The sequence below is a fragment of the Papaver somniferum genome, chromosome 2, assembly GCF_003573695.1.
Source record: "Papaver somniferum cultivar HN1 chromosome 2, ASM357369v1, whole genome shotgun sequence".
In the NCBI taxonomy this organism is placed as follows: Eukaryota; Viridiplantae; Streptophyta; class Magnoliopsida; order Ranunculales; family Papaveraceae; genus Papaver; species Papaver somniferum.
Genome location: NC_039359.1, coordinates 24,033,577 through 24,105,665, shown reverse-complemented (window position 1 = coordinate 24,105,665; position 72,089 = coordinate 24,033,577). Strand labels below are relative to the sequence as shown.

The 72,089-nt window shown below is 38.7% G+C and overlaps 3 protein-coding genes across 5 annotated transcripts; 2 read left to right on the top strand and 1 right to left on the bottom strand.

Annotated features, from left to right (window-relative positions):
* Positions 1 to 39,857: 39,857 nt before the first annotated feature.
* LOC113347158 (40S ribosomal protein S3a-like) lies at positions 39,858 to 43,092 on the top strand. The gene is made up of 7 exons (XM_026590758.1): positions 39,858 to 39,998; positions 40,093 to 40,140; positions 40,233 to 40,338; positions 41,494 to 41,631; positions 41,769 to 41,954; positions 42,386 to 42,586; positions 42,696 to 43,092. The coding sequence occupies exons 1-7, from the start codon at positions 39,988 to 39,990 to the stop codon at positions 42,789 to 42,791; spliced, it is 786 nt and encodes a 261-aa protein (XP_026446543.1). The 5' UTR covers positions 39,858 to 39,987; the 3' UTR covers positions 42,792 to 43,092.
* Positions 43,093 to 46,840: 3,748 nt separating this feature from the next.
* On the top strand, positions 46,841 to 49,301 carry LOC113353048 (frataxin, mitochondrial-like). Of its 2 annotated transcripts, none has more exons than XM_026596768.1 (6): positions 46,841 to 46,930; positions 47,603 to 47,912; positions 48,031 to 48,103; positions 48,336 to 48,383; positions 48,475 to 48,569; positions 48,932 to 49,301. In XM_026596768.1, the coding sequence occupies exons 2-6, from the start codon at positions 47,683 to 47,685 to the stop codon at positions 49,059 to 49,061; spliced, it is 576 nt and encodes a 191-aa protein (XP_026452553.1). In that variant the 5' UTR covers positions 46,841 to 46,930; positions 47,603 to 47,682; the 3' UTR covers positions 49,062 to 49,301. The 2 variants fall into 2 exon arrangements, with proteins under 2 accessions (XP_026452553.1, XP_026452554.1); XM_026596769.1 differs by having other exon boundaries at positions 46,854 to 46,930; positions 47,590 to 47,912.
* Positions 49,302 to 49,858: 557 nt separating this feature from the next.
* On the bottom strand, positions 49,859 to 54,986 carry LOC113347157 (protein tesmin/TSO1-like CXC 3). Of its 2 annotated transcripts, none has more exons than XM_026590756.1 (10): positions 54,651 to 54,986; positions 53,135 to 53,295; positions 52,334 to 53,054; positions 51,669 to 52,141; positions 51,506 to 51,577; positions 51,171 to 51,342; positions 50,988 to 51,083; positions 50,813 to 50,879; positions 50,518 to 50,680; positions 49,859 to 50,384 (listed from the first exon to the last, which is right to left on the bottom strand). In XM_026590756.1, the coding sequence occupies exons 1-10, from the start codon at positions 54,699 to 54,701 to the stop codon at positions 50,033 to 50,035; spliced, it is 2,328 nt and encodes a 775-aa protein (XP_026446541.1). In that variant the 5' UTR covers positions 54,702 to 54,986; the 3' UTR covers positions 49,859 to 50,032. The 2 variants fall into 2 exon arrangements, with proteins under 2 accessions (XP_026446541.1, XP_026446542.1); XM_026590757.1 differs by having other exon boundaries at positions 51,669 to 52,138; positions 54,651 to 54,984.
* Positions 54,987 to 72,089: the final 17,103 nt, after the last annotated feature.

Genomic DNA, 72,089 nt, shown 5'->3' with positions numbered 1-72,089 from the left:
AATCGAGACGCTTAGAACTACTAGGTTTCTCTTTAACAAATCTACCTAGTGCGTTTCTTTTACGTTCAGCATACAATAGAATTTTCTAAATTGGAAGGGTAAGCAAACAAAGATCAAGGACGACTCAACCAAATCAAACCTATTGATTTCTAGCAAACAAAAAACATGATGGCTCCACTTAGATTGTTTCTAGACCAGCTTCTAATCCTTCGGACGGTAATTCGTTACAATTTAAGCAAACCCCTCTGGAATCAATCCGAGTTAAAGTAAGTTGAATAGAGGCGAGGGAAGCTCGGTGGAGCTTTGATACCCAAGGCCTCACCGGTATTACAAGGCGGCGCAGTCACGCATTCAACTTACAGAAACCGTTAAGAACTTCGAAGTATGCTTAAAAGAGTAACCAATATTTTTCGAATGACTTTCCTGTTAAGCTCGTTACCCTATCGGTCTCGTTCTAGTCAAAATTTTAGGCTTAGGTTCGCGTAGGTTACGTGTTCCTAAAGCGGGCAAGAAGAGAACGGTGATGAAATCCAAACCCTTATCTTGTATGGCCAGACCTTGCCCTTTACTAGGAAAAATAAATGTCTGTATTCAGTCCTCAACATATATGCATACGAAGGAGTCCAGTAACTCGCTGATAGGGGATTCACGAGTGTTTAGAATCTTACCTCCCGTTCCAGACGGGGGATGAATCGGTTGTAGTCGACTCGGGCCACTGACTCCGATGTCAAGTGTACGAACCCAAGGTGCAGAGACAATATCGTAATTGTCCTCCTTCTCTGCAAACAGTTTATATTTAAAGTACCCTTCCGTAGGGTAATAAAAAGATAATGTCCCAAAGTCCAAAAGTCCAAAAGTCCAAAAAGAAAAGAAAAATTACAAAAATAATAAACCCTAATACAGTTTTGTTTTTTTTTCTAAAAGAAAATAAACAAACCCTAAACTAAAATTGTCTAAAATAAAATTGTCTTCTTGTCTGTTCTTTTTGCTTTAATCTTTAGCTCCAAGTCTTTATGAAATCACCAAACTCTTTGGTTCAATTTTCTTTATGATCCAGAACCTGTAGACACAAGATAAATACCCAAAAACATAAAAAAGAACAAAAATAATAATAAAAATAAAAATAAAATAAATTTAAAACCTTAAAAACAAGTCTGCGTCGGCGGCGCCAAAAATTGATGTGATTTATAGATAGTGGTAAAAAGTGATTCGATTCTCGAACTTGTGAAGGATAACTTTAGACTTAAATTCAAAACTAAATAGAAAACTCGCTAATAATTATAACAAACACCGACAAAGTTGGTATCAATATTAAAAGAACACTGAGGCTAAGACTCCACTATTTTCCAAGTTCAAAGTGATTTGGTCCAAATATTTATATTCATGCAATTTTCTCGTTTAATTTGATTCTAAAATATTGCAACTAATAGATTTTCAAAAGTAATAATTGTAAATACCAAGTATGAAGCATCAAGAGTCTATAAACTAAGCATACTCCATAAAAATAGATCAAAATCACTCAAATAAAAATCATATTCAATAATAGTTCAAGGCAAATAATCATAATAATAATTGCAATAAATTAAATAAAATAGATTGTACCGCTTTTTGTTGGAAAAATAGCTTCCTCTATCGCCTCAACAATGGGGTTTAGCTCCTCATATTAATCATGATCTCAAAATAATTGTTTATGGCTCAAAAGATGATTAAAAAGATGAAAAGTGATAATACAGACGATTCGCAACAGTTTGTTGGTGTTGAAGAATCACTATTACAGGGAGAAATAGTAGATAAAGACCTAATGCAACATCTGTGATGAACGACACATGGGTACTGCTGTGAAACAACGATAATTTTCTGCGACAGTTGCTTGTGCGTCAATGTTCTTCGTGTTCTTCCTCTTCAGCAGCAGCAGCAGAATAAGGTATTTTCCTGCAACTCGATATCTGGAGCTCTGTGGTGTTCTCAGCTTCTCTGAAAGGCTTCGTACCTCTTATATGACTTATCCCCTCTCCTTTTATAGGCCACAACTCGATTAAATCTCCCCCAAAATCTTGGTTTATCTCCACAGCAAGTTTTGGAGTTTTCTTCCCTTTTTATTTTTTTTATGCGTCAACTGAGTTGGTATCGACTCTCTTAATGATAGAATTAAATCTCCAAGGGAAGATATTCTCTAAATCCACCAGATAACTTCCTAAGATACGCCGAATAACTCGTGATATTTTCCACCTCTGTTTTCTTCCAAGTGACGTTTCTTCCTTTCTTTTTCGAATCCGAGACAAGTACCTATGTTGTTTTAACCTAACGGGATATTCCCAATTGAACTACAACAAAAACTCCACCTAAATCTCTTGAAATTCTCCAACAAAATCTTCCCAAAAATAACTCGAACAACCCGAGTAACTTTACTTCCCTGTTTTGCTTAAACTCGGTTTCTGTCCCTTTTTCTTCGTATCTACAAGTCTTACCAACCCTGTTTTGATGAACCAGGGTAGTACCATATCATTCCCATGAAGAAATATGCAACAATCTTGGTCAAGTCCATCTTCAGAAGTTCACGCAGAAACCAAACAAATTTCCCGCCGTTTTCTGTTCGTATGAAGTCATGAGGTGGAGTGGCCCTATCCTCTTAAGGGGTGTGAATAGCAATTGAGTACCCCTTATCATTTGAGGTACCCCTTATCAAAACTGAGAGTCTGAATAGTAATTTTCTCCCACGAGCGCAAATACCACTTTTCGAGCCAATTTTCCGGCAAAAGCTTATTTCTCCAAAAACACCTAGAAAAACATAAAATACCAAAATAAGTACAAAAATGGGTACTAACAAAATAGAAAATCGAGATCAAAATAGACACATAAATGCGTCTATCAGCAAGGCACAAAACCCTAACTTTTGCAAATTAGTCAGGATAATTGATTGAATTCTATATGTTGACACAGAGTTCTTTTAAGTTCGTTGCCAGAGAGCAGCATGCTTTCTGATTGAATACCTTATGCAGAGACCTTACCTTTGATATTTGAAATTCGTGCTACTCTGTTGTGAGTGAACACAAATTGTCATGCCATATCAACATTAAGGGACCAGCCGGGGAACATAGCACAGAGAGCATTCAAAGAAACTTATATTAATAGAGTGTAGGCAAGGTGCCGAAATTTACAGAATGCCTGGGATTGTTGATACATGCACCATTCTGGGTAAATTTCATAAGAAAATATTGAGTTGATCAATAAATGTACCAGTGAATAGGTTGACACTCATGGCTCTGTTTCCTTACAGAGTGACGTCACATCAGATGTAAGGTTTTACAATTCTAACCCTAAGCTAAAAACCACCATCAACATTAAGTCCCCTGCTTAGCTCGTAACAGTGGCATTGTTGCGGGGTAAGCATGAGATGGTGACAGACAAGGATAAAATCGAAACAACAAGTCATGAAGAGATTGTCAGGAAGATCTGGCTAACCTTTTGTCAGGAGGCATGAAGAATCTGTGATCTTTACATTGACGGCTTTGCATAAATTCTGCTTGGCCATGGAGTGTTGGCATCATCATTGCAGCTTTGGCTACTGATCGGCAGAGATGGCACTGCAACTTGGTCCGCGGGACGGGCGTTGGCTGGCTAGGAAAGGTAAATGGCGTTGTTGGCTTGGAATCATGGACGGCGCTGCTTGCTTGGCTTCATCCATGGAATGGTTCTCTGGCTAGATCCGTGGAGGAGGCGGATATGGCGTTGCTTCGAGAGTTGAAGGTGGTGCTCCTTTGGCTATCCGACCGTTTTCTCCTGATCCTCATTTGGGTTTCGAAAAGAGACTTCATCTGATTGAGGCTGGTTTTCCGGCCATCGTGTAAACTCATTGTGTTTGCTCAGCATCCGTTTCTCTTTAGGGTTTCTACAATATATATGCTGGTGCAGTTAGGTTGTCCTTCGTAGTTCAAAACAAATACTTTTTTCTGTTGAATCCATATTTCCTTCATCATGACGAGCAGAAGCGAATCATCTTCGAGTCATCTAGATTCTTCAGTCAAACGCGGGCGTCTTGTATCCAGAGTATGTCTTTAACCATCTCTTAATTTTAGAAATGATGAATCTTCTTTTCCCATAACATTCCTTCTCTCTTTTTTTCTCAGTGTGGACAAATACCTGATTCTGGCGACAACTCCCCCGTCCGGGTCATCCGAGTTAAGAAGATAGTACCGGTACGTTTTTATTGACCAATAGATATTTGTTTGTTACCATCAATGAGTGAGAAAGAGAGAGTTTCTTTTGTGCAGAGATATTCATCTGAACATGTGTGACCATTGTCGATGATGATGATCTGACTACCCCCCTTCCTTCGAATCCGAGCACACCAAACGCTGCAGATATGGAAAATGCTGATTTGGGTATTTCATTTCATGAATATCCCAATGCAGGTTTGTCATTTGAAATCCGCATGAAGTGTTTATCTTCTAGCTACCAAAACGTTGGTAAATTCCTAGTGTGAAAGGATTTCTTGTCTCTATACACGAAAAATATGGAGAAGATATGGCCATATTGCCACTATGAACGTGGTGAAGCATTGCTCGTCTGCTTTGGTTACCACAGTGAACTGTCTCCTTCCCATGATTGTTGAAATGGAAAGCACATCCATCCGCGACGTCACGGAATCAACTATTGAAAAGTGGGAAAACATGGTGTCTACCTGTGAATCCATTGAGTTTAACGTAAGTTGGTTGCGGCATCGCCTTGACATTGTGAAGGTTGATAGAGCCGGTGTCCTTGCCAACGTTGTTCCTACCACAAATGCCATTTTGGAAGAGGAGAAGGCTCTGACCGTGGAATCCTAAAAGGTGGAAAAGGAAATCCAGAACTTGAAGAGTATGACTGAAAGATACCAAAACAGGTTGAAGATGATGCTTTCAAGGAACTACAATTTATTGGATGGGCTTTTCTGAGTCATGTAGTTGTGAGACACCTGGTTTTACTTCTGTATCTCGATTTTTTTTGTATTGGTTTTGGAGAAATAAGATAATTTTCATTAATGTGCTTTAACTGAATGAAATTTGATAACTGGGATGTGAAGGAAACGTAAAAATGCCTGGATAGCCGTGCTAAGAGACGGCGAGGGGTGAGGTAATGGTTAGGCGTAGTATGCCTTGAGCCATTTTCCATTGATGATTGTTTCCAATTTGCCTCCATCTTTCTTGATGACCTTGTAGTATCCACTGTTATACGCTTTGGTGACCACATAAAGCCCTTCCCATTTTGGGGAGAATTTTTGCGGTCTTCAACACCAGATCCCCTACTTAAAAAAATCGAGGTTTCACAGCTTTGTCATATGCTCGGGAAATTCTATTTCTGTATGCTTGCGCGTGATCTTCCGCTTTAGCTCTTCTGGAATCCAAAGTGTCTAGCTCCGCTACCCTGGCATTCGATGTTTCGACTTCATTCCATTGGACTCCACTTGCCTCGGCAATCCTAGCCGATGGGATTTTAATTTCCGCTGGGAGAATGGCGTCTGCGCCATAGACGAGGGAATAGGGAGAGGTGCCAGTAGAGCTCCTTGGCGATGTCCGATACGCCCAAAGCGCCATTGGAAGTTGTTCGTGCCATGTACGAGGTTTATCGTGCACTGTCCGGCTGAGGATTTGAATTAGGGTCTTGTTGGTGCGTTCGGCCTGCCCATTCCCTTGGGGGTAGTAAACGGTTGAGAAGACTTGTTTAATTCCATATTCTTCAAGTAACTCCCGTACTTGCTTGTTGGCGAAAGGAGTGTCGTTGTCGGTGATGATGTGTTTAGGCACGCCAAAGCGACAAATGATATATTCCTTAATGAACGCTGCAATTGTGTCTCCAGTGGTCCCTCATAGAGGGATGGATTCGACCCATTTGGTAAAATAATCCGTTGCGGTTATTATATACTCATGCTGCTTCGATGATGGCGGGTTCATCTTCCCAATGATGTCAAGTCCCCAGCTATAGAACGACCACAGACTGCTTACCGAATGCAGGGGAGTAGAGGGTGTGTGGATAATATTTCCATGGATTTGACATTTGTGGCATCTTTGAACAAAAGCAGCCGCATCGTCCTCCATGGTCGGCCAGTAGTTTCGCTCGTGTATTTGGAGGAACAACTTCTTTCTTTCTTGGTGCTCGCCTTCGTGCATTTCTTTCAGCATTATTGGGATTTCTGCCTCCCCCAGGCATCATAATAAATCTCCTCCAAAACTTTTTCGATACAGGATTCCTTCATGGAGTATGAGTCTCTTGGATCTTTGCTTCACCTTGGTTGCGTCTTTCTTGCTGGTAGGGAGTACGCCGTCGCGAAGATAACTGATGTACGTCTTTTACCAGTCCCCAGTGTGATCAACATTGAAAACTTCCAAGTGATGCGGCGGTGCCTGGCAATTAGAGCAAGATCCTTGAAGCAAACGAGATTGAGCCTCCATTTCTGGCCAGTAGTAGCCCAGGCATTGCAGACGACGATAAAGTGTTACCACCAACGTTTGCCCGCAAATTTCGCTATGAATATGGTTAAGCTGCTGTTGTGCCTCTTCATCTTCGAGGCATCTTGACAGGGAACTATCTGGGTTCCGGTGGTACAACATCCCATGAAGCATGAAGAAGTTTTGTAAGGTTTTGAGACTGACCTTTCCTTGAGAAAGCGAGCTGTTAAGTTCTTGAATAATCGGTGTTCTCCAGTCGCTGGTTTCAGTCTCCTTATATTGTGAAAGCCATGTTGATGCCATGGTTCTTCTTTTCACCTTCAGGGTTTCTTACAAACCTTCGAGCTGCAGTTTCGATGCTAATATGGCTAGGCAATCAACATGTATGTTGTTGCTACGGCCAACATGTGTTATGGTTGCATCAACGAAGTAATTTAGCAGCTTTTGCGCCTCGAATCTATACGGGACAAGTGTCACCTCTTTCAGTGCATATACGCCGTTCATCTGGTTAACCAGTAATTTAGAATCACCCCTTATTTCCAGACGTGTGGCTCCAGCTTGCTTGGATAATGACAATCCTATGAGAAAGGCTTCATATTCTGCTGAATTATTGGTGCAATGAAATTCCAACTTGAAGGAATGCGAGAAAACTTCGCCGGTTGGGGATACTAGAACCACGCCCGCCCCTCCGGTATTATTGCTAGGGGTGGCAGAGCCATGGGAAAATAGTATACACGCTCCTTCTTTGACAAAAGATATTTCCGGAAAATCTCCATGAAGGTCTTAGTGTAGTGTTGTGGTACCCTCTCCTGGGAAAGCTGTTAGTAAATCCGCGACCGCTTATCCTTTGATAGCTCTTGGTGAAGCACACTTTATATCAAACTCTGACATTTGGAGGAGCCATTTGGATGGTCTTCCTATCAGGGCCGTCTTTGAAAGCAGGAACTTCACAGGATCCGACTTAGACATCAACACCACTTTGTTAGAGAGCAGATAATGCCTAAATTTCTGGATGGAGTGAATCAGGGCCAGGCATGCCTTTTCTGCTTTGGGATATATGAGTTCAGCATCCCTCAAAGTTCGACTGAAGTAGTATATATGGTGCTCAATTCCTTTATCATCTTCTTGGGCGACAAGAGCTCCAACAGCAGTATCACTAAAAGCGGTGTAGAGACACAACGGTCTTCCTTATACAGGAGATTTCATGAAGGTTGGGAATGACAGTATTTGTTGAATCTTCCGGAATTCCTCTTGTTGTAGCGTCGTCCAAATAAAAATTGCTCCCTTATTCAGCAAGGGGGTGAATGAAGCAACAAGCTGAGCTAAACCCGGTATAAAACGCCGAATGTAGTTTACCTTACCCATGAAGCTCTGGAGTTCTTTCACAGTTTGTGGAAGAGGCATCGTGAGGATGGCTTGGGTTTTGGCTGGGTCGACTTTGATTCCCTCGGCGGTCACCTGGAAACCTAGAAATTTGCCCGAAAAGACGCCAAATGCACACTTCAAAGGATTCATCTTTAGTTTGTATTCACGATACCTTTCGAACACTTGTCGCATAACCTCTGTATGGGCCGCCCGGGTTCTTGATTTAACCATTATGTCATCTACATAATCTTCAACTTGCTTATGCATCATATCGTGGAAGATTGCGGTCATGGCGCGTTGGTAGGTGGTGTCATCATTTTTCAAACCGAAAGGCATCACGGTATAGTAAAATTTTCCGAGAGGAGTTCGAAAGGCTGTCTTACTTGCTTCGTGCTCGTACATCTTTATTTGATTGTAGCCGATGTACCCGTCCATCAAAAAGAACATACCATGTCCACTGGTAGCGTCTACCAGCATATCAATGTTAGGAAGAGGAAAATCGTCCTTGGGGCAGCATTTGTTCATATCCCTAAAATCAACACATCACCTGATTTGGCCGCTCTTTTTCTTTACTGGAACCACATTGGCCAACCAAGTGGGATGGTGAATGGGTTTGATGAAACCAGCGGCTAATAATTTTTAAATCTCCGTCTTGATCTGTTCTTCTACATCGTGTCTGAACTGTCTCGGAGATTGTTTGGCCGGTTTGGATCCGGGTATTATATGTAGATGATGAGTGACCAGTTTCTCATCCAAGCCAGGAATTTCCTCGTACGTCCACGCGAACACATCTTGATATTTCTAAAGAAGGTCCACGAGTTTTGCACGTTCGTCGGCACATAGAGTTGAGCTGATGGAGACAGGCCGTGGAGGTTCCTCGCTTCCGATGTTGAAAACTTTGAGTTCATCTGTGGTGGAGTTGGTTCCGTCCTGCAGTTGTCGTGGTGCATCTGGCACCTCCTCCTGTGGCTCGATGCTGTGATTGTATTCCATTGGGCGGAGAGACTAGGTGGTAGTCTCCCCTGTTAATTGCTAACAGCGGTGTCCATATACGGTTTTCCCCTTTTCGTCACGACTTGCAATAAAAGCCCGCCCCCGCTTGGTATGACTATGAGCCATACTTCCATTTGATGAGGGGAAATCGACGTGTTTTTCCTTTGGGGGGATGGAGCGAGATTGGGTCTCTTTGTGCGGCGATGCGAGCATGTCCTCTTCTTCGATTGATGTCCATGTCGGGAGTGGAGTGCAGCGAAATTTGCCTGACAAGTCCCGCGAATTTTCCTTTGGTTCGAACATCTCCGTACCACAGATTGGTGCATAAGGAGATAATGACGCAGGAATGCGAATAACTTCTTCATTCAACATGGTTTTTAGGCACTGGTGATATGTTGAAGGAATGATCCTGTTATCGTGGATCCACGGTCTTCCCAGTATCATATGGTAGTCTGGATCCTTTTCGATTACCTCAAACTTTACCTTCGACTGGATTGGTCCTACTGGAAGATTCAGGTTGATGTATCCATACGTGCTGGTTTGGTTGCCTTCGAAATCTGTCATCATGGTAGGCTGTCGTATAATTTTACTTGGTCGCACCTTGGCTGTCGTGAGCGTTCTGAGAATAATAACATTGGAGGACACCCCCGTGTCGATGAGGGCCCTTTTGAACTCCGAATCCTTGATGCGAGCAGTGATGTGTAGGGCCCGGTTATGTCCTTCTTATGCCATCATGTCGTCTTCAGTAAATGTAACATTGTTGACGGACATCTCTGACATTCTTGAAGTCTCCGAGCGTAAAGGATCCAAACACGCGTCTAGGGCTATTTGATTAATCGCACTAAAGGTCTCCGCTCTCCAGTCCTTTGAAAGGTGCAGAAGTTCACATAAATTTTCCACCAACGCGACTGCTTCCTGGTTCACCGGTTTCTGATTGGTGGTGAAGCTGTTGACCTGAGAACAATCATCCAGGACGTCAGTCCCCAGTGCTGGAATTTCCGGGGCGGGTAAACCGCTCAAATCTGATGTAAATCTGACAAGAAAGTTGAGTATGTTATTTATCGTCTCCTTCATCAGGTCCATGTTCCTTGTGTGGATCTCCTGAACCCGTGCCAATTCGGCCAACCTTGGAATTTTTCATTGGCTGAGCTATTGGGTGCCGTGTTGGGAGAAGAAACATCGCCATTCACCAGAGTCTAAGTGGAATTTGGGATCACGGACTCAGTTCTAAGACCGATCATCTTCTGGAAATTGGAGTTGCAACCGAGAGATTTAATCTCCCACTATGGTCGCCAATTGTTTTAAGAGTGAAAACTGTTTCTGCCGGTTTTGGTGGTGTGTGACGAGAAACGAGTCTAGACCCTATACAATGCATTGCACGGAAGTACTTTTGATTCGAGAGATCAATCTGTACAATCCTGGTCTAAACCAAGAAATGGTTTTTCCAGGCTTTCTTCGGTCACAGAGTGAAGGAGAAGTGTCTTAGGGAGGGAAGCGAACAAAGTGTTGAGACCAGAATCGCTGATTCTAAAGGTGTGGTTGTTTACGACTTGTATCAGAAAGTAGAACTGGCTAGCAGAATGGAAAGCTATCAGGTGATTTCTGGATACTGTGTTGTTCTCCGACCAAAACCTGTCGTTTGGTGGAAATATGTGAAACCTATTTATATAAGTCATAATAAAACGTACACTAATCTCGTAGGAAGTGGAAACGATTGAGTGGTGAAAGAGTGGGGTAACGTGTAACGTTAGAATTTATGATTCTATGATGAAGAAAACGTTTACACCATTACTTCTTTCCATTACTAACCACCCTTCTTTGTGACATTTTCTTGTAACGGGCGTATTGGACACCGCACGCTGTAAAATGCCAGACCAATACCCTGATGAGTATCCCCAAGTTTGTGACATGTTTGATGTCTCAAGTGTTCTTCGTGGAAAACATGTAGCACTTTGGCAAGTCAAGATCATGAGACTTGCCGAAGGAAAATAACATGTGATGCTATTAGACTCGTCTTGGCTGGCCACCTGAAACTTGCCACAAGTCTATCAGTTCGGTGGCGAACTTGGATGGCTGAGATTGCATCCCATGAGGAAGGGTATCCACTGATTATGGCTACCTTCTGTGGGAGCCTGATAATGGCACAGTGGCGCCTTTAGTGCAAGCCAGTGGCATTGAGGCATGGCTGACATAGTTTGTGCATGCCAGCGGCATGATGGTGTAAGTGGCGCCTGGCGTAGCCATGGCCACAGGATTTCGGCATCTGGTCGCCTAAAAGTTGCCATAAGTCTGTTAGTTTGGTGGCAAACTTGGATGGCTGAGATTGCATCTCATGGGGAAGGGTAGCCATTGATTATGGTTACCTTCTGTTGGCGCCTGATAATGGCACAGTGGCGCCTTTAGTGCATGTTAGTGGCGTTGCGACATGGATGACATGGTTTGTGCATGCCAGCGGCACGATGGTGCAAGTGGCGTCTGGCGTAGCCATGGCCGCTGTATTTTGGCACGTTGGTGTTAGATTCAAACATGGTGTGGCAACATCAGTTTTAATGGCCATATGGAAACCCATGTTTTGTGAAACATTGTTTGGCTCGGTTGGCGCGGCAACTTTTCCTAGATTAGATTTTGTCATGTCGAAACCCTAATTAGCGTATATGGCATGTAGTATGTGGAAGGTGGCACGTTTGGCATGTGCATTTGGCATACCTGTTTGGCGTGTGCGATTGGCATGCTTGGCATGCCGTTTGGCATGTGCGCCTGGCATGTTTGTTTTTGGCATGTTTGGCATGCCGCTAGCATGTTGGCATGGTTTTGGGAAGCCAACTTGGTAGGGTAACCTTTTGACACAATTTCCACCTTTTTTAAAGCTGTGGCAGATTTAGAGCAACCTGATTGGTCAATGAAAGTAGGGAGCCGTCCAGGCATGGGCGTGGCCACCCTTTTGGTCGACGGGAAATAGGGCCGACAAGTATAGGCCCAACCACAACTTATGTGCGTGTGGCGAGTTTAAGGCGACCTGATTGGTCGAGGGAAATATGGACGGTTTAGGATGGGGCGTGTCCAATGGAAAATGGCGCCGGTTGGCCTAAGGCATGGCCACGCCTCTTTTTGTTGCTGCTCCTATCCAGCGGCTCCTTTTTTTCTGATTCTGGGCAAGATTTTGCATCTGCTAATCCATGGAGGATTAATTACCTAGTTTACCTAGGCTTAATTTCGACAAGCAAGGTCTGATATACTGCGCAAGGCGCAAAACCCTAACTTTCGCAAATTAGTCAGAATATTTTATTGAATTGTATGTGTTGACACAGAGTTATTTTAAGTTCGTTTCCAGAGAGCGGCATGCTTTCTGATTGAATATCTTATGCAAAGACCTTACCTTTGATATTTGGAAATTCGTGTTACTCTGCTGCGAGTGAACACAAATTGTCATGTCATATCAACATTAAGGGTTCAGCCGGGGAACATAGCACAAAGAGCATTCAAAGAAACTTATATTAATCGAGTGTAGGCAAGGTTCCAAAATTTACAGAATGCCTGGGATTGTTACTACATGCACCATTCTGGGTAAATTTCATAAGAAAATATTGAGTTGCTTAATAAATGTGCCAGCGAAGAGGTTGACACTCATGGGTCTGTTTCCGTATAGAGTAACGTCACATCAGATGTAAGGTTTTACAATTCTAATCCTAAGCTAAAAACCACCATCAACACCTACATACCTCAATGGTCTTCCGAGCAAGTTTAAGCTTAGTTGCTAATTGATTTGCTCTTCGTTGAAGTTTGTTGACGTGCCTCAATTGGTGTTTGTACTTGTAACACTTTGAAATTTCATGACCCTTTAGAGAACAATACGAGCATGTCAAACTAGGATAAAAATCATGCTTCTGAGATGTGCACGCAGCTAGACACATAGTGGAACCTGCAACATTACATATAGAGTTTCCAAAGAACGGGTCAATATTTTCTTCCAGATTAGTTGGGTTTTCTTCTGAAAGAATACCGAGATTGATGTATGTATTGCTACAGTTATCAAAATCAATATTTTCACCGAGAAGTACAACACTTGATTTCTCGTCTTCATTAGACTCATAGATGTCAGACATTTCATCAAGAGTTGCAGCAAGACCTTTGTTCCCAGTGTATTTTCTACGATTTGGGCACTCGTTTGCAAAATGACCAAATCCTTTACACTTAAAGCACCGAGGCATATCCTCGTCATCAGTTTCATCAATATCCCTGTTATTAGGAGGAACACAATTATGAGGTTTGACTGATGCCTTAAGCTTATCTCTGGAGAACCGTTTACTTCTTTTCAGCAGAAGATCTCTAAACTGTCTTGTGATCATCGAGACGATTTGTCTAGATCTTCATCCGATGAATCTGTCTCAGAGTGATCGCCTTCAGAGATATACACTTTTTTACTTTTATCAAGTAATTTAGTGTCCTTTAGTGCTTTGAACGCCACATCCTTAGATTTGGACGAATGCTCATGATCAAAGATCTTAAGCTTACCAACCAGTGTATTTCTGGAGAGATTATCTAGGTTATTTCCCTCAACGTTGGCATGCTTCTTAGAATCGTATCTAGATGGCAGTGATCTGAGGATATTCATCACAATGTCCTTTTCAAGAATAGTTTTACCCAATGCAAAAGATGCATTAACAATTTCAGACACTTTGTGATTAAACTCATCAAATGTTTCTTCATCTGCCATACGAAGGTTTTCCCAATCGGAATTAAGGTTTTGAAGCCTAGCTTCCTTTTCAATGGTATTTCCTTCAAAAACGGTTTCTAAGATATCCCAAGCTTCTTTAGACTTAGTGAAATTTGACATATGGTGCTGAAGATTTGAGGTGATGGCATGTGTGATGGCATTCAAACCGTCGGAATTTTGCTTTGCAGCAAGTATCTCGGCATGACCGTATTCACCAATATTCTTGGGAACGTTTACATTTCCAACTGCCTCAACGGGAGCATCATAGCCATTAACAACATATACCCATGATTGAAAATCACGTGCTTGAAGAAAAGCTCGCATAGCAATTTTCCACCATAAGTAATTAGAGTCATCGAAGACTGGCGGTACTTTAATAGAGATAGCACCTCTGTCCATAAAGTCAGATCGCTACAAACATAGACTTCTAAGGTCTTAAACGTGTTTGACTGCTCTGATACCAATTGAAAAAGCGGGGGTCTAACAACCACACCCAATATTTCGCTTAGCAATCTGTATGGACAAACTCCAATATACTTTCCAAAGAATCAACTAGACAGTCAGACTTAATCTAGATAAAAAGTATATCAAAGAGTTTATATCTCAATCTCCCGATTTGATATATACTCAAGCAATCAAATATTAGAGAGATAACTTGGATGGTACCAAAGACCAATATCCAAGTGTCAATCAATTTAAATCAACAACCAAAAGGTCGGAAACACATACACCAGAATTTTGTTAACAAGGAAACCGCAAATACAGAAAAAACCCCGGACCTAGTCCATATTGAACACATACTGTATTAAGCCGCTACAGACACTAGCCTACTACAAACTAACTTCGGTCCGCACTGTAGTTGAACCCCAAACAATCTCACACTGATCCAAGGTACAATTATGCTCCTACGTCTCTGATCCAAGCAGGATGCTACGCACTTGATTCCCTTAGCTGATCTCACCCACAACTAAGAGTTTCTACGACCCAAAGTCGAAGACTTTAATAAACAAATATGTATCAGTACAGAAAAGTCTATAATGATAGATAAATCTGTCTTCCACAGATATACCTATAAGTTTTGTTTCGTCTTTTGATAAATCAAGGTGAAAAGGAACCAATTGATAACCCGGACTTATATTCCCGAAGAACAGCCTAGTATTATCAATCACCTCAAAATAATTTTAATCGACCCGGCGAAAGAAGATATTGTGGAATCACAAACGATGAGAAGAAGATGTTTGTGACTACTTTTATATCTTGCCTATCGGAGATATCAATCTCAAGCCAATCCTTATGATTGTACTCGTACGATAGAATATGCAAGATCAGATCACACAACTACGAGAAAGTAGTATCGGTCTGGCTTCACAATCCCAAGGAAGTCTTTAAGTCGTTAACTTGGTTTTTAAGAAGAAACCAAACGTTAAAGGAGAATCGACTCTAGATTACACAACTAGTATCACACGTAAGGTGTGGGGATTAGGTTTCCCAGTTGCTAGAGTTCTCCCTTATATAGTCTTTCAAATCAGGGTTTGCAGTCAATGTTAACTTGGTAACAAAGCATTCAGTATTCACCGTTACATGAAAACCTGATTAGATTCAAGCTAATATCTTTCAATCGTTAGATCAAAAACTTAGCTTGTTACACATAAATGAAATGCACGTTTCTAGGTTTGTGTAACCGTACCCAAACATGTACATTTTTTGGTTCAACAATAGTTAACCAAATGGTTAGGCATATGAGCATTCATATCAACATTATTCTTCTTCACCATAACTAGTTCAAGTGACTCAAATGAAATAGTTAGAGAGTTGTTCAATTGCAAGGAAATCTTATGAAACTACACAAGACACAGTCGAAGCAAAAACGATTTGATTCACTCGAATCGATTTATGAACTTTATAGCCACGGTTTGCAATTATCATTTCTTAGTTTATATAAATATGAGTTCACAAACAATCGTCTTTAGATATAACCTAACTCAAGTTCGCGGACTGGGTTCGCGGACTTAAGTTCCCGAAAGGAGTTCTCAAACTCCAGCATATTTTCTCCGGTTGAGAACTTTCGCCAATTCGCGGACTGGTTCGCGGACTTAGTTCACGACTCTTGTTCCGATTTTTTTGATCAATAAAGTTCGCAAACTTCGGTTCAAGGAATAAGGCCTTATACATATATGTGTTTCCACAATAATGCTTATATCCATCATTGGTTATATAATCTAAACTCTCATTTCAATTATTGAAACATTCTTAGAGGACGTTATATAGTTAATATTCACAAACTATTTTTCGTCAGAGAAATTTTCAAAGTGATTGAAACATGACATGACTTTCGTCACTAGGTAAAGATGAACTTGGTTAAAGCGAAATCTTACCAACACATATTTCGAGAAATAGATAGGCGAGATAAACTCGGCTCGAAATACCAAATGTGTATAATCAAAGTTTATATAGCAAACAACTTTTGTCTCAAGATAGGAGATAGAGTAGATAGACTTTTGAGTGATAGATAAGTTCAAGTATCCACATACCTTTTTGTCGATGAAGTTCCACCAGTTCCTTGAGTAGTTCTTCGTCTTGTATGATCCGCCATGGAGTTCTTGAGCTCAACTACACTTTTTATCCTAGTCCGAGAATTAGTTATAGTAGACTAGAAATCAAGACTTATAGTTTTGATCACTAACATTGACAAACATACTTGAGATAGCAACGCATGCGAGTTCGACCGAGCAATTCTCTAACAGATATGTCATGTTGTGCACTCTTGCACATATGTAATCCATGTTCGGGAACCATAGTATGCGCACCAGTTTGCGTACTGGTTGGTTTGAGAAATCCGGGAACCTAAGTATACGTATCCGTTTGCGTACTTGCCTACAGGTTCATGTCCAATAATTTCTGCTGAGATTGTAAGTTCGCGTACCCATTTGCGTACTGGCGAAACCCAATCTTAGTCCGGGTACTCAAGTATGCGTACCTGTTTGCATACTCGAAGGTTAACGTTCTAAAATCGGTCATGAACATGAACATAAACATTTATATAATATGGAATACAATCTTTGCAAACCGTGGCTATAATGTTCATGATTGATTTGAGTGAATCAAACCGATTTTGCTTCAGTTGTGTTCTTGTATAATTCTATGAGAATATAGCAATTGAACAACTCTTTAACTAGTTTCATTTGAGTCATTTGAACTAGTTATGGTTAAGATGAATAAGGTTGATATGAGAGTAATCATATGGCTAACCTCGGTTAACTATTTGTGAATCAACATGGTGTACATGTTTAGGTACGTTTACATAAACCTAAATGAGGGTACATTTCATTTGTGTGTAACAAGCTAAGTTCGATCTAACGGTTGAAAGATATTAGCTTGGTTGAATCAGGTTTTTCATCTAACGGTGAATATTAAATGCTTTGTTACCAAGGTAACTTGGATTGCAAACCCTGATTTGAAAACTATATAAAGGAGAACTCTATCAACTGGGAAAACTAATCCCCACACCTCCTGTGTGTTACTAGTTTCATAAACTAGAGTCGATTCTCCTTTAACCTTAGGTTTCTATCGAGACCCTGTAGGTTAACGACTTCAAAGACTTCATTGGGATTGTGAAGTCAGACCCAACTATTTTCTTTGTAGTTGCGTGTTCTGATCTTGCCCGATTCTAAGAAATTAAGTTCAATTGAAATAATTGACTCGAGATTAATTTCTCTGATAGGCAAGATAAAAGAAATCACAAACATCTTCGTCTCATCGTTTGTGATTCCACAATATCTTGTTTCGCTAGTCGATTAAGATTATTGTGAGGTGATTGATAATATTAGGATGTTCTTCGGGAATATAAGACCGGTTTATCAGTTAGTTCCTGTTCACCTTGATATATCAAAAAACGGAACAAAAACTCTTGGGTATTTCCGTAGGAGACTGATTTATTCAATCCTATATACTTTTCTGTGTGAGACATATTTGTTTATCAAGTCTTCGACTTTGGGTCATATCAACTCTTGGTTGTGAGTGAGATCAACTAAGGGAATCAAGTGCGTAGTATCCTGCTGGGATCAGATACGTAAGGAACACAACTGTACGTTGAATCAGTGTGAGATTGATTAGGGTTCAACTACAGTCCAGTCCGAAGTTAATTGATAGTAGGATAGAGTCTGTAGCGGCTTAATACAGTATGGTGTTCAATCTGGACTAGGTCCCGCGGTTTTTATGTATTTGTGGTTTCCTCATTAACAAAACTTATGGTGTTTGTGTTATTTCTTTTACGCATTATATTTTGTTATATAATTGAAATATCACAGGTTGTGCGTTAAGTTCAATCAATTAGAATATCCGACCTTGAGTTGTTGATTTAGATTGATTGACACTTGGACATTGGTCTTTGGTACCGTTCAAGTTACTCCTCTTATATTCAATCGGTCTCGCATATTTCTATTTGCTGATTGCGGATTGAATTAAGAGTTTGAGATATTAAACTCTTTGATATACTTTACTCTAAATTGAGTCTGACTGTCAAGTTGATTCTCTAGAAAGTATATTGGAGAAGTCCTCTAAGATTGCCAAACGAATTATTGGGTGTGGTTGTTAGACCCCCGTATTTTCAGATAGTAGTCACAAAGTTCTTTTCTTCTCAGACTTTGTGATTCCCCAAGATAGATATCTAAAGACTTATCTTAATTGATCTTTCGATGATTGTTATTGAGAGGTGGTTACGAATCTAAGCTGCTCTACGAGATTCGTAAGTTCCATATTTGTGAGGTTTGCTAGCTTGCTATTGCATACAGATGTCTACACCTTGATATTTGATCTAAAAGGAAATCAAGCAGGCATATCTGCTAGAGGCATATTAGTATCAAAAGTCTTCATATGCTGAAGCAACTCTTAGGTTGTAAAGGACGTCAACTAAAGGAATCAAGTGTGTAGAACCTTGCGAGGTTCAAGAGACATAAGGAACGCGACTGTAACTGAATCGGTTGGCGGGTAGATTCGATCTAAACTACATTGCAGTCCGAAGTCTGATAGTAGGCTAGTGTCTGTAGCGGCTTAATATAGTGTGGTTTCCTATCTGGACGAGGTCCCGGGGTTTTTATGCCATTGCGGTTTCCTCGTTAACAAAATTATTATTGTGTGTTTTTTAATTCTCTACATATTTTGATTGTTAAAAGTACTACATACGTTTGTACTCCCATCAAAACGAAAAAGTTGAGTGTATTTGGTATCCCCTGCATTTTCACGACTCAAGGTATAAAAGTTTACGAGAAGCAATAACTTTGGTTTATGGAGAACAGACGTAATGGATGCTCTTGTTCATCTTGCCCTATAGGAAGCTCTAGAAGATCGTCCATCGGAGGTGTCTGACAAGTGGTGGAACAAGATGAATAAATTATGTCTTGATTCGATTCGAGGGTGTTTAGAAACGGAAGTAAGAGTTAATTATTGGCACGATACTTTAGCTAAGAATTTTAGGGAAAAGCTAGAGAAGGAATAACTTGTGAAGAACGTGGTTAATAGGATACATCTTAAGAGAATTTTGTATCACTATAACATGAAGAAGGGTGTAACTCTAACTGAGCACCTAGGTTCATATACTAAACTTCTTTTGAGTTGGTTAACTACGATGAGAAAATCGAGGACGAGTTTGTGTCTAATAAACTCTCTTCTTAAAAGGTATGAACCCATGACTAATACTTTAATGCACGGTAAGGATAAGATGACGTACGTTGAGGTTACTACATCATTGCGTAATGAGAAGAAGAGGAAGATGGATCATGAAGACCTTGAAAGTGACTCTAATAATGAATTAAATTTATAAAAAAAAATCAAAATGCTGGAGTTTAGCCGTTGGCAACGTAAATTAGTCGCCCAACCCAACATCCATCGCTGACAACTTAGTTTATGTCACTGAGCGATAGATATATAGTTGCGAGACCAAATTTTTGTCGCTCGTTTCCGTTGCGTCGCTGAGTTCATTTATATCACAATGGAAAGACCGATTTATTCCTCCACCTATTTTTTTTCTTAAATACGAAAGATGATTTTATTGAAAAGTGAGAATTACACTGTTTGTTCCCTATGAATACATTCAGAATTACACTGTGTTGTATATTTGTCTCTTTGTATCTCTTTGTACGACTCACCCTCTCTCATATTCAAATTCAAAAAACCATTACCACTTTCTGATAACAATATACTGCTAATAGAGTCGTTATTTGACCGTTAGCTTCAAATACCAGACGGAAAATGACCGAAGATTAACAAAATCATACCGGAAATTCATTCAATACCAGTTTTTGAAAAATACAATTGATACCCATGATACTGAACTGAGAAAAGTGCTGTAAAAGTTCAAATAAAAGCACCAAAGTCCTTCAATTCCATGCCATTTTCATCTCAATCCTGGTCGTTTCTCTCTTTGTGATTGTAATAACCTCTATAAGTACCTGCAACACTTACAAAAAAAAAACAATCAGACACTTTTAGATACAAAGACCCTGAATTACAGTTTATCCTCAGACACTAAAGACTCAAGTTACCCAATCAAACCAGAGAAGACACTAAGAGTTCATAAAAACACCAAGTTTCAAGCTACAAAGACACTGGAAAACACTAAGATATCCTATAGACACTGAGATTCTGAAGACACCCAAAGATTTACCTCAAAGTTCTATTTACTCACAATCTGTTTAACTCGTCTACTGATCTGCGGAAAGCTTACATTAGTATACTGGAACCAATAAGCTACGTCGCTGGTTCTGCTACCGTTGGAAGAAGGGAATCATCCCAACAATCTGTCTTACGACTTTTCCTCTATGAATCAGGTGTTTTCATTCTAAAAAATATTTGCTAATCTCCCTATTTTTGTATGTTGTTTCTCTAGTTTAGTTTTGCCTAAGCTAGCTGGTTATTTTCTTACTTTTGAGAGTGTTCAGTTCCCTATGGAACCTCTCTAACTTTTAAGGGAATAATTGTTCATTAGCTGCTACAATGAGTATTTTAAGCTGGAATTGTAATGGTTTTGGGAAACCAGAAGAAATTCGAGAACTACGAGAGCTTGTTAAACTTAAATCTCCCGGTATAATCTTCATCTGTGAGACTAATATTAGTGCTCAAACTACTACAAAAAAAATTCGTTCTCTAGGTTACCATAACTCGACTAGCTTACCTCCTGTTGGTAAGAAAGGGGGCCTGGGTCTGGCTTGGAAAGACGGAATAGATTTATCGATCATTAATTCCATTCAAAGAGGCTTTCTATGCTCCTCTAACTCGATTAAGGCTAGCACTTTATGTAACCTGTACTTTGTTTATGGAGAACCCAACAAAAATCTTAGACTCAGTTCTTGGAATAACTTCATAGCCCAACCTTATGATATCTCCTCCCCCACCATTGTTGTGGGTGACCTAAACTGTATGTTGTTGCCCCAAGATAAATGGGGTGGGAGACCAATGACTGAGAGAGATACCAGAGACCTAGAAAATCTTATGTGTGACTGGGATTTGAAGGATATGCCATTTTCTGGTCTAGACTTCACTTGGACAAATAAACAAGAAGGAAATAACTTAGCCATGGAACGAATTGATCGAGCTATCGTAAATAATGAGTAGTAGTTGGCATTTCCTCACACACACACCCTTCACTTACCTCGCATTAGCTTTGATCATTCGCCTATCCTGATATCCTTAAGTCCGGGTATGGAAAACCTCCATAAATCCTACCACTTCATGTCCATGTGGACAAAAGACCCTACCTGCAAAAATGTCATTGAACAAGCCTGGTTAATAATGGTGAGAGGTTCTAAGGCTTTTCAATTGAAACAAAAGATTAATCATGTCAAAAAGAAGTTAAGTCACTGGAATAAAGTGTCTTTTGGGAACTTAAACTTCTCATTACATGAAACTAAAGAGAAAATCAAGGAGATACAAACTAACTCTCCCGGAGAGACTAGGAAACTTTCTGAGTTAACTGACAAGTTAACTTACCTATATTCCTTATAGGAGATTCTTTGAAAAGACAAATCCAGAGAATTATGGCTGCAAGAAGGTGACAACAATAAACCTTACTTTCATAAATCGACAATGTTCAGGAGAAAGAGAAACAATATATCTTGGATAAAAGCTAGAAATGGCACTTGGTTGACCACCAGGGAATCTATAGGAGATGAATTCATTTCATACTTCCAACAGTTATATAGTAACTCTGGCGAAAATGGTTAGGATATCGTGGTTAATACTATAACCTCCAAACTATCTCAGTCTGATAATAAGATGTTGTTGGCTCCTATATCTGACGATGAAATAAAAACAGTTGCATTCCAAATGGGGGCTAAGAAAGCACCGGGCCCATATGGGTTTACTGGCTTATTTTATCAATCTTATTGGGACATTGTAGGGAAAGATGTCATCTTGATGGTCAAACAATTTTTCGATACTGAAAACCTACTCACTCAGTTCAATCACACTAACATTGTTTTGATCCCGAAGAATCCTATGGCTGACTCTGTGGACCAATTTAGGCCTATTGGCTTATGCAATTTTGCATACAAAGTTATTTCTAAAACTATTTCAAACAGGATGAGGCCTGTGATGGACAAATTTATTTCACCAAATCAAAGTACCTTTGTCTCTAAAAGACAGATTGCAGATAATGTTATGTTAGTACATGAGCTCATTCACTCAATAGAGCATAAAAGAGGAAAGGTGGGGTACGCTGCCATCAAACTAGACATGTCTAAGGCATACGACAGGCTAGAATGGTCTTTCGTGGCCAAAGTAATGTCTAAATTGGGGTAGAATGGTCTTTTAGACGTATGCCCTTCGGGCTGTGTAATGCACCCGCCACTTTCCAGCGTTGCATGATGAGCATTTTTTCAGACATGATAGATAGTTTTCTCGAGATCTTTATGGATGATTTCTCTGTGTTTGGTTCTTCTTTTGACGAATGTTTGGACCATCTGATCCTTGTACTATCAAGATGTAAGCAAAAGAATCTGATTTTAAACTGGGAAAAATGCCACTTCATGGTGAACTCCGGCATAGTTCTAGGACACATCGTATCGGAAAAAGGAATTGAAGTAGATAAAGCTAAAGTCGACCTCATTCAACATTTACCCCAACCCCACTCTGTGAAGGGGATTCGATCATTTTTAGGTCACGCCGGATTCTACCGGAGATTCATCAAAAACTTTAGCCAAATCTCTCGCCCTTTGTGTAACCTACTTGCCAAAGATGTTGTCTTTAACTTTGATGCTGCGTGTGTGAAGGCGTGGGAAGAACTCAAGACTCTCCTCACCTCAGCTCCTATTGTCCAACCACCCGACTGGGAATTACCGTTCGAACTCATGTGTGATGCCTCTGATTACGCCGTTGGCGCTGTTTTAGGACAGCGTGTTGATAGACTACCATATGTGATATACTATGCTAGTAAAACTCTTAATGATGCTCAACTCAACTATTCGACTACCGAGAAGGAGTTACTTGCCGTGGTATTTGCATTAGACAAGTTTAGATCTTACTTGATAGGATCTAAGGTCATCATATACACTGACCATGCGGCTTTGAAGTATCTTCTTTCTAAGAAGGATGCTAAAGCTCGCCTTATTCGATGGATACTCTTATTACAGGAATTCGACATCGAAATCCGTGATAAGAAAGGTTGTGAGAATGTGGTTGCTGATCACTTGTCCCGATTAACTAGTGAGTCTATTGATGAATCTGAGCTGATTAGAGAATCATTCCCTGATGAACAATTGATGTCTGTGTCAAACCTTCCTTGGTTTGCCGACATTGTTAACTACCTTGCTACAGGTAGAATGCCCTCACAGTGGTCGAGACAAGACCGCTCCAAGTTCTTGGCTGAAGTTAAACATTTCCTTTGGGACGACCCATATTTGTTTAAGTACTGCCGAGACCAAATCATTAGGAGATGTGTCCCCAATACTGAACAGAAAGATGTGATATCTTTCTGTCATGACCAAGCATGTGGAGGCCATTTCAGTGCCAAGAAAACCGCTGCAAAGATCTTGCAGTGTGGATTCTATTGGCCATCATTGTTCAAGGATTGCCATGATTATTGTGTTGCTTGTGAACGCTGTCAAAAGCTAGGAAGCATTTCGAGGAGAAACATGATGCCATTGAACCCCATTTTGATTGTGGAGATTTTTGATGTTTGGGGGATAGACTTCATGGGTCCATTTCCCATGTCTGACAGCAAGTTGTACATCCTAGTCGCAGTTGATTACGTTTCTAAGTGGGTAGAAGCCATAGCAACCAGAACAAATGACCACAAGGTGGTACTTTCATTTCTAAAGGAGAACATATTTTCACGTTTTGGTACCCCTAGAGCTATCATCAGTGACGGCGGTTCACATTTTCGTAACAAGTACTTTGAGTCTTTAGTACGCAAGTATGGCATAACTCACAAGGTTGCTACTCCGTACCACCCTCAGACTAGTGGACAAGTGGAAGTGTCTAATAGGGAAATTAAGCACATTCTGGAGAAGACGGTCAACCCGTCCAGGAAAGATTGGTCATTGAGATTGAATGATGCTTTGTGGGCCTACAGAACAGCTTATAAGACACCAATTGGCATGTCCCCCTATCGTCTAGTGTATGGAAAGCCGTGCCATCTACCTGTGGAATTAGAACATCGTGCCTACTGGGCAATCAAAGAGCTGAACTTTCTCTGGACGAAGCTGGAATTCAAGGAAACTTCAACTCAACGAGTTGGAGAATTGAGAAATGAGGCTTATGACAGTGCCAAGATGTACAAGCAGAAGATGAAGATGTTTCATGACAAGCGTATTCTGCGCAAATCCTTCACTCCTGGTCAGAAAGTCTTGCTGTATGACTCCCGATTACATCTTTTTCCAGGAAAACTGCGTTCCAGATGGAAGGGTACGTACCTAGTACGCACAGTTTTTCCTCATGGAGCTGTAGAGCTGGAGGATGTCTCCAACAAGAACGTTTTCAAAGTCAACGGGCAGAGATTAAAGCCGTTCCTTGAGCCATTTCCACCCGACATTGAAACAACCGACCTGGAGGACCCAGTCTATGTGGACTAAACTGGTCCACTCTTTCCCTAAATAACCAAAAGAGCTTTCCAACTCTTTCCCTAAAAACCAAATTTTTTCGTTTTCCCATCAAAACCAAATGTATCCCAACAAAACCAATTTTTTCCAAAAAGTCCAATCCCATTAAAAACCAAATTTTCTTGTAGATAATGTGTTAGTTAAATTTCCTTTTGTATATATTGTGCTCATCCATTGTGACTCCTAATATGATGGATTTTTGCCTTGAATAACGGAGTTTTAATCGAGCTGCCGTCGTACAATCGGGTATTCTCTCTCCTTTTACTCTACTCAGCATGTTCCTCTTCATATATTGTTTTATAATCCTTTCCATATTTTGAAACATTGAGGACAATGTTTAGTTTAGGTTTGGGGGTATAGAGTAGATACCATGATAATGCTATAATTGAAAACGAACTCCTTCTTCTTTTTGAAAAAATTGAAAAATTCCAAAAAAAATTGAAAAATCAAAATAAAAAATTAAAAAATGAAAAATCATAAAAAAAAATGGAGCTCATTTACCTTGAAATGTTGACTCTTGTGCAAATATGTATTTTATTAGGAGTCTTAGTCTAGATATTTAGGCACCCTGATTCTAGCACAATTCACATAGTGATAAGAAATTTGCACGCGCACGATCTACCAATACATGTATGGCCTCGATCTTCAAGGTGTTTGATAGGAAGTTACGATTGCCAATCACTTTAGAATACTGAACGAAACTTGACTAGCTTGTTCTTTGGTTGGTTGGGATAGAAGGTGGAGGTTACATTAAGAAAGACAACCCGAATTTAACTGGGTGCATCAAAAAGGGCTACCTCTTGCAAAGTGTCATGTAATCTTTTGTTTCCTTTTGTATATGTATCAAAAGTGTTATATTCAAAAAAAAAAAAAAAAACGATGTATAATTCAGAAAAAAAAAAAAAAAAAAGAAAAAATATCAGAAAAATACAAAAATCAATCAAGTATTTATCAATTCCATCCTCTCTTGTTCCAAAAATAAAAAGAGAGTAGTCAATGTAAATAAGAGTCATGTAAAGAGTCATTTTGTGTTTTATTGTAATAAGCAAGGAGGGTGTATGCCATTGATGTACAACGCGAGTAATTGTGAAATACCTCCAACTCATTCACAATTCTCGTAAAGTCCGGACAGCTAGCTAGATTTCGACCTTGGTTCTTAGCCTGAGAAACTATCTCTTGGTGATTAGTAGTCATAACTTCAGATCTTTCTTTACACATGTGTAGATACACTTTACACTCTTATCACATGTCTTTTTTTGTTATCAGTGCTAGGATTGTGCCTTTGATAGCTAGATTGACATCTCCATTTGCTGTGAGCTTAAACTGTTTTGCACATGTCACATTTGATGGAATCTGAGCTTATATTTTGACCTAGAACTTTGTAGGTACGTTCTAAGCAAACCTTCACGAGACTTCAACTCGTCCACTAGGGACACTTAGTGGTTTAAAAGGCTTAGTGCATACGCTAAATGCATTCGAGAGACCAGCGACAGTGGTATAGTTAGGATTTCCTTAGTTTTGTTTTACTTGAGGACAAGTAAAATTCAGGTTTGGGGGTATTTGATGAGTGCCAAATAATGTATATATTTATCCCTTTTTGTGGCATTTAACTCATCTTTTGTGCATTAATTCTACATTTTATCCCATATTCTGTATTTTCATTGTTTTCAAGAATAAATATTTTTATTAATTAATTTGCATTTTTAGGTAATAAATAAAGTCTGGATGAATTGCGGAGCGGAATAGAGCAGAAAAGTAGTGAAAAGCCGGGAGAATTACGCAAGGAAGCCGCAAAGAATGGAGCGCACGTCCAAAAAGCTGGAAGTGGGCTCAAGAAGAAGAAAGTTGTTCTTAAAGAAGAAGTGGGCTCAAGGTTTTCCAAGCCCAACTCATTTCCCAAACCCATATTCTATACCCAAAAGCCTAAAACCCAAATCCATACCCGCTTGCGTCTTCAGCCGTCAGATCAGTTCTCAGAAGCATCCGACGGTCGCTCCCTTGCTGTGCATCGAAGTTTGATATCTCCGCCTTACACTACAGTACCTAACTCCATCAAGTACCGTTCGTTTCGTTGTATCTCTTCATCCGACGGTCGCTCATCGCCTGCCTCCGCATCGCCGTCAGATCCACCTACCATCTTCCCATCCATCGGTCCAGCTTCGCGAAACATCAAAATCCTCTACACACTGCTCAACACCCTAGTACCCGAACCCTACACCCATTAGCCAAACACACCCTTCTCCCAAATCCATCGAATCCATCTTCTTCCCCTCTCCTGCAACAGTGACCCTTCCCCCAAATCACTCCACCATCTTCTCCCCCAAATCACTCCACCATCCTTTCCCCAAATCATTCAACCATCACCATAACCTCCACCATCACCCGACAGAACAAACCCCCAAACAATCCCCCTAAACCTAGCTGTTTTATCCTCTCTCACCAACTGTCCTAGGTGAGGTTGATAAAACATCTCGATTTAGGGAAATTAATGGTAGCAGAAGATTCAGGAGGGAGCATAAGGACGATTCAAAGCATGGGTGCTCGATTTCAAGGCTCAATTTTCAACAAATTAGGTAACCCTAATTTCTGATTTTTGGGAAAAGGGGAAGAACCCTAATTTTAATCTGTGGGTATAAATATGTACCGTTGGGTTGTGTATAAACTATCTCTGGGCTAGCCAGTGAACAAATTATTGAATCAATTTCTCATTTTTTTCAATTTCTGTCTTAGCAACAGTTGATAGTGTGGATGTGTGTATCCTGTTTATCTGTTGCATTTGAATTCAGTTTGTTGTTGAATGCTTTAGTTATACTCATGTCTAGCATGAGCTAATTCACTGCAACTAAGGCTCTGATGAAGCCTAGTGCACTGTTGGATGATGCATGGTTAGGATAGTGTTCTTATTGCCTGTTTGCTTGAGCAATGAGAAGTACTCAGTGCTCTGGCATGCCTGTGATTGATTGTGCTGTCAAAAGACAATCAATTCTAGGGGCATATCAGTGAGCAAGCTGATTTTCATCTCATTCTAGATGTATGCTTAGGAACTCCAATTAAACCTAGATTGCATTGCTTGATTAGGGCACAAGGTGGATTCAATTGCCTTAGTTACTTCACACAATTCTGCACTTTTCTCTTTGTCAGTCACTATTGCCCAATACCCTTGCCTTAGGCTGCTGCCTTTGTTTCACTTCTACTCTAGAAACTTGTCACTGTCACCCTTCACTGCCCTTAGCTCACTACACACTTTAGCTAGGAAGACTTCTTGTATGCTCCTCTCCCTGTGGACAAACCCCCACTCATCACTATATTATAAATCTTGACCTTGTATACTTGCAAGTGTTTTGTGTGCTCCCCATTTTCACACCAAGTTTTTGGCGCCGCTGCCGGGGAGCTGGCTGCCATATTTTTGAAGTTTTCATAGCTGTTGTGGCCTTGTTGTGCTTGCATAGTTGTGTGTGTTCATTGCTATCTTGTTCACTTGCTAACTGCTGCTGGAGCTGTGCATTATTTGTTGTTGCTGCCAAGCCTGCTGCAAAGCCTGCTGCTGCTGGTGCTGTTGCTGTTGCTGCTGGTGCCTTCTCTGCCAAGCTGTGCTGTGCTGTTGCTGCCAAGCCAAAGTCTGCTGCTGCTGTTGCTGTTGCTACTGCTGGTGAACCAAAGCAACTGCTGCTGCCAAGTGAAGCTGCTGGGCTGCCAACTGAAGTGAAGCTGCTGGGCTCTGCCTTCTTCTAGTGGGCTTGTACTTTTCTGAATTGGGCTTCACCAAGTGCTGCTGGGCTCTGCCTCCTTTTGTTGCTGGGCTCGTGGTCTTCTGTGAGCTGGGCTTCGTTGCTGCTGCTGCTGGGCTCTGCTCCACCTGTTGCTGCTGGGCTTGAGCGAGAGCTGTGTAGGACGATCCTAAAGCCCAACTGGGCTGTGCAACTAAAAGGGAACAAAAGCCTAACTGGGCTTCCCTCCTTAACCAAGTAAGCCTAAAACCATGAGTAACCCACTTGGGCCTCATTAAATATTCAATTTGGGTATGTAATAATTAATTTATTTTTTAATTTGGGATTGTAATAATTATTTTCATTTTTATTTTTTGTATTTTCTTTTTCTTTTATTTTCTTTTATTTTCTTTTATGGGCTTGTAATTATCATTATTGTTTTTATTTTCTTTTATGGGTTGTGCTAATTTATGCTAGGTTTAGTTCAAAAACTCTTCCAAAGCCCAATTTTAGACCAAAAACAAAATCCCTTATTAAAACCAAAATTCCACTCCTTAAAAAAATTCCACTTAACCCTTTCAAAACCAAATCCTTATGGGCCCTGTTTTCTTCCTTATCTGTGGGCTTGTTATTTCATGAGTGGGATATGATTGTAACCTTTAGAGACCAATCAAATAGACTAGTTAGAGTAAATCAAATAGACCCAATTGACATACCCACAACTTCTGAGGAAAACACACCGGACCAATCTGAAACAATGGGAGAACCCCGTACCCTCAAGGATTATATGTACCCAACTAGAGCCAGTCAACCTTCTTGTATTGTGCTACCCGAGGCTAATGGCCATTATGAGCTGAAATCAAGCACAATACAGATGCTTCCTATTTTTAGAGGTGTTGAGAATGAAAACCCGTACCACCACGTGAGAGAATTCGAGGAAATTTGTGGAACTCTGCGTTTCACTCAAATGACCGACGAAACCCTGAAGTTAAGGCTTTTTCCTTTCTCCCTGAAAGATAAGGCAAAGGCCTGGCTCTATGCTTTACAGCCTCAATCCATCATGACATGGGATGACCTCATAAAGGAGTTTTTCAAAAAGTTTTTCCCGAACCACAAGACTGCGACAATTCGTCAAAGTCTGAATAGCTTTGTGCAATTAGAAGGTGAGACCTTAGCTAGATACCTGGAGAGATTCAATGAATTATTGCTCCAATGTCCCCATCATGGTTTTGAAAAATGGAGACTTGTGCAAATTTTGTATGAAGGTCTAGATGTGTCCACCCGAACAACGGTTGAGTGTGTGTAATGGTCTATTCGTAGATAAAACTGCTGACGCGTCTTGGGACTTCTTGATTGAAGTAGCTGAAAAGACGCAACAGTGGGAATCCATCCGTGAAACCAGAAAGACTACATCCGAAGCAAAGGCTTTTAGGATTGAAGCGGATTTTGAGGGAGAGCAAACATGGCATCAATAGTTAGGAGATTAGAAGAGTTAGAACTACATAAAAATTCAAAACCTTCCACCACTACTCTCCGAGAACATGTCGCTTCGTCTGTTTGTGCTGCTTGTAACGACCCCAACCATCAATTCCAAAATTGTCCAGATTTGCTTGCAGTCCAGGAGTCTAGGCTTGAACAGGCACATGCCATGTTTCAAAAACCAGAGCATAACCCTTATTCACAGACCTACAATCCAGGATGGAGAAACCACCCTAACTTTTCATGGTCAAAAGGACCCACTCAAGGAGGACCATCTCAACCCAATCAGAGCTATCAAAACAATCAGGGATATCAGAACAATCAAGGTTATCAACACCCGAGAAACCCTCAACAACAATCAAACTCTCAACAACAATCATATCCTCAACACAATACCGACAAGAGATTATCCACCCTAGAGGAAATGTTCCAGAGTTTGATGCAAAGTCAGAAAAATCTAGATCAAAAGATGGATCAAATGTGAGAGAGAAAAGGGTAAACTTCCGAGCCAACCCCAACAAAATCCAAAGAGGATATTTCAAACAGGCACAACATCCTGCACTGAAACCTCACCCGATCAAATCCATGCCATTACCACCCTCCGAAGTGGTAAAGTCATCGAGAACAACGTGGGCGAACCTAATGAATCTGATACAAATTCCACGCTGTCTCCACAACCCCAGAAAACCAAAGAACTGAGCAAGTTGGAAAATCTGACAATTCTACTGCTGTGAATGTCCCTTTGCCAACTCATTCTCCTGTTGCCCCATTTCCTCAAAGATTGATCTATCAACAGAAAAGTACCCATTACAATGAGATGTTAGATCTGTTCAAGAGAGTCAACATCAACATTCCTTTTCTTGAAGCAATCAAGCAAATCCCTGCTTATGCCAAATTCCTCAAAGACTTGTGTACTCAAAAGCGCAAGCTCAATGTGCAAAAACGTGCTTTCTTAGCTGAGCAGGTGAGTTCCATCATTCTGAACAAAACTCCACCCAAGTTTAGGGATCCAGGATGTCCAACAATTTCTTGCACTATAGGAGAACACACGGTCAATAAAGCGTTATTAGACCTAGGTGCAAGTGTTAACCTACTGCCATATTCTGTTTATGAGCAGTTAGGTCTTGGGGAGTTGAAACCAACATCTATCACTCTACAACTGGCAGACCGATCTGTCAAGATTCCTCGTGGAGTGGTCGAAGATTTTGATCAAGGTTGACAAATTCTATTTTCCCGTAGACTTCATTGTCTTAGACACTCAACCTGTACAAAACCCAGACTGTCACATTCCTGTCATCTTAGGACGTCCTTTCTTGGCTACGTCCAACGCGATCATTAATTGTCGGAATGGAGTGTTAAACTGTCTTTTGGTAACATGACGGTAGAATTGAATGTGTTCGATATTAGTCAACAACCTGTGAATCTTGATGATGATGATGTGCATGAAGTTAATATGATTGAAGGATTAATGCAAGATTCGTTGACTAACATTCTATCCGTCGACCCCTTTCAAGCATGTATGGAGAACTTTAACCCTGATTCCTATGATGATGCATACTGTAGTGACGTCCTATCTCTGCTCGAATCTGTACCTCAAATGGACGTCACTGAAAGGAAATATGAAGTGGAACCACCCTTACTCTCTGATTCCAAGCTTATTCCATCCATTGTTGAGCCACCCAAGCTTGAATTGAAAACATTGCCTAGTACGTTGAAGTACGCATTCCTAGGTTCTTCTGATACTTTACCTGTCATTATTTCATCATGTTTAGACACGGAACAGGAAAGTAAGCTTTTAGAAGTACTTAAGGAACACAAAGAGGCCTTAGGATGGACCATCTCAGATCTCAAAGGAATTAGTCCCACCATTTGCATGCACCACATTAACCTTGAAGAGAATGCCAAACCATCGAGGGAAATGCAAAGGAGACTTAATCCTAACATGAGAGATGTAGTCAAAGGAGAGATCCTGAAACTACTTGATGCGGGTATCATATACCCAATTCCCGATAGCAAATGGGTTAGTCCCATTCAAGTTGTGCCTAAGAAGTCAGGCATTACTGTAGTTCAGAACGACAAGAATGAATTAGTCCCTACTCGTACAACCACAGGATGGCGAGTATGCATCGACTACAGGAAGTTGAACACAGTAACAAGGAAGGATCACTTCCCGCTCCCTTTCATTGACCAAATGCTAGAACGTGTGTCTGGACACAGTCACTACTGTTTTCTAGATGGCTTTTCCGGTTATAACCAAATTCACATTGCTCCGAAGATCAGGAAAAAACTACATTCACGTGTCCATTTGGGACGTTTGCTTATAGACGTATGCCCTTCGGGTTGTGTAATGCACCTGCTACTTTTCAGCGTTGCATGATGAGCATTTTTTGACATGATAGATAGTTTTCTCGAGATCTTTATGGATGATTTCTCTGTTTTTGGTTCCTCGTTTGACGAATGTTTGAAGCATCTGCCCTTGATATCCAGATGTAAAGAAAAGAACCTTGTTCTAAATTGGGAAAAATGCCATTTTATGGTGAATTCAGGATAGTTCTAGGACACATCATCGAAAAAGGAATTGAAGTGGATAAAGCTAAAGTTGACCTCATTCAACATCTACCCAACCCTCTGTGAAGGAGATCAGATCATTTTAGGTCATGCTGGTTTTTACCGGATTCATCAAAGATTTCAGCAAAATCTCCAGACCTCTGTGCAGTCCTCTCCAAAGATGTTGCCTTCAATTTCGATGCTGCTTGTGTGAAGGGGGAGGAATTAAAACTCTCCCACCGCGCTCCTATAGTCCGACCACCCGATTGGAAGCTTCCGTTCGAACTTATGTGTGATGCCTCTGATTATGCTGTTGGTGCTGTTTTAGGACAGCGAGTTGATAGACTACCATATGTGATATACTATGCTAGCAAAACCCTTAATGATGCCCAACTCAATTATTCAACTACCGAGAAGGAATTGCTTGCCGTCGTTTTCGCATTAGACAAGTTTAGATCTTATCTGATAGGGTCTAAGATCATCATATACACAGACCATGCGGCTTTGAAGTATCTTCTTTCCAAGAAGGATGCTAAAGCTCGCCTTATTCGATGGATACTCTTATTACAGGAATTCGATCTCGAAATCCGTGATAAGAAAGGTTGTGAGAATGTGGTTGCTGATCATTTGTCTAGATTAACTTTAGAGTCTATTGATGAATCTGAGCTGATTAGAGAATCATTCCCAGATGAACATGATGTCTAGACAACCTTCCTTGGTTTGCTGATATTTAACTACCTCGCTACAGGTAGGATGCCCTCACGTTGGTCGAGACAAGACCGCTCTAAATTCTGGCTGAAGTTAAACATTTCCTTTGGGATGACCCATATTTGTTTAAGTACTGCCAGACCAAATCATTAGGAGATGTGTCCCCAACACTGAACAGAAAGATGTGATATCTTTCTGTCATGACCAAGCATGTGGAGGCCATTTCAGTGCCAAGAAAACCGCTGCAAAGATCTTGCAGTGTGGATTCTATTGGCCATCATTGTTCAAGGATTGCCATGATTATTGTGTTGCTTGTGAACGCTGTCAAAAGCTAGGAAGCATTTCGAGGAGAAACATGATGCCATTGAACCCCATTTTGATTGTGGAGATTTTTGATGTTTGGGGGATAGACTTCATGGGTCCATTTCCCATGTCTGACAGCAAGTTGTACATCCTAGTCGCAGTTGATTACGTTTCTAAGTGGGTAGAAGCCATAGCAACCAGAACAAATGACCACAAGGTGGTACTTTCATTTCTAAAGGAGAACATATTTGCACGTTTTGGTACCCCTAGAGCTATCATCAGTGACGGCGGTTCACATTTTCGTAACAAGTACTTTGAGTCTTTAGTACGCAAGTATGGCATAACTCACAAGGTTGCTACTCCGTACCACCCTCAGACTAGTGGACAAGTGGAAGTGTCTAATAGGGAAATTAAGCACATTCTGGAGAAGACGGTCAACCCGTCCAGGAAAGATTGGTCATTGAGATTGAATGATGCTTTGTGGGCCTATAGAACAGCTTATAAGACACCAATTGGCATGTCCCCCTATCGTCTAGTGTATGGAAAGCCGTGCCATCTACCTGTGGAATTAGAACATCGTGCCTACTGGGCAATCAAAGAGCTGAACTTCTCTCTGGACGAAGCTGGAATTCAAAGGAAACTTCAACTCAACGAGTTGGAAGAATTGAGAAATGAGGCTTATGACAGTGCCAAGCTGTACAAGCAGAAGATGAAGATGTTTCATGACAAGCGTATTCTACGCAAATCCTTCACTCCTGGTCAGAAAGTCTTGCTGTATGACTCCCGATTACATCTTTTTCCAGGAAAACTGCGTTCCAGATGGAAGGGTCCGTACCTAGTACGCACAGTTTTTCCTCATGGAGCTGTAGAGCTGGAGGATGTCTCCAACAAGAACGTTTTCAAAGTCAACGGGCAGAGATTAAAGCCATTCCTTGAGCCATTTCCACCCGACATTGAAACAACCAACCTGGAGGACCCAGTCTATGTGGACTAAACTGGTCCACTCTTTCCCTAAATAACCAAAAAGTTTTCCAAATCTTTCCCTAAAAACCAAAATTTTTCGTTTTCCCATCAAAACCAAATGTTTCCCAACAAAACCAAATTTTTTCCAAAAAGTCCAATCCCATTAAAAACCAAATTTTCTTGTAGATAATGTGTTAGTTAAATTTCCTTTTGTATATATTTTGTGCTCATCCATTGTGACTCCTAATATGATGGATTTTTGCCTTGAATAACGGAGTTTTAATCGAGCTGCCGCCGTACAATCGGGTATTCTCTCTCCTTTTACTCTACTCAGCATGTTCCTCTTCATATATTGTTTTATAATTCTTTCCATATTTTGAAACATTGAGGACAATGTTTAGTTTAGGTTTGGGGGTATAGAGTAGATACCATGATAATTGCTAATTGAAAACGAACTCCTTCTTCTTTTGAAAAAATTGAAAAATTCCAAAAAAAAATTGAAAAAATCAAAATAAAAAAAAAAAAATAAAATAAAAAATGGAGCTCATTTACCTTGAAATGTTGACTCTTGTGCAAATATGTATTTTTATTAGGAGTCTTAGTCTAGATATTTAGGCACCCTGATTCTAGCACAATTCACATAGTGATAAGAAATTTGCACGCGCACGATCTACCAATACATGTATGGCCTCGATCTTCAAGGTGTTTGATAGGAAGTTACGATTGCCAATCACTTTAGAATACTGAACGAAACTTGACTAGCTTGTTCTTTGGTTGGTTGGGATAGAAGGTGGAGGTTACATTAAGAAAGACAACCATCGAATTTAACTGGGTGCATCAAAAAGGGCTACCTCTTGCAAAGTGTCATGTAATCTTTTGTTTCCTTTTGTATATGTATCAAAAGTGTTTATTCAAAAAAAAAAAAAAAAAAAAACGATGATATATTCAGAAAAAAAAAAAAAAAAAATCAGAAAAATACAAATCAATCAAGTATTTATCAATTCCATCATCTCTTGTTCCAAAAATAAAAGAGAGTAGTCAATGTAAATAAGAGTCATGTAAAGAGTCATCTTTTGTGTTTTATTGTAATAAGCAAGGAGGGTGTATGCCATTGATGTACAACGCGAGTAATTGTGAAATACCTCCAACTCATTCACAATTCTCGTAAAGTCCGGACAGCTAGCTAGATTTCGACCTTGTTCTTAGCCTGAGAAACTATCTCTTGGTGATTAGTAGTCATAACTTCAGATCTTTCTTTACACATGTGTAGATACACTTTACACTCTCTTATCACATGTCTTTTTTTTGTTATCAGTGCTAGGATTGTGCCTTCGATAGCTAGATTGACATCTCCATTTTGCTGTGAGCTTAAACTGTTTTGCACATGTCACATTTGATGGAATCTGAGCTTATATTTTGACCTAGAACTTTGTAGGTACGTTCTAAGCAAACCTTCACGAGACTTCAACTCGTCCACTAGGGACACTTAGTGGTTTAAAAGGCTTAGTGCATACGCTAAATGCATTCGAGAGACCAGCGACAGTGGTATAGTTAGGATTTCCTTAGTTTTGTTTTACTTGAGGACAAGTAAAATTCAGGTTTGGGGGTATTTGATGAGTGCCAAATAATGTATATATTTATCCCTTTTTGTTGGCATTTAACTCATCTTTTGTGCATTAATTCTACATTTTATCCCATATTCTGTATTTTCATTGTTTTCAAGAATAAATATTTTTATTAATTAATTTTGCATTTTTAGGTAATAAATAAAGTCTGGATGAATTGCGGAGCGGAATAGAGCAGAAAAGTAGTGAAAAGCCGGGAGGAATTACGCAAGGAAGCCGCAAAGAATGGAGCGCACGTCCAAAAAGCTGGAAGTGGGCTCAAGAAGAAGAAAGTTGTTCTTAAAGAAGAAGTGGGCTCAAGGTTTTCCAAGCCCAAACTCATTTCCCAAACCCATATTCTATACCCAAAAGCCTAAAACCCAAATCCATACCCGCTTGCGTCTTCAGCCGTCAGATCAGTTCTCAGAAGCATCCGACGGTCGCTCCCTTGCTGTGCATCGAAGTTTGATATCTCCGCCTTACACTACAGTACCTAACTCCATCAAGTACCGTTCGTTTCGTGTATCTCTTCATCCGACGGTCGCTCATCGCCTGCCTCCGCATCGCCGTCAGATCCACCTACCATCTTCCCATCCATCGGTCCAGCTTCGCGAAACATCAAAATCCTCTACACCTGCTCAACACCCTAGTACCCGAACCCTACACCCATTATCCAAACACACCCTTCTCCCAAATCCATCGAATCCATCTTCTTCCCCTCTCCTGCAACAGTGACCCTTCCCCCAAATCACTCCACCATCTTCTCCCCCAAATCACTCCACCATCCTTTCCCCAAATCATTCAACCATCACCATAACCTCCACCATCACCCGACAGAACAAACCCCCAAACAATCCCCCTAAACCTAGCTGTTTTATCCTCTCTCACCAACTGTCCTAGGTGAGGTTGATAAAACATCTCGATTTAGGGAAATTAATGGTAGCAGAAGATTCAGGAGGGAGCATAAGGACGATTCAAAGCATGGGTGCTCGATTTCAAGGCTCAATTTTCAACAAATTAGGTAACCCTAATTTCTGATTTTTGGGAAAAGGGGGAAGAACCCTAATTTTAATCTGTGGGTATAAATATGTACTGTTGGGTTGTGTTATAAACTATCTCTGGGCTAGCCAGTGAACAAATTATTGAATCAATTCTCATTTTTTTCAATTTCTGTCTTAGGAACAGTTGATAGTGTGTATGTGTGTATCCTGTTTATCTGTTGCATTTGAATTCAGTTTGTTGTATGAATGCTTTAGTTATACTCATGTCTAGCATGAGCTAATTCACTGCAACTAAGGCTCTGATGAAGCCTAGTGCACTGTTGGATGATGCATGGTTAGGATAGTGTTCTTATTGCCTGTTTGCTTGAGCAATGAGAAGTACTCAGTGCTCTGGCATGCCTGTGATTGATTGTGCTGTCAAAAGACAATCAATTCTAGGGGCATATCAGTGAGCAAGCTGATTTTCATCTCATTCTAGATGTATGCTTAGGAACTCCAACTAAACCTAGATTGCATTGCTTGATTAGGGCACAAGGTGGATTCAATTGCCTTAGTTACTTCACACAATTCTGCACTTTTCTCTTTGTCAGTCACTATTGCCCAATACCCTTGCCTTAGGCTGCTGCCTTTGTTTCACTTCTACACTAGAAACTTGTCACTGTCACCCTTCACTGCCCTTAGCTCACTACACACTTTAGCTAGGAAGACTTCTTGTATGCTCCTCTCCCTGTGGACAAACCCCCACTCATCACTATATTATAAATCTTGACCTTGTATACTTGCAAGTGTTTTGTGTGCTCCCCATTTTCACACCAGTGGGGAGAAGATCCCAATACTAGCAAGAGAAAGCTCCATTACCTTGCTTTGGATAACATCTGCAAGCCACTAGAAGAAGGGGGTTTGGGATTTAGAAAAATCGAAAAGAATAACCTTGCAATGCTATCAAGAAGTGTCTGGAGACTAGTTGAAAACCCTGACTCACTTCTAGCACAAGTACTGAAAGAAAAATATTATCCTAAGATGGATGTATTAAATGCCAATTGTCCCAATACCGCCTCTTGGGGGTGGAAATGTCTCCACCGTATCAGGTGCAAGATAAAACCTTTTAACTCATGGGTGGTTAGAGAAGGAAACTTTATCGATCCTTGGTGTGATAATTGGATCCTTGGAAAAGGGAGGGCCACACCAAGAACCGATTTCATTCCGGGTACGAATCTTAAAGTCAAAGACTTGATAATTCAGGAAACTAGAACTTGGGATACAACAAAACTAAGTGTTGTTTTTGATCAAGCTTCAAAAGACAAGATTGAACAAATCCCTTTAAGTACTGAACCCTTTAGTGATAGAAGGGTGTGGGTTCCATCGAAAGATGGGAACTTCAGTACGAAATCGGCATATACTGCCTTGTGTATTAATGGAGATAAGATTAATTCAGACCTTTGGCTAACCTTATGGAAACATAAGTTACCGGCTAGAATAAAGTTGTTTGTCTGGAAAGTTCTGAAAGGTGCTTTACTAGTAATGAAAATCCTACACAATCGGATTAAAATTTCCGAATTCATATGCCCTAGATGCAAACTAAAAAGTGAATCTATTATGCATTCCCTGGTAACTTGTACTAGACTATCTAGATTTTGGATGAAGCTGAATATCCAAAACAATAGTTTTTTGAACTTTACCTCTCATCAGTGGATTAGATTTTGGCTTCAGCTCTACCCATACAAAGATGATTCTGCTAGAGTTGACATATTCCCAAAAATTGCTTGTATGATGTGGTCAATCTGGGAAAGCAGAAATGAGTTAGTCCATAATAAAAAAAATAGAAGAACCTACGACAATTCTTGCTATAGCTATTTCAGTGTTGATTAACACAAATAAACCATCAATTATAAACAGAATAGTTGTAATTACATCTTCTCAAAATTCCTCTCCTTGGATTGCTTCAGATGGGAACTGGAATAAAATAAATACTGATGGGGCTTGGAATCCAAATTCGCAAGAAGGAGGATTGGGATTTATTATCAGAGATTCGGATTGTGAATTCATTCATGCTCAAGCTACTTACCTCGTTTGTTTTTCTGCAGAAGAATCAGAGGTCTGCGCCATTAGAGAAGCCCTAAAATCTGTTGTGGAAAAACAGCAGGACTGCATCATTATCGAGAGCGACGCTGAAGCCATACTGAAGCAAATCAACCAGAAGACTTTCATGGGAGACCTGCGTACTCACTAGTGTATCAAGATATAAAAAACCTAGTTCCCAAATTTAGATTATCTTCGTGTATATCAACCGATCTGCAAATGGGTGGCTCATAGGTTAGCTAACTGGGCAAAGGTTAATGTTACACACATGGTATGGTCAGTTCCACCGGTCTGGCTTGTGCCTATTTTATGTAGTGACCACAGACATATAAGTGGCAGTCTATAAGTTTTTGAGTTTGTTATTTGCTTATAAAAAATAAAAAAAATTCTAAGGATTAAACAATTAAAATACCATGTTCAGTGGTTTGTGTAGTGCATAGTTTACATCCTGTTGCATATAGGGGCATTTCCAATTACTAAATTTTTTTAAAATATTAAGACTATCTATAATCAAGTTTTTGCATGGTTTATATGGACTGATACCAGTCCTATTAGGGGCTGATATCATTTCATATAGGACAAAAAGATCCTATACGATCCTGACCGTTAGATCGGCTAATTGGTATAGCCCTTAGTAGGACCTGTATCAGCCCATATAAATATTGAGTTTTTGGATGTCCATAGGGAACCACATTACCATGGGATTTTGCCCTAACAAAGCCATTTTGTTCCACTCGATATCTGGTGGTGCAGATTCACCCACTCCGGAAGTAAGGTGAACACGCTAATAGTGCGGGTTGCAACAAATAATGGCATTTTCGTATTTCTAATAAACCGAGTGCCCTAAATCAAGTTCTTTGAGACAATATGGTAACTTCTTCGATCTTTATATTTTAGGGTTTGCCTAGGGTTTTTCTTATTCTTAAGAAAGAGGCGTGAAATCTGATATCACTCTTTGAAACCTCTATTCTCACCAGCACCACCTCATCTTCAAGCAACAACAACAACCATGGCGGTCGGGTAAGTGACAAATCTTCAGTTCTTCTCTCGATCTATTCATCAGAGTTTCTCTATTAACTGCTACTAATCGATTCTTTGTCTATGTATTTAACAGTAAGAACAAGAGAATCTCCAAAGGGAAGAAGGGAGGAAAGAAGAAGACGTAAGTGCATCTTGAGAAAACCTAAGAAACTTTGCGAATCTGTGTTTGGATTTTGCTATTAACTTTGTATTGATGTTGTTTTTTGAACGCAGTGTTGATCCTTTTGCCAAGAAGGATTGGTATGATATCAAGGCTCCATCTATGTTCACTGTGAGAAATGCTGGAAAGACTCTGGTTTCTAAGACTCAAGGAACCAAGGTTTGTTGTTTATTTCTTCTGGGTTTGATTTGTTATCGTTTGCGGCTGTTAGATTAAAATCAAGGGTTGTAGACAGTTTACTTAATGCAGTTGGTAGATCACTGATCTTGTTTAGGCATGAACCTAAATTGTTTATAAAGCTAATATTTTCAATATTCTTTGTGGTGTTTTTACCATTTAATTTTTTTTTTTTTTTTTTTATTTTAGGGCTGAGGATTATTTTGTGGATTGGTTTTGTAGGAGAAATTTAATTGCTGGCAATTGTAAACAGTTTACTTGGCTGAGTACTATTATTATTTAGGATTATTTAGGAATCAGCATTGATATATCATAAGAGAGTGTTTCTCAAGCTCCCACTTGATGTTTCTATATTTTCTAGTATGGGTTTTGCTTTCTTAGTTTTTATGATAGGGAGGGTTAAAAATGTATGTGAGTACTATTATTATTTAGGAATCAGCATTGATATACCATACGAGAGTGTTTCTCAAGCTGCCACTTGATGTTTCTATATTTTCGTATGGGTTTTGCTTTCATAGTTTTGATGATAAGGAGGGTTAAAAATGTATGTGAATACTATTATTATTTAGGAATCAGCATTGATATATCGATATATCATACGAGAGTGTTTCTCAAGCTGCCACTTGATGTTTCTATATTTTCTAGTATGGGTTTTGCTTTCTTAGTTTTTATGATAGGGAGGGTTAAAAATGTATGTTTTTCTCTGTTTTCCTGATTTGAGTTTTTTGTAGAAATGCAATGTGATTATTTAAATGATTGTTTTTTCAGTAATATATGATGTTGGAGAATCTGTAACTTGATCAGTAATATATGTTGTTGGAGAATCTGTAACTTGATTAGTAAGCGCTCCTATTTAACTGTGGAGAATCGATCTTCTTTGGTTATTACAAGTCATTATTACAAGTCAACATATTCTGTAGACATTCATTGTTTAAGTGTATTTTTTTCTTGAAAAATTTCTAACAAGTCTCGAGATCCATCTTCGTTTAACTGAGCCATTAGACACATGGGTTGTTCTCCTTATTCAATGCAATGTTTAGGATGTCTAAATCAGGGCCCTAATTAATTTCAGCATGTTTGTGTCAAAGTATAATATCTTTTTATGTATATCTTTGCTTATGCATTTTATTTTTGCAGATTGCTTCTGAAGGGCTCAAGCACAGAGTGTTTGAGGTGTGTCTTGCTGATCTACAGAACGATGAGGATCAGTCCTACAGAAAGATGCGATTGAGAGTGGAGGATGTCCAAGGAAAGAATGTTTTGACCAACTTTTGGGTAACCATTATAAACTTATATTACATAAAAAATTCAAGTTAGAAGAACAACGATAGAGTAAACTCATATCAATAAAGTTTAAATTAGAAGAAAGAAAGAAAGTAACGTGAAGAATTGCAATTCTTGCTTGTTTTCAGGGAATGGATTTCACCACAGACAAATTAAGGTCTCTTGTCCGTAAGTGGCAGACATTGATTGAGGCTCATGTTGATGTGAAGACAACAGACAACTTCACTCTGAGGATGTTCTGTATTGGCTTCACTCAGAGGCGTAAAAATCAAGTCAAGAGGACCACATATGCACAATCAAGCCAAATCCGCCAGGTAAGGGTTTTGGCTTCAATTCACCCTCTTCCCTGAACTCATCAGCCCTTGCTTGTTCTTCTTTCGGTGCATCCATAATATTTCTGAGGAAATATCACATGTACTAAAAATGTTAATCGACACATATTTCCGCGCATAATTTAATTAACAGAAAAGTGTTTTCTTTGCACTGTCTCTATGGAACAATTTTGACATACTTCAGTTCCTCATTTTGTATCATCACCAACATGATATGTGTCCTTGGACAGTAGAAACTACAAAATTGTTTTAGTTGTCATGTTAACAGAGTTCTATTCTATTCAAGTCTTTTTGAAGTAAATATTTAGCACTTGTTGTAGTATAACATATGGACTTGCGTAATGTGCCAGTCCTTGTGCATGCAGTTTGTTTTACCCTCTGGACTCTTATTGACTATTTTTTGTATCCACCAGATTCGACGTAAGATGGTAGAGATCATGGTTAACCAAGCATCGTCTTGTGATTTGAAAGAGTTGGTTGCCAAACTCATCCCTGAGTTGATTGGAAAAGAGATTGAGAAGGCAACTTCGGGCATCTACCCCCTGCAAAATGTTTTCATTCGTAAAGTGAAGATCTTGAAGGCTCCCAAGTTTGATCTTGGAAAGCTAATGGAGGTATGTATTTCTCAATTCACATTTATATGCTAGTATACTGGTCTTGTTCGTAATGTAGTTCTAGTTTACATGTGTTTTGCTAACATTTTTTTGGTCTTTGCTTTTGAAGGTTCATGGCGATTATGCAGAAGATGTTGGTGTGAAGGTTGACAGACCCGCTGAGGAAACACCAGCAGAAGTTGAGACTGAAGTTGTTGGAGCTTAGAGCTCTGTTTCTGACATGGCGATTATGCAGAATGTGGGTGTGAAGGCCTGCTGGGAAACACCGCTGACAAGGCCTGCTGGGATCTTAGGGTTTCGCTCTGTTTAGTTTTATCTTCTCCACCTTTTTCTGCTTAAATTTTTTTGTTTGCTTAAGTGCCTATGTAAGTGTTTTTGTCCTTCACTTTGAGAAACTTAATCTAGATAATGTAGTTTGGGGCAGCTATTTGGTTTAATATCTATATAGAGACTAATTATTTTGAAATTGAAAAACAGAACATGAACCATTACATGTTTGATTTGCCCTACTATTGAGTTGCTCACATCAATAGAGAGCTTTTTGAAAACCCTTATGCTCATATCTATGGTAGAAACGATGGCAATGATATTATAGCTTCTGCAAAGGTGGAGCTGTGTGTCTTCTTTGCTTGTCGCATTGACGCCCGATGAATACATAAGTTAGCAGTTCCATGGAGGAAAAGATTCATTGAAAAAGAGGTACGTAAAGAGGGTACCTCAACCCAATAAATACAACCGATACAAAAAAAAGAGATTGAGTCCGGAATCTATCACCCAAAAAAGAGAGCAAAGATCCAAGATACTGATGAGAAATACATTTACAATCAAAATCTGAAAAGGATCTATCATACTCCTATGCACAAGCATCCTTTAACTGACCACTTAGTTGGCTCCTGCAACGGTTTGGTTTGTGCACTTGAACACCACCATACAGTTATGGATCCCATATATATTTGTAATCCTCTTAGCAAGGAATATGTTCATCTTCCTGAACTAATTATAAAGGAAGAATCTATTGACATGGATTGTCGTACGGTATGTGGATTTGGGTATGTTAGGTCAACCAATGAGTACAAGGCTGTTAGAATCTATTACCTCGACCATTATATGGAAGGAAACGTTGAAGTATAAACACTTGGGAGTGGTAGTGGGTGGAGAGAGACAAGTAAAGTTCCCTATAATCTGTTGGGGATGTCAAGCGCCGGTAAGGGTACCTATGCAAATGATGCTATTTTCTGGATTTCGTACCACAAGGTTTTTTCCTTTGACTTGGCTAATGAGGAGTTCCGTTTGCTATCTGCCCATTCTTGTATGCAAAACCGTAAGCCTGGAGATGGATATGGACTTGTAGCACTGGGAAGGCATTTGTGTCTTTACGTGGATTTAGGAAGCCGTATGGAAATCTGGTCCTTGATGAAAAGTAGAGACTCGAAGGAGACCTGGTGTATGGAGTTTGACATAGATTACAAAGCCGCAGTAGGTTGTCGTGAATATAGTTTTCGTCCGATTTTACTAACAAAGAATGCAAATCATATTTTTGTATGCTAGATCTGTGTTATATTGTTATGACACGAAAAAAAGAATTTTGAAGAAGATTTGGCATCAACCGATCATTTCGTGGTTGTCGAACCAATTGCTCACGTAAATACCTTTGCATCATTGGAAGCTATGGGAGAAGAGTCAAAGAGATACACGGTTGGAACCCCATTGGATGATGTTATTGATGAGTTAGACCGAGTTTCACTTGGTGAGAAAATTGATAGGACGCGTTTCAGATTCAGGTGATCAATTATTTGGTGGTCTGGTTTTGGGTGTTCTCCCTTCACTTAATTACATTAAAATGGTGTATTTTAGAATCACTTCTTTTTTTTGACTTCAAACGGTGAAACCAACTAAAGAGATTTCTCCATTGAAATATTATCGTCTTAAGTCTTAACTTCATTAATGATACTCTGGTTTTCTCCATGAATGTTTATGGTATTTTAGCCTAACCCTTTTATTTCTTTCTGATAAAGGCCAGCTAAAAAGTGAAATGACACAGAAATGAATACAGTATAATGCAAGACATTCCCCATTTACATTCCCAGACATTTTCTCATCTCTAATTCTGTAAAGACAAAATAGCATCTTAAAATATGATGGAATTTTACAGGCAAACCAAAGCGCTCCTCGATAGCAGGACTTGGACTTTCATTTCTAGTTTTCTCCCAGAATCACCAAACTCACCTACCCTTGACACTTCAAAGATATTGCAGACCCAATCGCACACTGTCGAGATGCTGCATTTGCAAACAGGATGTCACACTTAGGTTTTGCAATTTCAATCATCTAATCTGGAATTGTCTGGGTAATATCTTTGGGTTTCTTAATCCAGTCCTTTGATAATGTTCTGAAGTTTGCCGGTCAAAGAAGTCCAGCTGTGAAGGAGGTTGCAGCTTGTGCTACAATGAGACAACTCTGGTCTCAAAGGAATAGAGTCGGTCCTTTTTAATAATGGTAAGCCGTGTGAGGTTGGTTTGAAGAAAAGAATTCTTCACCTGGTGTATGAGGGGGGTTATAGAATGAAATGGACAAGGTAGAATCAGAATTATGATTTACAAGTCTTAAATTTCTTCAAGCTTGGCATCAAAAACATGAAGTTTACTTCTTTTAAAGAATGTCATCGGTTTGCTCCTACTCCTAGTCAATGTTATGTGCATTTCTGTTGTAATGGTGCACCACTTGAAAATCCTGGTTGTGCAGGCTTTGGCATATCATTGCAAGAGTTCAAAATTCATTGGTATGCTCCTAGTCAGGGTTATGTGCTTTTTTGTTGTGACATGCACCGTTTGAAAATCCTGGTTATGCAGGCTTTGGTATTACAAGAGGTCAAAATTGTCAGGTGTTAAGGCACAATTTCTGGCGGCACTGGTGTTGCCACGAATTATATTGCTGAAGTGATGATTGTGGTCTGTGTAATTAAGTGGGTTGTGACGTTGCAGTCAAATCATAATCAGTTCAGACTCAATCGTTTTACACCTTCAATTATCTTCAGTTCATAGGAAGGTTTGAAATATCCTTTTATAATCATATCCTGGATCATACTGTTAATGTCATTGGGTACCTGCCATCTTTTAACCATCAATACCCATATCCAATGTCCTATTGGTTTGCCTACTTTGATGTTGAATGCTAAAGATGATGCTCTGCAGTCCGTAAGGGATGGGGTTCATTTATCAAATTCATTTGAACTCTTATTTTACTGGGATTGGCAATAGGTGTTTCTTGTAAGCTCTTTATTTCTTTTTGCAAGTGCTATCTATATAAAGCACTCTATTTAGGCCTGTTTAGCTTTCTAGTATGTTTATAAGCATTATTAGCAGTTGTAACCTATGTCTTCTACGGGATTCACTACCTAATGGATCAAGACGAAAGAAAAGGAGATAGACAGTTATCGTACGGGCAATACACCTCAACATATAGACACGATTGCCTAACTAACACCATCAATCAAGCGCATCGAGCACCCCTACCATCAACTCAGCTCTTATGGACTTTGTTGTGTCCATCAAAAGTATTGCTTTTCTTGTGGAAAGCATTGAATGAAGGCATTCCGACCTTCGATTCCAACATCTCCCCCGGATGCGACTCTGAATCGAAGACCGTTGTTCACGCTCTGCTCCATCGTTCTGCATTATTAGATTCTTGGAATATCATTCCAAATGTAATTGATGAACCTATGAATATTACATATCCTCATGTATTAGCCCTTTAAGTTGTTTAATAAAGTGCATGCTTCAAAACAAAAAAAAAAACAAAATCAGTATATCCCCGCAGCTTGTTATCTGACATTCAGTATACTCATTTTTTTAGAGAATTAAACTTCTCTATTGACTTTCTGGCTAATATTTTAATTGGTTCCAGATCGGATGCTGGGAGAGAGTACAACATGCCGGAAGATCTCATATTTTAATTAGAGTTAAATGCCTGATGTTGCTTATTACAGGTGTTGTAACTAAATTTTTGCTAGTGTATCAATTAATGGATACGTTTTTTCCGAACTATTTTATGCCACCTAAAGGTAAAGTACTTGTAGACTACAAGTTGTAGTCTTGTTCTGATTTTCTCAATAGCCGCCTCAGCCAACACAAATTTGCCCTCAGCACATTCGGATATGTTGCGGTTTGGGAGAGACGGATATCGGGTACAGTTTCTGAACCCGACCCTACAGGAACCGACTCAAGGATTTAACTCTGTGTACAATACATAAGAATTTCCTGTAAACAGACATTTCGTTCCTACTAGAAACCTAGATATATTTCTTCTCCTTCTTTACAAATTTCAAATTGAATCAACTGGAAGAAGGTATGGCGGTCTAAATTCTTTATTGGTTAAACTCTTACTTTCTTCCAAATCTGCTCTGTTTCCCCTTTGTTATGCATCCTTGCAAAAATAATACCACGAATGACTATCGTATATGGAGATTATCATGTGTATATATTTAGTTATTTATAGATATTATCAGATTTTTATTTTGATGAATGAACTCATGTACAGATATTGTGTCTAGATGATAGTTTATATGAAGGAATGTAAAATAGTTGGACATTTATGCACAATGCTCAAACACTGTTTGATAAAAGGCCTTGAAGAACTTCTTGTTATGTGTGAATCCTTAGAAGTTTACGGAAGTTTTAATTTATTGCTAGTCCTCTTCTCACTGCTTGTCAGTTGTCTATTTTTCATTCCTTTGTGACTATAATTGAGTCGATTGATATTCGCATTTGAGGATCAACTTTGCCAAATTGCTGTGAATGTCTTCAAATTGGGTTCATCCTGTAGTTTCGAATAGACTAAATTCCATGGTAAATGTGTTCTTCCTATGTATTTCGAAATTCTTCTTATCAAACTACTATAACGCATATGAATTGTTATATATATTATTTATATGAAACTATTCATAGTATCTTAGCTTGTTATACAATCGACTATTTATTCATGGAACATGTTCATTGATGTCCCAGTGCTCATTGTTAGGTTTGTTTCTTCGTCGGCCCTATACTGTGGCAACGGTCATCCAATAAGTCCCCCGCAGCATATCAGAGTAAAGCAAAAAGATGGCGTACTTTTCTTCTTCCGGGTGTTTAGCCAGGAAAATCCTAGCAGTGAGACCTGCCCTTGCTCATCCTCTCGCATCTCTCTTATATCCGTCTTACTCTGCAAATGTCCATGAACCTTCTGCAACTCTACAAAACATTTGCTGGACTTCAACAATCTCTTCTAGGGTTTTCTGTTCTCGTCGATTGAATCTTGACGAAGCTCAAGGACCGGCTCCTATAGATTATGGGTCTGCAAAATCTTTCAGTTAGTTGTACTAGTTTAGTGATTCTTGTGCTTGTTAATTCAATGGGTCATAGATTTTGGACACCCTTGATTTTAATTTCATTTATGATTGATTTTAACAGGTCTCTTCTCGGAGAGGATGAATTCCATACTTTAGCTGATTCTACTATTCATGACCTTCAGGAGAAATTTGAGGTAATTGCACCATAAATTAAAACTCAATTGCTTTCCCCATCTCTTGATTTGCTGCATAAGAACCCATTTTCGGGAACTTTTCTTTTTTTGGTATTGAAATGGTTTTTTTCCACATAGGCTAGCTTGTAAACGCCACAAAATTGGCAAATAATGTCACTCATTTTAGAGTCTGGAATAAAAAGGCCACCTACTATTGTTAACAAAATAATGTCGCCTGTTTTCTTGATGACAGGAATATGGCGATTCTGTCGAACTTGATGGTTTTGACGTAGATTATGGGGTAAGAACATTGAGTATTTTAAAGATTTAATTGATACCTTTGAACTGTAGTATATCTTGTTTTGATGTGACGTTGGGTATCTACATGACAGAACCAAGTTTTAACCTTAAAGCTTGGTGGATTGGGCACGTACGTAATGAACAAACAAACACCAAATAGACAGATTTGGATGTCTTCTCCTCTGAGGTACTTGATTTGTCCAATCTTTTAGACTTGAAATGCTCTTTTGGAATAATCTGGAAAGATAGTCATGCTGATTCATTAGTTGAATTGTTTCTATCTAGAAGTTGCAGCAAATGTGATGATCTCGTTCAGTGCTTGTTTTCTTATGTTGTCTTGATTTTGCATGCTCTTTTTTAGCACATTAATGGTTCACATTTTAATCTTACCGTGAAACTCATTCATGCCAGCCTTCACATTGCTTGTAACTTTCCAGATTCCATTTTGAAAATCTATTGTTCTCAGGACTAGCCTGAGGCGGGAAATTATAGGACTAGAAGTTGTGCCCAACGCTGTGTAATCCATTTTGTTATTTTCTTTCCTTTCAGTGGCCCATCGAGGTTTGATTGGGACAAGAGTAGTGAAGCTTGGGTTTATAGGAGGACTAAAGCAAAATTGTTGCAGCTTTTGGAGAGTGAAGTGGAACAACTGTGTGGTAAACCCATTAGTCTTTCTTAAGGTTTTCTGCAAGTTTGGTCTAACATTATGGCGGTTTTTACTCTCGCATTATTATACTTTAGCAGTTTTTGTGCTTGGCACCTTGATATTATCAGCTTAGCTTCAAAAGTGTATATTTCATGTAAAAGCAACCCACCATGAAAAAGCAAGATGGTTGTAGTGAGTTCTTTAGAACTGTATTATCTTTTTCAATGGAAGCAGATTTCTTATAATAATATAAATGGAGGTGGAAAGTGTTTTCTAAAGGATAGCAACTCTTTTATCCCGGTCCTATTTGATGAAGATTAATTTAGTTCACAAGTTGCTCTGATCTTGACAAAACCATTCTGATCCTCTAGCAAATTCTCTAATCATTGTCCATGGATCCACAGAGATGATATAGACCAATAATACTTGAAGGAATTACCTATTTCTTACAAAATCATATAATTGTAAACTCATAATGCGGTCATTCTTGAACAATGTTGTCAGTTGTCACAAGGGATTGTTTCCAAACTATTTTGTTTCTGAAGAGGGGTCATCTAGAAGAAACCCTGAAGAGGGTTCGTTTTGTGAAATCATCCGTCAGACCATCACCTTCCAAGCTGCTGCTTGTTCACCCCCCCCCCCCCCCCCCCCCCCCCCCCCCCCCCCCCCAGTCTCTTTTGGTGCACTATTCACCTTAATTTGAACCTGCCAACTTATGGTATCTAATGCAATCTGGTTTTCTCAGTAACAAGGTTTCATCAGTTCCAGAGATGGTCTTCAAAGATACCATCCATCGTGGAAAAAAAAAAAAAGTCAGAACTGATGGTCTTCCAGGGAAACATAATTATTTTTTCTGGAATTCTAAAAGGATACCATGACATTACAATGTGCCAAATTCATTATTATTATACAAGTACCGGGATTACAAACTCAAATTACTCTTATAACAGCAACATTCCTTGGGACCCTAGCTACAGTCACAATGAACATGATGAGGAAAACTTTCATTGGTGATCATCAGTTTGATCATGGAACGTGAGAGAAGGGAAGGAAGGAATAGATTGTAGCACCAATTTCCGAGTACTCTTACCGTGAGGAGGCGAGACTCTCTTACCATTTGGTGAAGCAGTTTTCACACCACTGATAGGTGAGGAATTTCTGCCTTTCAAAAATTCAGGAGTTTCGTCTTCTGGAGCGGCAATCTGGAATTGCTTTTCCAACTTGAGTGGGGTGGGAAGAACCCCCGATATTTGTTGTATGTGGTTGCTTAGCAGCCTAGGAGATGATCCAACAGGGAATATAGACAGTCGTGGAGGTTTCCCAGAAGACGATGAAAACTCCAGCTGAACTGACATCCTGGAGTACAAATTAAGGGTGATTATTAATACCATAATGGGCAAATAAAAAAAGAAAGATTTTGTTTAGTGTCTGACTGACTGATAAAGAGAGGGATAGAGAAGAATGTCCAATCTAATCGACAACTATATACCTGCAAATCTGGAAGGGTGTGATGGGTGTAACATGGTCTGGATATTGTTCTTCTATATCATTGTGTACTTCACTGATCTGCAAACTTTTCCGCATGTTATTCTTTTCAGAGCTTTCAGATTCTTCCCCTTCTGGCTCAATTTCTTCTCCACTTGGAACATATCCTAAAAATAAGGAGTATGTAAGAAACATTGGAATTTTGACAAAATTCCGTTTTCCCTAAAAGGTTTTTTTTTTCTTTGCTAAGTTCGTTTTCCCTGAAAGGGCACAACAAAGACGAGATAAAACATGCTCACCATCTTTTGTGCCAAATGCATTCTTACAACCCTCACATCTGCAGTTAATGGAGCATCCAACACCACCCTTTTCAACAAAGCATATGAATTAGAATATGTTATAAACAAAATTTAGAAATTAGTAGTGAAAAAATCAAACTAATATTTGAGTATTGTCAAATGAGTTGGAAAAAACCTGGAAGCATTCACAATATTTCTTTAGGCAACTTGATTTCTTGCAGTTGCATCCTTTTTTATGGCGAGCTGAAGCGGGAGTTTTATAAGTTTCTTCCTACATGGACAAAAAAACAAACCACATAAAGTTAAACAGAATCCAAATGGATAAAACTTAAGAATACTTGTGGAACTGATTGCTTACCCCAATTTCTGCCACATGAGAAATAACTTTTGGAGCAAATGCAAGAGGGTTCCGAGACTCAATCTGCTTGCGAGTTGCTAGAACAGTATCTTCATGAATGGGCTTGTTAAAGCAGTCCAAACATGAACAAGGCTCAACACAATACACGCCAGCAGCAAAGCATTCACAGTAACTGCGTTAAATACCAGGAAGAAAATGAAACCTTCAAATTCCATGAACATATTATAACTCAGAAGTTACTCCAAAATGTTAACCAGGTAGGTATAGATTCTTAATCATTAGCAGGATGTAACCCTCAAGCAAAGTAAATTAAGCAAAAGTAACAAACAGCTTACAGCTTCAAGCACTTTGACTTTTTACAGTTACAGCGCTTGCAAGACTCATCTCCACCATTTTCGTACCTGCGTCTGCATTTTATAAAATCTGATTTTTTAAAACACATGCACCAAGACACAAACAACACAAGAAAGTGAAATATTGAATAGAAAGAAAGCTTGCCTCCTCTTCCTAGGGCTGCCACTCTCAAATTCTTCACTGACTCCAAAAACTGATGCCTGATAAGCATCTTGCATAACTTGATCTTCACTAACAGCTGGAACAATATCTCTTTCCAAAGAGCTCAGAGAGAAGGTTTTATTTAAAGGTTGTAGCTCAGATTCGACAGTGTGTAAAGAAGTAATATGACTTGACATGCTTATCAGTGACTTCCCAGAAGGCAAATTCTCCTGTTTAACCACCCTATTATCCTTCCCGCTAACTGCAAGAGCATTCAAGTGCAAACCAATTCCTGGAACCATGCATGGAGATGAATTATTTCCAGCCTTAAAAGGAACCAATTGCCTATCTTCTGAAGTAACTTTTCCATCAGAAGGCGAGCTTGAAGAACCACTCTTAGAATCATCCTCCAACCTCCTTTTCTGACCTCCCCCCATCTCAAACAGTAAGCAGCGCCTTCGTGTACCACGCTGCTGCTGGGATCAGTGTATATAAGAAATGTCAAACAACACAATGTACTATAACCGGAATTTGAAGTACTATCCTAACGCTTATGTGGAAATTGTATAAATGCAACATATTGACCACCCAAATCGAGTACATATGGAGTCATGGAAAAGGGCATAATAAATCACACAAATTGAGTTCAAAACACAGATGCTAATCACCTTGCAGTCCTTTTCGGCTTTATCGTCTACTTTTTCATTGTGAAACTTAACCTGTTTTTTAGTCCGAGAGGTACTTTGTAGTTTCTGGGGTGTACAATTTGTATTTTTTTGCACCGTACCTTCTTCAGTGCCCAAGTTAGCATTTTCAAGACAACCAGATTGAGGTTTTGGTAAACCCTCTTGTGGGAGGTCCGGGGCTTGAGAATTAAGAGAACTGATGTTTGGATTTAGTTGCTCCTTTGTAGCCTCTGCATCATTGGAAGGATCCAGTACTAACAGTCCAGCGGCATCAGAAATCATATTCTCCCAATCAGATCCTTCTTCTTCATCATTCTTTTGCTCAAGCTGAGATATCTCCTGCACTTCTACTCCATTTTTTGGACAAGAACATCTTTCAAGGGATGGTTGAACAAATTGACGTAGAGAGGATGACGTGCCAGTTATTTCCCTAACTGAATCTGTTCCATATCTATGCCGAGGAACTGGATTACTTTCAGGGCTTTCACAACCATAGTTCAATTTGCGTGGAAGCTCAATCGCGAGCTCTAAACTCTCATTAGGCAGGTGAACTTCTTTAGTACCGGACCTTGAATCAGGATTTTGTGGTGGATCAGCAGAGCAATTGAAGATTTCAGCAGTTTCTGCATCTGTGACACGTGTATTGCCATCATTTCCATTTTCAGAAGCCAATCCTGATTTTGCTGAGTCGGAGAAGAAATTCCTGTGTACAAAAAGCAACAACAAAACCTTAATTCACAGCATATGTTTCACTGTGTATATAACGAAAGAAGCCGCGCTTACCTTCTTAAAAATCTAGATTCTTTCTGGGAACTGACGTGTGGAGAAGTAAATACAGATGGAGGGGATGAAAAACTAAGCGAGTTAAACGTTTGAGAAATGTTTGCAGATCTAACTGATTTAATAGGAGAAAGACTGTTGAGATAGTTGAAGACCGGAGAGTCCTGCAAATGAATTAAAAATATCTTAGTAAAAGCTTCCAAATCACAAATAATCCCCTAATTATATGGAGCAGAGAAAAATACAACAGCAAAGCCATCTTGGGAATGTCATAAGGGCGTTTTAGATAGAATTTCAAAATTCAAACAACATTTCCTGACAACGCTAGTGACAATCTCAATGCTAAAAGAAGTACCAATTACAGCCTAATTACCACTAAATGAGAATTCTTTTAATTACTTATTTTTACTTTTGGGAATGCAGAATGTAGATACTAGATACCGTCAGCACAGTGATATGGAACTAGGACATCACAAAAATGATACTCAATTTTCTGAGGAGATATCAGACGTAGGGAACGCATATCACCACCAAGATACATGAGCATAATCATACGAAAGGATTATGTGAAATCAGCAAAATTCACCAAATCAATCACAAGGACCACCAAATCAATCACAACGCAACAAATCTCCTTCCAAAACCTATACTACAAAACCTACGGAACTTCTAGAATCAAGAATACTATTCAAACGGAAACTGAGCTCATACAAAAATTCCAAGTTAAGTAACTTATCACCAAAAACATATGAAATCTCATGAAACATCACAGATCTAAACAATGTGAAGTCCAATTGAGTAAATGAGTAACCAGAACACGAAAGACTAACTTAAGGACTGCTAGGAAAGGTATTGGAACCTAAAAGCCCCAGATTCATCACGAAATTACGCAAATCTGTCAAATGCACCTTCCAGAACAGGCACACATGTAGAAGAAGAATTTGAGGGACCAAATCCTAAATGCATTCTAGCCATAGAACCTCAAGTAGACTGAATTCATTCCTAGAATTCTCAAATTTCAAAGCAAAACAAGCAATAGATGAAGAAATTAACCCCAGAATGAAGGGGGAATACAACAGCCGACTCAAACATGCACAGAGTTCTATGAGAAATGGACTCCAAGCTCATAACCCTAGAAAGCAAAAACAAAAATTAAACCTTCCAGAAACAATTCAAAGACTAACTTACCTCAAAACAAGCATTTTTTTCCCCACAAAAGATCTAAACAAAATCTCACAAAAAAAAGCCCAACTTAATCTTCTTCAACATGCAACATCTGAGAGACATGTTAATCGGAAAACCCAAATAAAAATCAAATCAAACCCTTGTTAATCCCAAAATAAAAATGAACAAACTTTACACCAAATAAACCTAAAACCCTAACCAAAAAAATCTCCTATAAAAACCAAAACCCAGATTAATTTTTTTCCCAATATACAAGACCCATACTTCCATCTCTTAACCCTAGGACTAGACAAAAAGAAATTTGGAAGAGAGGGGGAGGGAGGTAAAAGATGACCTCAAATTTAGACTTAGGAGTGCAGATCCGGTTTCTCTCAGGCGTATCCATGACCAAATGATAACAATAAGGATAAGCTCAGCGCAGAGCTGCTCGGAGAGCTATCCAGCATATCTCTCACTTCATTCAACCAAGTCTTTTCCTACATTTCACTACTAACAGACAGTGGAGAGAGAGAAGAAGAAGATTATTCAAGAAGAGCCAAAGAGCGGGAAGAGGGAGTGAGTAGTGAATACAAGATTTTTCTCGTGTGTTATTTATGACCCACCACCACCACCACTCCTACCAACACTCCAATAACACCAACAATGACCACATTTCTTTATCTTTCTATTCTATTCTTCTGTCTCTCTGTCTCACAGAAAACAGTATTTCTCTCCTTCTTTCTATCTTAAAACCTTCACGCTTCACCATCGGTCCACCACCACCAGCTGTTCAGAACTAAATATTTCCCAGTAATTAAATATACCAAGAAAAACGTTTAAAAAACTTACCCCCCTTTTTACTCTTTATTGTGATAACCGCATACATCTAAACGATAAGGGGTACTTTTGGTGGGCCGAATCAAAATTGTCAAAATACTCCTAGTGGGTTCGTCCCCCTTATCACCAAAGTAGTCCATACGTATCAAAAGCTAGTTATTCTTTGGTTTTGTTTTAATTAAAGTCTCCCGCTTTGGGTGTTTGCCACGTAATGATTTAGACCAACAGTCTTTCCCTCCTTTTCTTTCTTCTCTCCATTTTAAAAACGTATTCCTAGACTTTCTCAATTTCTCTCTCGTCATCTCTACTTCGAAGGGATAATTTTAATTCGGGTCCGTTTTTTTCACGTAATCTACTGCTATTACCATGGCATGGTGGATGATTTTTAATTCAATCTTGGTTCTCTTTAGTAACTCTGATTAATTATCACGTGATTGATTGAGTAAATTGGGTTACAGTATGGGGTTTATTCGGAAAAATCTTACTAATTCGATCTACATCCCATTTCAGTACTTTTTACATCCACAGTCATCTCCTATAATAAGCCCATAATCAGCCAAGGTTAATAATGATTAGGGTAATGGGTTATCATCATTTTTTGTATGAACTTACAAGTGACTGGGTTACTTCGAACATTTGTCACTTGTACAGAGTAACTGTAGATACCATTATTTTAGAATTATGATGGTACTAGTAGTAGTACCCCATCCTTCACCCTTTTATTGTACTTGTTAAGTGCAAAAGTTTTTCTGATTACATGCTCATTTCCAGTAGATTATCAAAGGTAATTCGACGCTGAGAGAGAAATCGTCAACAATAAGATATCTCAAAACTAATGACAGAGAAACAAATTTACAGTACAAACGATACAAGATGGATACAGATATCGTGAGTGTTTGCTTATATTAATGATGCAAAGATTAAAGGTCCTCTCAGATCATCCATATATACTTAATCAGATACTAAAAGTGACACAAGTTCTATAAATAAATTAATAATAGGGTCATGATACCCAGTAGCGTCTAATCTATTAGTTGGAGTATCAAAAGACTAATTAGGTTGTACCTAACATTCAACCCTCCTATAATCAACAAACACACCCAGCAAAATTATGAATCGGCTGGTCCCTCATTCTCTTGTCTTTGAGCTTAATTTCATTTCTCAGTACTACTGAATAAATGGACCGCGAAAAAATTATTAAATGGAGATCTTAAATTTGCTTATAACCTCAAAAATTTGACCTTGTTTGGTTCTGTTTCTTCTGTCGTTTGATTGCGTGTGGTTCTACTAGGTAGCCATATCCAATTCCACCTAGTTTGTAGAGCAACACGTGTTAGTTAAAGATTTTCAGGGTTGGACTCCATTTTTCTGTAATTCATTTTGCTAGAATTTCAACTTTAGCTTTATCTTTTGCTTTAACTTTTCATCTTTAGAAGTTTTTTACTGTCATCTTCCACCCCAGTGTATATCTCTCTCGCAGTCGTAGACGTAGTATATAGCAGGAGGAGGAGTATTATTATTGACGTGGTCCCGATTTTTGGTTAAAGTCATATCACGCTTAGCAGACAAAGAAACAGCAACTACGGGACCCACACATACCCCTGATCGACGAAGACAATTCCTCCTACTCCTCCCTTCCACAACCACTCTCAACCTCCTGTACTAATGATGTCTTTTTCTTTTCCTACTTCCCATGACCAATTTTAGTTTTAGTTGTAGTAGTTTGTTCTTGGATTTCAAGCCCACCCCATGTGATTTGTGTTTATTTATATACAAGAGTAGATTCTTAGTATTCCTTCCACACCAAAGTTGACTCGGTTGCAGGAGACAAAATACTCGATCTAGGTTGCCAATGTGGCTACTTCAATCGTCTGGCTGGTAGTATAAAAAAAAAAACGGGTATAGTCCCCTTTGGATAGGTGTAACTATGACCCGGTGCTGGATGGAATGTTCTAAAGAACCGAACCCCGTCATAAATTCATATCACGGATTCGCAGGAATGCATAATGTAGACAGGGAAATGACTAGCAATAGTTGTGAAATTATGGGAATGTAAGCCATTAATTTTGGGTACTATACCTGAATTTTTGGACAGTTAACTAGAGCTGGATTTTGCAAGTTTTCCTAGTGAGGGGAGGTTTCTGCTTAGTTCAAGAAATGAAATGAATTTGCGGAAGTATTTTGATGATTATTCCAGTAGCAGCAGCAGCTCTTCAATAGTCCATGTTCCCGAGGTAAAATTTTATGGACCACTTAACTTGAACAAGGAATTGATCAATTCCTGCCATTGTTAGTACAACTCTTCAATGCTGGTAATTACTAGTGTTCAAGAACATGCTTCTTGTTTCCACCGAGGAATACAGCTCTACATATCTTCGTGTAATATTTTTGTTGTATACTATCGGCTTTACTGGTTTAGCTCTTGTTTGCCATGCACCCCGAATAAATGTCTCTGCATATCCGATTGGGTCCGAAATGCATGGGAACACAAACTGCACGTTGACCATGGTTATCAAGTAGTACTGCATTTTCAGAAGTCTTGTTCCATACTGCCATAGAAAATATCGACTGCTTGCTGCTCATTGGTGAGATTAAGACAAATTTCCCCACATACAGACACTGCCACTTGGTGCATCTAATCTACCTCATGGCTCATACAATATCGCTGTGTGAACACCCACTCTCTGCACTCCCTCCTTGTTTCGAGGTCAACTTTAATCCATGCTTATTCTTAATTATAGCCATATAAGTGGTTGCCGGTTGGTACTTAGACTACAGAAAAGAAAAAGAAGTTTTTGTGTCTCAGTATATGCATGTTTCATGCACTCGATTAATCACTAGTAATTTTTAAGGTTTTACGCAGAGAATCCAATATTGTGAAATTGAATCAAGATCTTCAATTCAGACTGGTCTTCACTTTCACTTATAAAAATGAAGAACCGTATATAAAATATAGATATATACCAACGTGTGAAATAGATAGATATGTCGTCATTATCGTGTGTATCAAAAAAAAGTCGACGTTTGAGCTGCAAAGGCCTTCACAGCCGACTGTTCTCTGTTTTATCTACACAAGAACATATATACCATTTTCTGTCGAGCCAAATAGATGTTTCATGATAGTCTCCTGCTCATGAGAATTATAGTCTGGGTTAGATGGTCGAGATGCAGGTTAAGATGAATAAACTATTTGAAATGCAAAAATGACTAACAATGTGGATTCAAAATGGAATCCGGATGAGTCCAGATCAAGAATTTTGCGGTGGTGCAGAGAAAAGAAACATGTAATGATAGTAGAGTATATAGTACCATGGGGATGAGTGTCTAGGGAGAGACTGGAAGTTATTTACAAACTTTGAGTCATTGAAACTTGAAGAATGCTTGAAACTAGGGATACCATTACCAATATCAAAATTTTTAAACTCAAGATATCGAGACCTAATTTAATCATGATGGAGCAGTGTCATACTTTGTGCTTTTCTTTATAAAGAAACAACAACCAAAAATAGAAAGGAAAAAAAGAAAGAAAGATACTCCTGCAATATAGAGTTAAATCACTCATTCATTGCCATACATTTCTGATTCTCTTTATAGACAAAAAAACACAGATTCCATTCCAGTCAAGTGAGATCAGAAAAATGCAGCTTTGACTCTTTTATTTGGAGGAGCATTCTTTGAGTTTTAACCCTATCCATCCCCTAATAAAGTCAGAGTTTTATTCACTTAATCAAAACAAAAGTAAAGGTTTAGTTTCTATTAATAAAGCACTGCCACATTTTGGTATATAGTTATTGACTTCTAGTGATTCTGAAATCTGACTATGGAAAATATACTGTTTCTTTTGCCCATATTAGTGTCTTGCTCATCTCAGTGTCAACATACCAATTGCGAAAATGATGGGTAGAAATGTATTGATCGTGGTTTGTTGCTCAAGTAGCTTATAGCTAAGATCGACAAATGCCGGCTAGATCAAATGTATTATGGTATAAGTAGAACTTGGACAAACTAATCCGCGACAAATTAATAATTTTGTTAAACTAATTATTTTTTTTTGCTAGTCCCAATTTGGCCGGTGTGCCATATTAATAACCATGCTAAATTTTTAACCTTTTAATAAGGCCCACATATAAATTAATTTTAATAATAAATATTTGACAGATACATGTGGCCACATCTTAAGCTAGGATGTGCTCGAAGAACAGTAAAGGAGAAGCATGAAATCAGATCTAAAGTCCTGGTGCAGTAAAAGAGATATCTACCCTATGTAAGTGGAAATCCGACATGTGTAAAGCATGGACGATATCTAACGGTGCAGTTTAAATCAGAATTGACATAGCACGCGCAGGAGCGGAGAGGTCAAGTCATGGTGGGCCTGAAGACAGGTGGTTGACAGGTTCGGGTCGGATGAGCTATTAATTTGTGTCTAGCAGTGGTGTATTGGAAGACATATCCCCCATATGGTAGTAAGATCGGGAGACAGGTATCAGGAGGGACCTTCACTAGCCATCCGATAAGATCTTCGATGTTGATAGGATAGACTAACACTGCAGCTTTAATGTAAGTGCACATTTGCCTATAAATACTCATCTTGTCGAGTGATATGCAAAATTTGAACTATCATTATAATAATTCTTTTGCCTAAACTTAGGACAATACCGATCTGAGTTCTTATGAGGAGAAAACTTAGCCAATTCGTTTGATACACTAGAAAGTGCATATTGCATCTTACGAACTTTGCATCCCCATTGTAAGTGTCCTTTATGACATTAAAAACAATGCTTAGTATAGTTTTAATGTTACCTCTTTGTGGACCCTCTTGCATTGGAGCACGACGAGTTTTCTTCTTCTTCGTCTTCTTCTGATCCTCGTTCAACGTTGTTGCTTTCTTGACATTAGAAGAAGTACTCTCTTTGTTTGCTGCTGGTTGAACACTATTCTTAGGCTTGACAGACTTTTCTTCTTTACAAGAAATAAGAGCATCTTTGTCATCAGTGGAACCCTCTGATTGAGAAGAATTTGTAGCTTTAACAAATTTTACCTCTTTGCTAATATTTTAAGCATCTACTCCCTTATATCCCAATCCTCGTGTATCACGATGATTTCTACTTGCTTCTAACATTGAGGTTAAATTATTTGAGCTAGCATTGAACTTTTTAAGGTCCAAATTTTCTTCTTCCAACATCTTGATTTTATCAAGACCACTAGCTAGATCAGCCTCAAGGCATTTTTCTCGGGAGATATATTCACTTTTTTTCTCTTCAAAACTCTTTTGTTGATATTTAATCCTTGCATCGGATTCAACAAGTTTTTCTTCAAGACCCTGTATTTGTTGAGAAGTATCTTCCCTAAACTTCTTGTGATTTTGATGCATCCTTTCAAATTCAATTTTCATTGCTTTAGAAACATCCTCATTTTCCTCAAATACCTTTTTGTAAATAAGCAATTTTTGTGAGTATTCTTCTTCCAGCAAGTTATTCTTTTCATTGAGATTTTCAACCTTTAAAGTTAAATCTCGTTCTCTTTCAAGTGATTAGAACAACTAAGAAATTGGTTGCTCAATTCCTTTAGTTCAGATGTTTTTACACTTGATCTTTCATCAGAAATCTCCAGTATAGAACTCAAAGACATCTCGTTATCAAAAAGAGATTTTTCACAGTCTGAATCATTGATTGCGAATACAGGGCTTAACTTAATCTCTTCTAGAGAACCTTCAGACTTATTCTCAGAAGAGCAAGTAGAACTTAATGAAGAAGCTTCTTTTAAAAATTTCTTAAAATCAAAACTTTCAAGGTCTTGCGATACGTTAACTGAGTCTTTCTTTAGTTTTCGCTCTCGCTTAACTCGACTTTGACTCATTTCTTATAGGTTGGATCGCATCAAACACAGATTGTTAGCTCTTTTCGTGTTTGCCTGCTTTGACACCAATTGAAAAGGCGAGGGTACCCAAATATACCTCAAGCTAAAAAATTTCCTACCTATAAGTCCTTTCTCCGAAAGTGATTGTCTATGGACTGAGTCGAGACAATATAACTAATAGGTTCACACTTCGTGTGGTCGCCTATAGATACGAGATAGAGACAATACAATAACGAAGTATGTTTACTTGATATAAAGGTTCGGACTTAACCAACACACAATAGGATTGCTTATCAAGTAAATAGGAATTAATGTTTGTGTAATTTACTTTAATTATAATAAAACAATTATAATGCGGAAAATAAAAGTAAATGACACAGCAAGATTTTGTTAACGAGGAAACCGTAAATACAGAAAAACCCTGGGACCTAGTCTAGAATTGAATACTCTCAGGATTAATCCGCAACACAAAATTACACTTAACTTCGTATAGTTGAGACCAAGTAACTAACCCTATAGTTCACCTAGTTCCGTCTGTATTCCCACGCCTCCGACTTATGAATAAGTCACGTACTTGGAACAATCCCTTCGGTTCGCATTCGAAACACTAAAGGAACAAGAAATCTGTTTGGTATCAACTCTATTTAACCAAGTGATATGAGTTGGACAAAGGATCTTCCGTTTATCTCAACATACACTCCTTCGTCGGGTCTAGATCTATCCTATGTTCAATCACCCAAAGGTTATCGATTAAGATTAAGCAAACAACACTTTTAATCCGAAGAACCGTGTTGATGCCGATCTACTCAATTAATCAATCCAATCTACCACAAGGATAAACCGATTATTAATTGGATCCTCTTTTACCCAAACAAGTGTTGTGCACACCAAAGATTATAAAACCCAAGTCAGATCTTCTAACAACCATAAGTAATTAGAGTCATCGAAGACTGGCGGTACTTTAATAGAGATAGCACCTCTGTCCATAAAGTCAGATCGCTACAAACACAGACTTCTAAGGTCTTAAACGTGTTTGACTGCTCTGATACCAATTGAAAAAGCGGGGGTCTAACAACCACACCCAATATTTCTCTTAGCAATCTGTATGGAAAAACTCCAATATACTTTCCAGAGAATCAACTAGATAGTCAGACTTAATCTAGATAAAAAGTATATCAAAGAGTTTATATATCAATCTCCGGATTTGATATATACTCAAGCAATCAAATATTAGAGAGATAACTTGGATGGTACCAAAGACCAATATCCAAGTGTCAATCAATTTAAATCAACAACCAAAAGGTCGGATATTCTAGTTGATTGAACAACGCACAACCTGTGATATTTCTATTATATAACAAAATATAATGCGGAATAGAAATAACACAGACACCAGAATTTTGTTAACAAGGAAACCGCAAATGCAGAAAAACCCCCGGACCTAGTCCAGATTGAACACATATTGTAATAAGCCGCTACAGACACTAGCCTACTACAAACTAACTTCGGTCTGGACTGTAGTTGAACCCCAAACAATCTCACACTGATCCAAGGTACAATTATGCTCCTACGTCTCTGATCCCCGCAGGATGCTACGCACTTGATTCCCTTAGCTGATCTCACCCACAACTAAGAGTTTCTACGACCCAAAGTCGAAGACTTTAATAAACAAATATGTATCAGTACAGAAAAGTCTATAATGATAGATAAATCCGTCTCCCACAGATATACCTACAAGTTTTGTTTCGTCTTTTGATAAATCAAGGTGAAAAGGAACCAATTGATAACCCGAACTTATATTCCCGAAGAACAGCCTAGTATTATCAATCACCTCACAATAATCTTAATCGACGCGACGAAAGAAGATATTGTGGAATCACAAGCGATGAGACGAAGATGTTTGTGACTACTTTTATATCTTGCCTATCGGAGATATCAATCTCAAGCCAATCCTTACGATTATACTCGTACGATAAAATATGCAAGATCAGATCACACAACTACGAGAAAATAGTATCGGTCTGGCTTCACAATCCCAATGAAGTCTTTAAGTGGTTAACCTGGTTTTAAGAAGAAACCAAACTTTAAAGGAGAATCGCCTCTAGCTTACACAACTAGTATCACACGTAAGGTGTGGGGATTAGGTTTCCCAGTTGCTAGAGTTCTCCCTTATATAGTCTTTCAAATCAGGGTTTGCAATCAATGTTAGCTTGGTAACAAAGCATTCAGTATTCACCGTTAAATTAAAACCTGATTAGATTCAAGCTAATATCTTTCAACCGTTAGATCAAAAACTTAGCTTGTTACACACAAATGAAATGCACGTTTCTAGGTTTGTGTAACCGTACCCAAACATGTACATTTGTTGGTTCAACAATAGTTAACCAAATGGTTAGGCATATGAGCATTCATATCAACATTATTCTTCTTCACCATAACTAGTTCAAGTGACTCAAATGAACTAGTTAGATAGTTTTTCAATTGCAAGGAAATCTTATGAAACTACACAAGACACAATCGAAGCAAAAACGATTTGATTCACTCGAATCGGTTTATGAAATTTATAGCCACGGTTTGCAATTAACATTCCTTAGTTTATATAAACATGAGTTCACAAACAATCGTCTTTAGATATAACCTAACTCAAGTTCGCGGACTGGGTTCGCGGACTTAAGTTCCTAAAAGGAGTTCTCAAACTCCAGCAGATTTTCTCCGGTTAAGAACTTCTGCCAATTCGCGGACTGGTTCGCGGACTTAGTTCACGACTCTTGTTCCGGTTTTCTTGATCAATAAAGTTCGCAAACTTCGGTTCAAGGAATAAGGCCTTATACATATATGTGTTTCCACAATAATGCTTATATCCATCATTGGTTATATAATCTAAACTCTCATTTCAATTATTGAAACATTCTTAGAGGACGTTATATAGTTAATATTCACAAACTATTTTTCGTCAGAGAAATTTTCAAAGTGATTGAAACATGACATGACTTTCGTCACTAGGTAAAGATGAACTTGGTTAAACCGAAATATTACCAACACATATTTCGAGAATAGATAGGCGAGATAAACTCGGCTCGAAATGCCAAATGTGTATAATCAAAGTTTATATAGCAAAACAACTTTTGTCTCAAGATAGAAGATAGAGTAAATAGACTTTTGAGTGATAGATAAGTTCAAGTCTCCACATACCTTTTTGTCGATGAAGTTCCACCAATTTCTTGAGTAGTTCTTCGTCTTGTATGATGATCCGCCATGGAGTTCTTGAGCTCAACTAAACTTTCTATCCTAGTCCAAGAATTAGCTATAGTATACTAGAAATCAAGACTTATAGTTTTGATCACTAACATTGACAAACATACTTGAGATAGCAATGCATGCGAGTTCGACCGAGCAATGCTCTAACAGATATGTCATGTTGTGCACTCTTGCACATATGTAATCCATGTCCGGGAACCATAGTATGCGCACCAGTTTGCGTACTGGTTGGTTTGAGAATTCCGGGAACCTAAATATACGTATCCGTTTGCGTACTTTCCTACAGGTTCATGTCCAATAATTTCTGCTGAGATTGTAAGTTCGCGTACCCATTTGCGTACTGGCAAAACCCAATATTAGTCCGGGTATTTCAAGTATGCGTACCTGTTTGCATACTCGAAGGTTAACGTTCTAAAATCGGTCATGAACATGAAAATAAACATTTATATAATCTGGAATACAATCTTTGCAAACCGTGGCTATAATGTTCATGATTGATTTGAGTGAATCAAACCGATTTTGCTTCAGTTGTGTTCTTGTATAATTCTATGAGAAAATAGCAATTGAACAACTCTTTAACTAGTTTCATTTGAGTCATTTGAACTAGTTATAGTTAAGATGAATAAGGTTGATATGAGAGTAATCATATGGCTAACCTCGGTTAACTATTTGTGAATCAACATGGTGTACATGTTTAGGTACGTTTACATAAACCTAAATGAGGGTACATTTCATTTGTGTGTAACAAGCTAAGTTCGATCTAACGGTTGAAAGATATTAGCTTGGTTGAATCAGGTTTTTCATCTAACGATGAATATTAAATGCTTTGTTACCAAGGTAACTTGGATTGCAAACCCTGATTTGAAAATTATATAAAGGAGAACTCTATCAACTGGGAAAACTAATCCCCACACCTGTGTGTTACTAGTTGCATAAACTAGAGTCGATTCTCCTTTAACCTTAGGTTTCTATCGAGACCCTGTAGGTTAACGACTTCAAAGACTTCATTGGGATTGTGAAGCCAGACCCAACTATTTTCTTTGTAGTTGCGTGTTCTGATCTTGCCCGATTCTAAGAAATTGAGTTCAATTGAAATAATTGACTCGAGATTAATTTCTCTGATAGGCAAGAAAAGAAATCACAAACATCTTCGTCTCATCGTTTGTGATTCCACAATATCTTGTTTCGCTAGTCGATTAAGATTATTGTGAGGTGATTGATAATACTAGGATGTTCTTCGGGAATATAAGACCGGTTTATCAGTTGGTTCCTGTTCACCTTGATATATCAAAAAACAGAACAAAAACTCTTGGGTATTTCCGTGGGAGACAGATTTATTCAATCCTATATACTTTTCTGTGTGAGACATATTTGTTTATCAAGTCTTCGACTTTGGGTCATATCAACTCTTGGTTGTGGGTAAGATCAACTAAGGGAATCAAGTGCGTAGTATCCTGCTGGGATCAGATACGTAAGGAACACAATTGTACGTTGAATCAGTGTGAGATTGATTAGGTTTCAACTACAGTCCAGTCCGAAGTTAATTGATAGTAGGATAGAGTCTGTAGCAGCTTAATACAGTATGGTGTTCAATCTGGACTAGGTCCCGGGGTTTTTATGTATTTGCGGTTTCCTCATTAACAAAACTTATGGTGTTTGTGTTATTTATTTTCCGCATTATGTTTTGTTATATAATTGAAATATCACAGGTTGTGCGTTAAGTTCAATCAATTAGAATATCCGACCTTGAGTTGTTTATTTAGATTGATTGACACTTGGACATTGGTCTTTGGTACCGTTCAAGTTACTCCTCTTATATTCAATCGGTCTCGTAGATTTCTATTTGCTGATTGCGGATTGAATTAAGAGTTTGAGATATTTTCTGTAATTTCCCTACAAAGATAAATTAATAACCTTAATTAAAGATTCTTAACTTACTTATGTTTCGATCCTGGGATTCTCTTCCCTTAGTCGTTAAGGAATATCTTTGAACAAATATAGAAATAACCATTCACAACACGTGTTCAAAGTTTATCGACATCTTGCTTTGTAAGTTCTCTTTTACACTTATAACCTTGAAACCGATTTGCCACACTTCCAAACAAGTTTATAATTGGTTCATCTGACTTTCAAGAACTATGTGATTGATCAAACCAACATTCAATCACAATCATGGGTTTATGGTTCTACCTCCATGTGAGTATAGTCGCCCTAGCTTCCCAAAGATTCGGTTGACTAGGTACTAGGATCGGTTCCCCACATATATATGGTATCTAACTTATATGTGTTGGACATGTCCATAGGATCGGTTCCCCCAAGGATCGGTTCCCCTTGATGTACTGCACCCCTTACAAGGATCGGTTCCCTTTCCCTTACTAGGATCAATGCCCTTTCCCTTACTAGGATCGGTTCCCTTTCCCCATGGCAGACATAATCCGATCATACCACAGGTGATTACTTAAGATTGGTTTTATTAATAAAAGTTATACCAATACAAAAGTCAGGACTTTGTGAATAGTTCTACCAAGAACACAACAAGTTGTGAGCGGTTATACTCTATCACATATATTGATTGTTCATAAGATATGCAATGAATAACAAAACCAATAACTCCTGGCAATTTCCTTTTCGGTTCACAAAAAAGTTTATGAACTTACTTCCTTAGAAAACATGTAAACATTGTTCCCTAGGATGAAATCCTCACCTCATACCCATACATAATCACAATAGCATTCAAATGATTATGGCGATGTCTTATCTACAAAGTTTAATGGTTAAGCAATAAACCTCGTATTGTATTCCTTAATACTATGTCTATGTAGAGTTCATATATGCTTCGCAGTTATGTTTTCAATATGCACGACTTGAAAGATACGTTACGGAATAAAACAGTTCAAGTCACATATCACTAACCTCAAGTGGAAGGATGATTGTTGTCGTTGTAGCTCCTTGCTTCTTCACATCTTCAAGACTTCGCAATACTTGTAATGTCTCATATCCTAATACTTTCAAGCTAACCTGTACGAAGTTTAACTCTATTACATAATCAAGCGACTCTTAACATGAGTTTTGATTCACTAAAATATGAAAACCAAACTTGACATACCAACGCTTGGTGGGTTCAAGCGAGCAATGATCTAACAAAAAGGAAGTTCGTCATCCTTTATGGGCCATGTCGTTTATCCAATCTTTAAGAATTTAACAAAATGATACTCACTTGCATAATTGATAGACGCATTTATGTGTCTATTTTCATCTCTTTTGTGTATTTTGTTAGTACTCGTTTTCGTCCTTATTATGGTGTTTTGTGTGTTTTTAGGTATTTTTTGGAAATAAACATTTTTGGAAAAATCAGCTCGAAAAGTTGCCTGGGGCACCCTTGAAGGACAATTGTTATTCGGACTCTCACTATCGGTTAAAGGGCACCTCAGTGGACACCTGCTATTCGCACCCCAGTTCAGGATAGGGGGACACCCTTTCTTCTTCGTTTGAAAACTGTTTTTTGGCGGGAAATGAAATTCTCAACTGGCAGAAGTTTGATCACAAAAATGAAGGGGTTACAGGTCGATTCAATGGATGAAATTTGATAGAGAGATGTGATATAGGTTAAGGAACACATTTTGGGCAGTGGGTTCGATCGGAATTGGCTGGAAAACGCGTGATGATTCACACACCCAAAACAGAGCACGTGTACTGTAACACGAGAAAAATTGAAGTTCTTGTGTGCATGGAGGAGTTCTACTAGCGTTGGAAGAGTGCTGAGACGTGGAGAAGGCTAACTAGAGCGTGCAGGATCAAATCTAACACGTGCATGGGCTTAAAAATGGAAATTATCGTTATTTTTGGCAGCAAGGAATAATCGAATTAAAGAGAGTATATACGCAATCAATGGTCGGATTTTTGGCCTCAATTCACTATAAATACACGTACAATTGAATCTAGCAAGTTTGGAGAGTCTTGGGGAAAGTTTAGGAGTCGAGAGAATCATAAGAAAATCACGCAGAGAAGAGAAGCTTGCTGCTGGTGCAAGGAAGAACACGAAGAACATAATACCCTCAGGGACAGTCGTTGATTAGGGTCGCTTAATTGCGACAATACTCAATTCCTTTCCCCGACTTCGGAACAACATCACTTATGTTCTATCGTTCTTTTTGGACGCTTTATATGCGTCGCAAACACTGTTGTAAACCGTTTTTCTCCATTTTCTCTTGATTGTAAACAACTTTTGAGTATCAATGAATCAATTTGAGAGGTTTTTCATGATGAGTAGCTAAACCCAATCGCAGGGGTGACGGAGGAAGCCTTTCTCACAATATTTATGTGGTAATTTTTATTTGATTAATTTTTGCAATATTTATATATGATTAATTGCATTGAGAATAAATGATTTAAATGATTTTTATTAATCAAATATATTTTCTATTGATAATACATGCTTAGTTTTATACTCTTGATGTATTATGCTTGCGATTAATCTTTGATATTTTGAGAATCTGCTTTTGGCAATAGTTAGAATCAAAACAATTATTAAATTTGCATAATAAAAAATAAATAAAACTACATAAATATTGTTGAATGGTGGAATCATCACCCCTATTTTCTCCATAAAATTTATATCACTTGTTAATTGAATTTTCTATATTTCTAAATTATTTAAATCTAAAAAAAAAATTATTCCCTTCACAAGTTCGAAAAGAACCCCTTTTACCACTATCTACAACAACTTTTGAAAATACATCAATAATCCTGCACAACATGGTCATTGAGGAAACCTAGCCTGACCCACTTGGACGCCTAATCTTGAAGTGTTTCATTGCCATCCTGCAAGATAGTATAGGCTTGCAACTGACAGTTTCAAAACCAGTACCTTTAAGAACAATTAAGGGAGCTAGAATAATTTATGCACGATGGTCAAAACCAAGCCAATTAAGTGATAAGTTAGATTAAGTGATATTTTATGTTAATGTAATTTGAAAGAAGATTTAATAAAGTGGGACTATATAAATTGAGTGAAAAGTTGAAAGCTAATATATTTGATTTTGCATAAGGAGTACATGTAACTTACCTGTTATATTAAAATTAAAACTAAACTAGTATATTTAAATAAAAACTAACCATCACATTTAAATTAAAACTAGCTACTCATCAAGGTGGTACTCCTCTTCTTCTTCAGAGGCATTGTTATCCTGTTACTGGGCAGGTTTAAGGGTTTGTTGTTCATTTAATTGTTGTTACACCTTATTGGTTTCTCTTTCCTAAAACAACCGTTGTCGTGGATTCATTATTGAAGTGTTCATGGAAGGAATTTTATCCTTCTTAAAATTCTTCTTATCAAATTCGACTTTTTTCCGAAATTTCCTTATCAGCAAGCCTCACTCTGCTGATCTAGATGGTTCTGCTTGACGGTCGTTCTCCATATACTCGGTGTAATTAAACTCAGTTGTTCAACCATACTTTGTTTTTAGGATTTATCTCTTGCTATTTTTGCAGCTTTCCACCCGCTCTTCTTCTTCTTTTGGTACTGTGATGAACTTGAAGATTAGACTTGCGATGTTCCTGACTACTTGGAGATCCATTATTAGGTGGGGTTGAACTTATTTTTGGTAAGGAAACTGGCATACCATTCTGGAATTCCTGTGAAATAGGATAATATAGGGATGTTGTTGGCACTTGTTTACTTACTAACATGTAAGAGTTAAATATGTTAAGCATCCTCAGAATGTCGAAATAACTTTCATATTGGAATCCACTTTTGTGGGATCTTTGCCACTCTTCTCGAAATTTACGTTCTTGCAATTCGTAATACGAGAAAAATTATTTAATTAAAGAGTACAAAAACTGACAAATTTATGAAATAACAATACAAATTTTTTCTTACCACATCGGGTTCACTTTTGTTCTTTAAGAACAGGAGTTAGAAAATAATACGAAGAACAAGTTGGTAATAATATTTTTAGATAGTTATGCAACTTGTGTAGGCTAATAATTCAATAATCATTGTCTATTCTAAGATCATTCTCTTCTGATATAAGGTCATTCAAGGATTGTAAACCTTAGATTTGATAGATTTCAATCTAAGATCGTATACCGACTGAAAAAGCGGGGGTCTAACAACCTCACCCCAATATTTCGCTTAGCAATCTGTATGGACTAACTCCAATATACTTTCAATATAATCAACTAAACAGTCAGACTCAATCTTAAGAAAAAGTATATCAAAGAGTTATATCTCAATCAATCCACAATCAAACAAATAGGAATTTGCGAGCCTGATTGAATACAAGAGAAATAACTTGAACAGTACCAAAGACCAATGTTCAAGGATCAATCAATTTCAATCAACAACCAAAGTTTGGATTTACCAATTGATTGATTCAACACACAACCTATGATATTTCAATTATATAACAAAATATAATACGGAAAAAAAATAACACAGACACCAAAAGTTTTGTTAACGAGGAAACCGCAAATGCAGAAAAACCCCAGGACCTAGTCCAGATTTGAACACCACACTATATTAAGACGCTACAGATACTAGCCTACTCCAAGTTAACTTCAGACTGGAATGTAGTTGATCCCTAATCAATCTCACACTGATCAAGGTACAATTGCGTTCCTTACGCCTCAAGAACCACGCCGGATTTTGCTCACTTGATTCCCTTAGATGATCTAACCCACAACTAAGAGTTGCTACGACCCAAAGTCGAAGACTTGATAAACAAATCTTTATCACACTAGAAAAGTCTATTGAATAGATAAATCTGCCTCCCACATAAATACCTACGAGTTTTGTTCCGTCTTTTGATAAATCAAGGTGAACATGAACCAACTGATAAACCGGACTTATATTTCCGAAGAACAACCTAGTATCATCAATCACCCCATAATAATCTTAATCGATGAACGAAACATGATATTGTGGAATGACAAACAACGAGATGAAGGTGTTTGTGACTACTTTTCAATCTTTCCTATCGGAGATAAAATCTCGAGCAAATATTAAAGAAGATAGTACTCAATCACAATAGAAAACAGCAAGATCAGAACACGCACTACATAGAAAATAGTTGGGTCTGGCTTCATAATCCTAATGAAGTCTTTAAGTCGTTAACCTACAGGGTTTCGTGAAAAACCTAAGGTTAAATGAGAATCGACTCTAAATTATCCAACTAGTATCATACAAGAGGTGTGGGTATTAGGTTTCCTAGTTGCGAGAGTTCTCCTTTATATAGATTTCAAATCAGGGTTTGCAATCTAAGTTACCTTGGTAACAAAGCATTCAATATTCACCGTTAAATGAAAACCTGATTAGATTCAAGGTAATATCTTTCAACCGTTAGATCGAACTTAGCTTGTTATACACAAATGAAATGTACCTTCATTTAGGTTTGAGTAACCGTACCTAAACGTGTACACTTAGTCGGTTCAACAATGGTTAACCAATGGTGAGCCATATGAGCACTTTTATATCAACTTTATTCATCTTCACCATAACTAGTTAAAATGACTCAAATGAATTTATTTAGAGAGTTATTCAATTGCCTAGATATCATAGAAGTATAGAAGACACAATTGAAGCAAAATCGATTTTGATTCACTCGAATCAATTCATGAACATCATAGCCACAGTTTGCAAAAGATTGCATTCCTTATTATATAAATGTTTTAGTTCATGAACAAACCGATTTTAGAAAGTAACCTACTTAAGTATGCAAACGGTTACGCATACCTAAGTAGACGGACCGAGTTTGGTTACGTCAGTACGCGTATGGGTATGCATACCTAAGTTCCGGACTTCCAACAACCAACCAGTACGCGTACGGGTACGCATACTTAGGTT

Bases quoted from the DNA above. Each gene is read 5' to 3' on its own strand.
- LOC113347157 (XM_026590756.1), bottom strand. From the start codon at position 54,701: ATGGATACGCCTGAGAGAAACCGGATCTGCACTCCTAAGTCTAAATTT. The intron at 53,296-54,650 runs GTCATCTTTTAC...ATTCATTTGCAG, and splicing joins CTCCTAAGTCTAAATTTGAG to GACTCTCCGGTCTTCAACTA. The intron at 53,055-53,134 runs GTAAGCGCGGCT...TTTTGTACACAG, and splicing joins GAATCTAGATTTTTAAGAAG to GAATTTCTTCTCCGACTCAG.
- LOC113353048 (XM_026596768.1), top strand. From the start codon at position 47,683: ATGGCGTACTTTTCTTCTTCCGGGTGTTTAGCCAGGAAAATCCTAGCA. The intron at 47,913-48,030 runs GTCTGCAAAATC...TGATTTTAACAG, and splicing joins CCGGCTCCTATAGATTATGG to GTCTCTTCTCGGAGAGGATG. The intron at 48,384-48,474 runs GTAAGAACATTG...TCTACATGACAG, and splicing joins GTTTTGACGTAGATTATGGG to AACCAAGTTTTAACCTTAAA.
- LOC113347158 (XM_026590758.1), top strand. The intron at 41,632-41,768 runs GTAACCATTATA...GCTTGTTTTCAG, and splicing joins ATGTTTTGACCAACTTTTGG to GGAATGGATTTCACCACAGA. The intron at 41,955-42,385 runs GTAAGGGTTTTG...TGTATCCACCAG, and splicing joins AATCAAGCCAAATCCGCCAG to ATTCGACGTAAGATGGTAGA.